This window comes from Mustela nigripes, chromosome 4 (assembly GCF_022355385.1).
Source record: "Mustela nigripes isolate SB6536 chromosome 4, MUSNIG.SB6536, whole genome shotgun sequence".
Taxonomy (NCBI): Eukaryota; Metazoa; Chordata; class Mammalia; order Carnivora; family Mustelidae; genus Mustela; species Mustela nigripes.
Genome location: NC_081560.1, coordinates 50,338,447 through 50,410,535, shown reverse-complemented (window position 1 = coordinate 50,410,535; position 72,089 = coordinate 50,338,447). Strand labels below are relative to the sequence as shown.

Genomic DNA, 72,089 nt, shown 5'->3' with positions numbered 1-72,089 from the left:
TTGGTGCTCCCCACAGAATAGAGGCTCCAAAATATTAAATTCCAGCGCCGCGTATCACTTGTGGCACTGGAGGCATTTCCAGTCTCCCAGCTAGCCCCATATTGAGGTTTCTAAGTCTCCCGCCAGAGCCACTCTATTCACATTTAATTCACCGCGTTCCATCTTCTGCTTTCTGGAACTATCCCTGTCGCGGAATGTCTGGGACTGTAGTTTGGAACCTGGCAGGCGGCTTAGCGAGGGCGGGAGGATCCGGACACGCTGCAGAATGAACTCACTGAAAGCTGCCCGCGTCGCATACACGGAAAAACTTAGTGGAGAAGATCTAAAATCTAATGACTCCAGAATTCTTCAGTCACCCCTCCCGCACCCCAGGAACGCCAGCTGGACGAACATGCCTGGGAGGTGCCCGGACCACTCAAAATGAATTCAAGGAAGCACCTTGCCCACGCCCAGCCCAGAGTGCCTGAGCAGCTCAGACTTTGTTTTCCCAACCCTTCCATTTTTCGGTAATTCTTCTCTAGGAGAGAAGCTCGCTCTTTCCTCCCCCTTCAAGCCCTTTTTTCTTTCTTTTTTTCATTTCCACTCTCCACCTCCCACTCTTCACCCTGTTTCATTAGCATTCTTTGGTTTGTTGTGGGGTTGGTTGGTTTGTTTTTTCCTGCAGGAGACAAGCCTTTAATCCTAAAGGAAGTTATTTGCATAGGATTTTATTGTTGAAACTAGCAAACCGGTTCTTGGCTTTTTCTTCAATTTCTTCCAAATAACCAAGTGCGTCTATTTGTTTTTTCTATTTGTACTTGAAGCGGTTAATTTGACGGGATGTGAGAGTTATTCATATTCATATTGTGCTTTGCCTCCAAGGAAAAAAGGAATTGTACTGTGCCTTTTCATAGTTTCATTTCCTCTTCTCCTAAATAAGCTTCCAGGCTCACGAGCTCCCAAAAACAAGAGGAAAAAAAATGAAAGCTGAATCCCATGCAGAGCTAATTATTCTTGAAATCTCATTAATGTCCTAAATTAGCTTTCTCCTCGGAGTTTTATTTTAAATCAAGGACCCGAATGTCTACTCTGGTGGAGATCAATGGTTCTATAGTAGGAGTTTCTGAAGACCCTCTTTGAACTGTTGAACAAATACTTTTTCTCTTTGGAAACATACCCACCACAGTGGGAATTTTTCAGAGTTGTCTGAATGTTCTAAACCTCTGAAATTCATAATTGGTAAGCAAATGTCTCTCAAATGTACATATTTAGATGGTAAAGGAAGCTGATGGTAATAGTATGTCATGATAGGGAAGTCCAGAGGCCTCTCGAGTCAGACTACCTGGGTTCCTGTCCCTCCCATCATGACCACTTCCTGATTCTGAGAGCACCATTCTCTGTTTTCTCATTTTCTTCCTGTGAAGTGAAGGCATTGGATTGGATCAGCAGTGACATAGCTTGGCTTATTTGCTACTCCCCTCCCTGCCTCATGCCAGACATCACTATTAAGTCAAGGCTGTCTTTCCTACTGAGTCCAAATAGGGCCTCAGAATCCTTCTCAACACAGTGCTTCCGGAAGCTATTACTGGGGATGCCTGGGGTGGCTCAGCCAGTTAAGCCTCCACCTTCAGCTCAGGTCATGATCCTAGGGTCCTGGAATGGACCCCCACATCAGGCTCCCCGCTCAGTGGGGAGTCTGCTTCTCCCTCTGCCTGCAACTCCCACTACTTGTGCTCCTTCCCTCTCTCTGCCAAATAAATAAGATCTTTTTTTTTTTTTTTAAAGGAAGCTGTTACTGATAGATGGGTATCAACATGTAGGTGATAGGTGATACAGAATTACTATGGGGGCTATATGAACTTCAAGCCACTTTAAGATAAAGATCTTAAATCATCATATGATTAGAGCTTCATTGTTCTAGAATAGTGACTACAAGACAAATGTGATGAGAAGGAACTATAGTTCATCACCTCATCAATCCCTCTTAAGAGGGAGGAGGAGAGAGTTTGTTCTAGCATCTTATCTGTAATCATATAGCCTCTGGGTAAGTAGAGGTGGGTCTCCTACCTTCTTAAAGTGTCCTCTTTCTGTCACTGTCACTGTGAATGCGAGGTGGAGGAAACCCTTGTCTGAAGCACTGATACAACCTTCCCCATCCTGTACCCATTTTTCTTTCTCCTTAATCTGGCATGTGAAACAAAGTATGTAGTCACATAGGAACACCTTGTCAGCATTCATTCACAGAAGTATTAGTCCTCATGGCTAAGGACTGCATAAGAACTCACCAATTCCTCTATTAAATATAGATTGACAGGCTCCTTTGTAAAAGAATCCATTCTTAGCAGGCACTCTAAGAGATCCAAAGATGAATCAGTGGGTGTCCCTGCCCTCAATGCTTTTACAGTGTCATATATTGGGCAGATCAGAAATGGATATAAATAACTCCAATACAAGGTTAAAAAATAGAAAATGTTCCGGCAGTGTCTGAGTGGCTCAGTCAGTTAAGCGGCTGCTCCCTCAGCTTGTGTGCTCTTTCTCTCTCTCTGTCAAAGAAAATCTTAAAAAAAAAAAAAAAGAAAAGAAAAGAAAAGAAAGAAACAAACAAAAGTCCTGAGAGAGGTACCAAAAATGTATTTAGAGAAGGGTGAAATTATTTTGGGAATTGGAAAGTAAAGAGTCACTTCCTGCATGTCTTTGTCAACATTTTTAACTTTTGGATCAAAAAAAATTTTTTTTTCCAGATCAAAAATTCTTATTTATCGCCATCAACTTATCCTTGTAGCGGGAGTTGCAACACTGTTAGGCTTCCTGGTTTAGACACAGTTCCTTATTCAGATAATATCAGTGCAACTAAAGGTCAGAGATCATTCTCACTCTCCTAGCATTCTTCATCAGATGTTGAAAATTTCTGGGATGTTCTAGAGGAAGACAGCTCATCTTTAATGACAACAGTCTAGCTTTCTCTCAAGCATTCGACAGCACCAGTCTTTTTACACAATATGCTGTGGGAGTACGGGCTATTTGTAAGAAAGGAACAGAAGTGAAGGGACACTAATGTCCTATATGATGAACCATGAAACAATACTTCCTTCGGGACGAAACTACCTCAGAAGTCAGGCTGAGGGACACCTAGGTAGTTCAGTCAGGTGAGCATATGCCTTCAGCTCAGGTCATGATCTCGGAGTCCTGGAATCAAGTCCCACATCAGGCTCCTCACTCAGTAGGGAGCCTGCTTCTCCCTCTGCCTTCTGCTCCCCCCGTTTGTGCTCTCTCTCTCTCTCTATAGTAAATAAACAAATCTTAAAAAAAAAAAAAAGAAAGAAAGAAAAGAAAAAAGGCTGAACATTCTATTATCCTTTAGGGACTCTCTTCATAGCACACAGACACCCTATAGTATTCCTTATGGTAAATATTAAGTATAATAATTAGAGCCCACACATATGAAGCATTTAGGTAGCAGCCATTGCTGAGCCGGGGTGCTAGGATTTCTGTCACTCCTGCCACCATCAGGAGGCCACCTGTCAAACCAGAAAGACTTGGCAGGACTGCCAGAACCACACCCCTCCCTCCACAAGCCACAGCAACAAAACATATTCCTTGAATCCTGCTTCTCCAACTCTGTTACCTCATTTCCCAGCTCATGCCTTACATAAACGAATCTGATTGGTACATTCCGAATCACGTTCACTAATCTAGCACAAGGAGGGCTGGGAAATGTGCTTTTCAGCTCTTCAGCCTCGACAGAAAGGCACGTTAGGAGGAGGTTGGGTTAGAATTTGATAGAGCCAAGCCTCGGCACCCACCCTGCCTTTTCCTTCAAAGCTCCAACAAATGTGTTGGCAGGAAAAAAGCTTCATATGTTACATCCTCTTTGATGTGTTTCTGAGGTTATGGAGTAAACCAGAAGGCCTCGTCCTTCACCAATCCCCCTAAGTCCCCATTTCAGTCTCCACCAGCAACAGCACTGCCATCTAAATCACCATCATTTCTTGCCCACATTCAGTTGGATGCTCATTTTATATTCCATTCTGAATTATGAACACTTTTTCTTATTCTTCTTGAATGTCTTCCCTTCACATAGCACAGTATTCCTCACACAAAAGATGTTTTATCACTTGTTCATTCAACAAACAAACAAAGAAACATATTTTCCCCAAAACTACAATCTAAATTCATTTAGCAAGGTGAAAGTATGTTCTTTTTGTCTACTAGAATACTTTGGCTTCAAGTAAGAGAAAATCAATTAAAAATCACTTAAACAAGGAGACGTATTATCTCACATAACAGGAAGTTCTGCAGACCCAGTGACTTCCCTCTTGGTTCATTCAGTAGTTCAAGCATGTCAGCGATAGACTCAGGTTCTGTCTGTCTTCTCTGCCAAGTTCACCAATGAGGGCTTCCTCCTCAGACTGGATGTGGTACAGATACAGCAGTTACTAACATCATGTTCAGAGACAGGAAAGAATATACCTTCCTTGAGTCACATTCTGCAAGTAAAGAAACCTCTCCCACAAGTCCCCCAGCCTGGTGGTCTTCATGTTTCATTGGCCAGAATTGGGGCACATGTCCATTCACACTTAAAGCAGTTACCAGCCAACTGTCAGCTATGATCGACTGAGACACAGGTTCATACAGAAAAAACAAAACAAAAAGCTGGAGTTCAATTAGCTAATAGTGTAGACTGTGTTACCTTTAGCCATCATCTTCTATCCTTCACCAAGAGAGAATTATACTCCCCTTCCTCCCACCCACAACCCCATCCTCACCACCCACTGAAGTCGTTCTTGGTCATATGGCTACTTGGGCCAATAAAATGACAGCAGAAGCTTTAAGAGCCGGTCCTTGCTTTGCTTTGCTAATATCCTCTCTACCACATGCACCAGCACTGTTGCTGTCAGAGAACGGCTCCCTCTGCCTGCCTCCGGGGGGGGGGGGGGGTGAGGAAAATAATGATGCAGCAGTATGGACCCAACTGAGCTGAAGAGTGAAATATAAACATTTGAGGTTGGATCACTGAGATTTTGGAATTGTTACTATAGCATACCTTAACCCATTCCTACTGTTAACAGCAGAAAGAAATGAGAAGTAGATGTGGAGAAAGCAGCCCAGAGCATTGCTGTATCTCCTTTCATTCCGAAGGATAAAGAAAACCTGTCTGAACATAGAAGTGACACAACACACCTGACACTGGGTGTCAAAGCAGTCCCTTGCGCCCTCACTTGAGGCAGCTGCCTTCCCAGCGCTCCAATCACCTGCCATGGCGTCACCACTCTTCCCTTCACGGAGCTCACGGCATTTGTTCTGAATCTTCCTTGCCCCTGGCTATTACCTCAATTCCAGTACAAATATCCATTCTGGTCTTCGTGCTTCCATGCAAATCTGCTGGGCTCACACATGCTGGAATGTTCCTTTACATCCCTCCCCCCCACCACCTACAGCTTGAGAAATAGCCCTCAAAGGCCCTTACTACCTGACTTATCCTCTGAAAACTCATAGCTCATTACTTTAAAAAAGATATTCTGTTGCAGGTCCCTGTAAGGCCATATTTATTTCCCATACCCAATGCTAAGTTTGGATGGAAATGCACCAATGTGGTATAATTATTCCTGCCTTCTTACCCAGAAAACAGTTTCACTGTTAAACTTCCCCTAATGATTCAGGGCCATACTTCTTACAGTGATTATTGACATGATACAATGAAGACCTCAAGAATTACTGAGGTGTATAAAATTATCCGCCCTGATGCAAACTGACTCCTGATACTTTTTGAGTTCTCATGTATTAAAAAACACTAAAACAAGAAGAACAAGGATTTCTTGAACTTGGACCCTGTTTCAGGCACTATTCTAAATGTTTACTTCTCATTTAAGCCTAAGAGTCCTGGGAAATAGGTACTATTCTCATCGCCATTGTGGAGAGTGATAAAAGTCAGGGGACACATGAATGTTCCTGGCAGCATCATTCGTAACAGCCAACAAGCGGAAACAACCCAGATGTCTTTCAACTGATGAATAGATACACAAAATTTGGGATATCTATCTAATGGAATATTAAGCATAAAACAGAGTGAAGTACTGATGTGCCTAATGTGGTTGAAACTTGATGAAATGTTATGCTAAGTGAAAGGAGCCTTTTACAAAAGGCCCCCAGAAGAATTATAAGATTCCACTTATACGGAATGTCCAGAATGTCCTGTTCAATCCATAGAAATCCAGAGGGTGCGGCTCTGTGGTTATGAGGGGCTGGGGGGCGCACAATGGGGAGGAGCTGCTCAGTGAGTATGAGCTTTGACTGTGGACTGATGGGAATGATTTGAAGATAGATAGAGATGATAGTTGCACAACACTGAGTATTCTAAATGCCGCTGAATTGCTCACCTTAAAACGGTTAGGTTTTTTTTATGTGAATTTCACCTCAATCTGAGTCACCCAGACACCCCACCTCAATCACCCCACCTTTTTTAAGTCAAGGGAGAGGGAAAGAAGAGTCAACATTTAAAAAATGCTGCCTCGAGGGGCTCTTGGGTGGCTCAGTCAGTTTAACTTCTGTGGTTCAGCCTCTGCCTTCTTAGCTCAGCTTGGGTCAGGAGCTCCTGCTCAGTGGGGAATCAGCTTCTCCCTCTGCCTTCCCCACGCCCCCCACCACCCCCGGCTCAGGTTTGCTCTCTCACTTGCTCGCTTGTTCTCAAATAAATAAAATCTTTAAAAAAAATAAAAGCTACATAGAGAAACAAATCATAAAATAAAGAGTGTTATTTTCTTGAGGAAGGTTTTGATGTCCACTGAGAACAGGTTTAGTGGAGACTAAAGACAGAATTTTTTTAAATGTAAAGCAAGAATAAATGTACTTTAAGCAATGAGGAAAGCATATTGACTTTGTGACTGTACAGGGACCTCTGTGCTTAATTTTTTGACTGTACAGGGACCTCTGTGCTGTACAGGGACCTCTGTGCTTAATTTTTAAGTTTTTTGTTTTTTTTTCCTGGGTTCCAGAAAGTTGGGATTATTAGATAACCAATCCTTGAATACACAGTTTGTCATTCTAGGTAAATTTCTTGTATGTACATTTCAGTGGTACCCGGGTTGGAGGCCAGGAATGGATTCCCTATCTCCACTGGTCTCTGCTTCCTTAGGCCATGCTGTGTATACCAAAGGTTGCCAGCAACACATTTCTATTTATCCCATTTGGATCTGCCCTCCGCGCTAACACAGCTGCAGTCAGCTCTCTGCCCACTCCATAGTGAAAACAAACAAGTCACAAAAGCCAGGAGCCTTTTGGAGTTGTCCTTCCCATAGCTGAACAGCGCGAACTGTCCCTTGATGCTGATGCCTGGAGCGGCCAGGTTCAGTGCCAGGTGGGCTCTGCCACAGATGAAGGGAAATGCTCCCTCAGGAGCATATCTGGCCGCAGGTCGTTTGCCTCCTGGGTCTGCCCCGAGCACCGTGACAATGATCCCTCTCGTAAAAAGTGCCTGGAGAGACTCCAGCTGTGGCACCGAGTTCCAAGTTCTGAAACACCGAGGCTGGATGAGAGACTCACTTCAAAGGAATCTGAGAACCGCACATTAGAAATCAAAGCTCCAGCAAACCATTCCCTGAGGACACTCATCCTCAGCTTTCTGCATGCTCATTGTTCATTATTCATTTTTGCTTTCCTTTCTTAGAGGGCTTTTTTGTGGCTGTCTAAAATTACAGTCTTCTGAAGTTTTGTCCAGGATGGCCCTCAAGCTTCAGAGAATGGTTGTCTGTATTTCTACAGTGTCTGTCCCTCCGGCATTAAAAACAAAACAAAACAAAACAAAACAAAACAAAAAACAAAACTTGGTCCAAGTCTTCGAAACAAAATTGAATTTTTCAAGTAAATTATGACCTGAGGTTAGGTGCCAATTAATGGTTAAGGAAAGGGGGGGGAAATGGTTTCTAATTAATGTCAGCCACTTGGCCCCTACTTCCAGTTCCCTCATGGTTTTCTTAGGCTTGTTTTCCATGAAAGGTAAAAAAGAGTCTCCCGCTTATTTCATTGCCTTTTCCTAATAATCCAGGAAATTGTTTTTTATATAGCAAACTATATTCTATTGTTGTCTCAGCTAGAGTGCTGTCACTTAATAATGTAAAGGTTCCAGGGGCACCTGTGTGGCTCAGTGGGTTAAGCCTTTGCCTTCGACTTAGGTCATGATCTCAGGGTCCTGGGATCAAGCCCCGAATCGGGCTCTCTGCTCATCAGGGAGCCTGCTCTCCCCGCCTGCCTCTGCCTGCTTGTGATCTCTGTCTGCCAAATAAATAAATAAAATCTTAAAAAAAACAATATAAAAGTTCCAACCACGTTAAGCATCAAGTTTCATAAGCATTTGGCTTAAAGAGTCTTGTCTTTCAGCTAACAGCTGCTCTTCTCTGTCACAGACCCCCAAGACCACCTCCATGTTGGAAGATTCACTGGGAGGATCACAGGACTCGCCACACAGTCATACTCATGGCTATCATTTATTCCAGCAAAAGGATACAACACAAAACCAGCAAAAAGAAAAGGCGCATGGGGCGAGGTCTGGACCCCCACAGAGTCACAAAGGGCAAGACAGGTTTCATTTCTCCAACTATAAGTGTTGCAAAAACCCAGTGAAGTGCTGCTAACTAGGGAGGCTAAGTGTTCGGGGTTTTTCCTGGGGCCCGGTTCCACAGGCACTCTCTGCCTAGCATATGCTACAGCTCCAGACTCCCAGAAGGCAAGCAGGTGTTCACCATAAGCCGCACTGTTTGCACAAACACTTCAGGCACAGTGAGCCACTCAGCAGTTAAGGAATTGTGGGAACCTTGCCTATGTCTAAGTGCCCAGATGCCAGGCAACACTCAATCTTGGGAGCAGGACTCTCATGGGATAGTAGTCTGAAGGCTGTCTTTCGCTCTTCTGCACATCCTCTCTACACTTGAAGCCTGGTTTGCCTACCTACAAATTTCCTTAAAATAATGACCTGTATTATTGGTTCTTAAGAGTGGGCTGGGCAGGTGCATGTCCAAGGTTCTCTTTCCTGTCTTGGCTGTGTATTCATGGCAGGACCCACATGTCTGCTTTCAGGGAAACAAAGCAACATTTTGCTGGGCCCGTGCATTGTTAGACTGAGGGAGCTAATATGGAAGCCCTTGTATGGCTGTTCACAGAATACCCAAGACAGGTTAGTGAGGCTGTGCTCAAATCAGGTAATTACAAGTCCGTGTATTCACGATCTTTTTTTTTTTTTTTTAAGAGCCTTACCCTTCAATGGCATATAGAATCTTCACATCCGTCATCTCCCATCCTCTTGTCTGCCTGCAGTGTCATTAGCCATCATGAAATATATACCCAAGTGGTCATGCGTTTTTAAGCACTTACCCTTATTTTAATGATAAGCAAGTAAGAAAGTCTATTAGCCTTGGCTAATAGAAGGAGAAATCACATTCACAATAAATGTTCACAGTAGAGAAATGAAGACCTCATAATGTCAGCAAACATGTAGGGACATCCCACAGTGTTATGGCAGGGACTTTGGCCAAATCGATGTAGAAGGTGTTGCCCCCTGTTTAGGAAGAGGATGCTCACTAGCGATCATATGGAGACTTTCCGTCAAAGTAGTAGTGGGTTTGATTTATCTTCCCAAGTATGATGATGGGTTTGTGTTGTTCAGACTGTAGGCTGGGAGTGGCAAGATTGGCGAATGTTCTTCACTCTGCAACGGAAAATCCATATCTTGGCTTTGCATGGTGTCTTCAATTCCCAACTGAGTGGACCATTGTTATGGATTGAAGCATGTCCCTGAAAATTCGCGTGTTTAAGTCCTAACCCCCAGTACCTCAGGCTGTGGCCTTATTTGGAGATAGGACGTTTACCGAGTTCAAATGAAGTCATTATGATGAGTCCTAATCCAATGTAACTAGTGTCCTTACAAAAAAGGGAAATATGAACATGGATACACACAAAGGGAGACTGCCATGTGAAAATCAAGGCAGAGATTGGGGTAATATGCCTCCAAGGAATGGCAGAGATTGCCAGTAAACCACCAGACGCTAGGAGAAAGATTTCACACAGATTCTCCTTCACAGCTCTCAGCAGAGACTAGCCCTGCTGACAAACTGATCTCAAACTTCCGGCCTGCAGAACTGGGAGGCAATAAATATCTGTTGTTGAAGCCCCTGCGCTGGTGGTACTTTGTTACGGTAGCTCTAGCAAACTCAGAGGACCAGTCAACCAATTCAGCAAAGGTGTGCAGAGCCCTGCAAAGGCCCAGAAGAGGATTAGGCACTGGGGAGGAGCCCTCAGTCTGGCAAGAGAGGCAGACAGACACACAGCGCCTGCTGTCTGGCACCCCGGCAACTCCCAACTTGGTTATGTCTGGTTTTCAGAAGGATCCCTCTGTCCCCAAAAAGGCAACCTGTAAATAGCTTATACCATTAGGTTTAACTGAAACAAAACAAAACAAAAAAACTCCAAAACTTAGTAAAAATAATCATCAAAATTGCTTGAGGTTCTAATCCATGAATAATATGAATGAACACAACACTTGCCAAAGCTTTCTACCAGGGTCTCATCTCATGGAAACTCTTCAAGATCCATCCCGATGTATCCTCATTTCTCAGACTAGAAAATTGGGGTTCAGATGCATCGCCTCTTACCCCAGCTCCTGCGTTCTGCACATGGCTGTGCTCAGCATGCCTCCAAAAAAATTAGCTCCTGCCAGTGTTTCAACACAGGTGATCTGTGGCCCCTCATATCAGAACCACATCCATCACTTGGTAAGATGAACCAGGGGACCCAGCTCCAGAAATCCTGGCTTAATGAATCTTGCTTCTGATAAAATCTTGTTTGTTTGTCAACAAAATTCTCCTGGTGATGCTGACTGACACGCACTATTAATGCAGTCTGTGATCTCTGATGCCTTTGAAGAGCCTCTCTGCACTTAGCCTGTTAGGATCAATGGAGCAGCTTTTAAAACTCCCAACCTCCTCCCCATCTGAATCAGAGTCCCCAGTCGTAGATCTAGGGAGTCATTTCTAAATATGCCACAGGTGCTCTGAATGGACAGCCCCCGTTGAGAACCGCCGGTGGGGCATCCATGCTTTTCATTCAAAATGTTGGACTCAGTCTTAAAAAATAAAAGGCAGATCTAAACAACAGCCAAACAAACTTTTAATAGCTACAACTTCAAGCCATCTGAAGGTAGGAGGAGGATTCTGATGGAGGAAGGAGGACCATGAAATCAGTGGGCACCAGGGTGGGGAGTGGCTAGAAGTCAAAGAGGGAACCACTAATAGATTAAGAGGCCTAAAAGCAAGAGAGGGAAACTCAGGACAAGATGTTCTGACTTCACAATTAGCCTTAAATTGACTTCTGGAAATGCTATTCAATACCCTAAATCCACAGGACAGCCACTACAACAGAGAATTATCTGCTCCAAAATTATGTGGTCAATACTGCTGAGGTTGAGAAACCCTGGTTTAAACACTCATTTTATCATGGCCTTGAGCTTAACCCCTCTGAACCTCACTCAATCTCCTCCATGAAAAATGGGGAGAATAAAACCTAAGGCACAGTAACACCTAAAACACTTATGAAGAACCTACTATGGGCCAGACGCAGGAAAACAAGATATAGAAGTTGGCATTCAGAGAGGTTGGTGACCAGGTCAAGTTGCATAGTTAGTGAGGATCAAACACTATCCCTTACATCAAGGTGTCTCCAAGCCGCCAGCTTGGGTATAGGGCTCCCTGGACTTTTCAGCTATATCCCATAACTTCCTCCCTGAGAACTGATCAGAATACTGTATTGGCAACAATTGTTCATTGGCAACAATTAGTTCATTTACATAAAGCTGAGGTGTCCAAAAAAAAAAAATGTTGCAGTCAGGAGGAAGAATGCCCCAACATCTCCAGACGGCGGTGATGCATTGCCATCAGTGGCTAATAGTCTTACTGGATATAAACAGACAAACAATCTAACATCACTTTTCCAGGAACAAAAATCCTGACTCTAGCTTTTCAGAATCTTAGGGTGTTTAAAATTTCCAACACCATGCCCTTTACTGCTGCCAAACCAATAGCTAAAGTGCTTTAGCTGGAAGCTTCTTATCCAAATGGGTTTCTTTGACAGAAAATGATGGCTCCATAAATGCAGCTACCAAAGGTCCTGTCTTTGTCTTTGGTGGATATATATATTTCCATTGCTTTTCTGTCTTCAAACCTGCAACACTTATTTTATCCTGAGAAGGATTTTGTGAGCATAACTTACAAAATTCTAGTTTATTTAAAGATTTTATTTATTTATTTGAGAGAGAGAGAGTGAGAGAGAGAGCATGATCAGCAAAGGCAGAGAGAGAAGCAGGCTCCCTGCTGAGCAAGGAGCCGGATGCAAGACTCCATCCCAGGACCCTGGGATCATGACCTGAGCCGAAGGTAGACACTTAACAGCTGAGCCACCCAGGAGTCCCTCAAAATTCTAACTTAAATAGCAGATATGGCTCTAACTCTGGACATATCACTCAATTTTCCTGGGTTTAGGAATCCAGATTTATAGAAAATAACATTCTCAGTTGTAAGTAATAATAACATGTGTATTATATCCCATATGTTTGACATGTACTGTTATTCTCATTTGACAGTTGAGGAAACTGAGACTCAGTTTCCTGACAATGGCCTGTCTAATCACAGAGAAAGGAAATGACAAAGTGAGCATTTAAAACTGCAGCTCTCAGGGTACCTGGGAGGCTCAGTGGGTTAAGCCTCTGCCTTTGGCTCAGGTCATGATCCCAGGATCCTGGGATCAAGCCCTGCATTGTGCTCTCTGCTCACCAGTGAGCCTGCTTCCCCCTGCCCCCTGCCCTCGCCTGCCTCTGTCTACTTGTGATCTCTGTCTGTCAAATAAATAAATAAATAATCTGGAAAACAAAAAGCAAAAAACAAAAAAAAACTGGGACTCTCTGAATCTGAAGGCTGACATCACACTCCTACTACCACCACCATCCCCACCATCCCCAACGACCCCCTGCCCCTGGTCAAGTGTGATACAAACACAGCGGACCTGCCATGACAGCTTCAAAGAAGAAAAGGAGGGGCACCTGGGTTACTCAGTCGCTAAGCTCGGTGTAGAGCCTGCTTCTTCCTCTCCTACTCCCCCTGCTTGTGTTCCCTCTCTTGCTGTGTCTCTGTCAAATAAATAAATAAATAGGGAAATTCTCAAACTAGGATTAGGGTTAGTCATATGATATTAAGGATGGGCTTCTGGCTACTTTGCAGGAGGCAAAGAGTAGCTAGTAGAAGTAGGGAAGCGGAGCCTGGGTGGCTCAGTCATTTAAGCATCCAACTTGATTTTGGCTCACCATCATTTCAGGGTCATGAGACTGAGTCCTGTATGGGAGTGCGCACTCAGCGGGGAGTCTGCTTGGGGTTTTCTCTCTCTCTCTCCCCCCACTCCCTCTGGGCACATGCTTTTTCTCTCACTCAAATAAATAAAATCTTTTCCAAAAAAATTTCCATTCATAGTATCCACTTCTTGAAACCCTTTCAAGTTGCCCTAATTCACAGCACGTATTACACTTTTCAAGCCACTCTGGGATCTCCGATATGCTCCGTCACCAAACTTTCCCTAGCCCTAGCCTCACTCCGGTTGTTGGCAGGCCTCGGTCCTTTGCCTCCCTGCAAGGCCTCCCTGCAAGGTTGCCTTAGGACATGGCAGCTGGCTTTCCCCAGGGCCAGTGATCTAAGAGAGGGAGAGACATTACGTCCGAGACAGAAACCAAATCCTTTTTATAACCTAATCTTGGAAGTGACATCTCATCACTTCTGTCTTATTTTGTTCATTAGGAGAGAATCAATAAGTCTAGCCACACTCCGGGACGAGGGATGACACAGGGACATAAATGCCAGTAGGCAGGGATCATCAGGGGCCCTCAGAGACCACCTACCTTATTTTTTTTAGTTATAATACAGTATTCCAAAGTTTGGACCAGACTATGATCTTTTTAAAACTTATCAGCCATGATTTCTTGTTTATTTTCTTGAATTCTCTTTTCACTTCCTGCTTTTGTTTGATCGGTTCTACTTTTCTCTCCAGTCTTTTGGAACTCATCCATTGTGTTCATGGTGACTGGTTGATATTTTTGTCAGGATCTGTATCTTACCACCTACCCAATCCTGAGAGTAAGACAAGACTCTCAGAATGCTCTTACTCCCCACCTACTTCTTTATTTTCTTAAAATCATTTATTCTCCTAGTCTAGATCTGGCCTGTCCCATACCGTCACAGTAGATTCACAGAGCTATTAGCATTGAAAATGTGGCTGGTCTAAACTGAGATAAGCTTTGTGGATAAAATGCACGCTGGATTTTAAGACTCAGCGTGGGAAAAAAGAGAGATACATTGTTAATAATTCTTACACTGATTATACTTTGATTATATTTCTGATTATGGTGTGCAGTCAGAGTTGAGAACCACTACTGGCTTTAAAACATCCAACAGTGGAAGAGGAAGAGGAAGTGAGAAGGTCTTATCAATAGCAAACATACATACTACATTATCTGAAATCAGAAGGAACTAGAGAATACACATTCACCCTTTTAAAAAAGAACTTTAAACACAGCACAATACATCCATGGATACGTTGGTTGATTAGAGTTTTGTGCTTGGGAATAGAAGGTCTGAGGAGTCTGCAATGGCTTTTTAAAATGATTTAGTATTAAATCATTGGGAACCATAGCAAAGATTAGCTAGCCTGAGCCCAGCCCCTACTGGCTCAAACTATGACTCTGATCACAGGATTTCAAACCCTAAAGAAAACAAACTTGTTTTGATGATGTCTCCTCCTCTCTGTCCATTCGACGGATGCTGCTCCGAGACTGAGGACATTAGGGATGAAAGACCGAGGGCTAATAAAGCCTAACTCTAACCCAATTTTCAGAACATGCTCAGACAAACAAAAAAAGAATTTAGACTCTAATTTCCAAGTGCTTGCCACTATTTTGGAGGGAGGAAGCAGTGGAAGAAGGGTTCTATAGCAACACCAACCATCAAAGGGAATATAATAGTCACTTTTTTGTGTGCTAAAAGCTTGCCCAAACTAAGTGGTACCCCTTAGAGAGGACAAAGGGGCCTTAGATATCTTGCTGGAAACCAGCACTCAGTTCTACAATGAGCAAGAAACTCAACCACCTGCAGGACGGAGGCAGATAATCAAACACAGATGACACACTGGTAATGAAATGCAGTAGGAGTTAATTAAACCTTGAATATTGATTACTGTGCTTTTCGTGGTGGTCTTTCTACTTGACCATTTGCCCTTGAATTCCAACAGCTGCTTTCCAATTTACTGCAACCAGGTGAGACCTGGTTTTGTAGTTATTATCGAAAGCCAACACGGCAACTATGTTAAAGCCTAGAGGGAGTGTATATGAACTAATTTCTTTTCTAATTTCTGGACTCAGAGAAGTGGGTATTTGAGAGTCCAGCCACCTTGGGGCCTCCGCGTCATACCTCCCACATACTGTACATCATCCTTCAGAAAACTGTCACACACCTTTCAAAGTGCTTTCAAAGAACAGCCCCGTGGGATAGGCAGGAAGTCTTACTGACCCCAATTTAGTAGGGCTATGTCTGCCAGGAGGACTTCAGCGGCAAGTGATGGAAAACCCAGTTTACATAATGAGAAACATGTATTATCTCACACAATAATTGCAAATACAAACTAGTTTTTCTACACAGGGGAGGAAGTCCATTAAAATCACTACCTTACAGGATGGAATTTATACATCTATCAGTTACCTACAATTTACAAAGAGTTTCAAAATAGCTCAAACACAAGGACCCGGGCAAGAATCTAGAAACTTGAAATGGTATGCTATAGACAATGCAGATTTTTCCACTGAAATACAAAAAAATTTTCTATACCCTCAAAAAAGTCATTGTATTTGTTTACCCACTTGGAGCCAAAAAAGAAAACATCCATATAGACAACTTTCTTTTTCTCCAAAAAAACCTCACAATCGCTGGGTCATAAATTCTTTAAAAAAAAAAAAAAAAAGGCTAGAGAACTAACCTTAAAAATAAACCTGCCGATTATTTTACCAACAAAAATGGGTTTTCTTCAGGAATAGCAAACACTTACAATCCAGGACAAGCCAGCAACAGCAAAACCATAGGCAAGTGCAGAGGATAAAGGAGAAGAACACTCTTCTAGAGAGGAAAGGGAGAAGCTGGGAGGGTGGTTATAAACAGAAGGCCCGTTGGGGTAAACTGGAAGTTCAAAGTATGGTGGCTTCTTTTGGCACCGCTGGGAGACTTGAAAGTGGTGGACTCTTGATCTCAGGGTCCTGCATTCAAGCCCTGCTCTGGACCCTAGACTGGTTGTGGAGCTCGCTCAAAAAAAAAAAGTGTTGTGGGTTTTCATTGGCTCCGCTGTTGTCAGGGGAGGAGAAGTTTTCTTCCAACTGCTGGGGGTAGTAAAGTAAGCTAACGTGCTAGGGACTTCCTAGGTATGTCTCTTCCTGTTGGTTCTGCAGTTGGCAAGGAGTGGTAGGGCCTGAGAGCTCCCCATTCTGACCTCCCAATTCTATTGTAAACAAGGTTCCCTTCCACTAATTTTCACAGAACCAAAGAGAGATTCAGCATCAGTCTGCAACACTAGAGAGAGTGTTGGCACACTGGGATTAGAGTGACTCACAGAGAAGAACACGTCCCAGGGTCAGAATTTGGGCAAGTGTGAGGCAGACTCAGGAATGGTCTGAGCTGGTGAGAAGCTGTAGAAACTAGATGCTGAGGCCAAGTTCAGAGTCAAGCTCCTGGTGAATCCTGTTTCAGGTCTTGGAGCTCTGAACAAGGCAGTTGAAGAAGCCAAAAAGGCCAGGAGGAGTCTAAGAGCATTCTGGACCCAATCTGTGGGTTCAAAGTCAAGGGAAGGGGACATTTACTTATCACCAATGGCATGACAAGCACTTTAAACATATATCCTATTTGATCCACTAATGAGACTAGAGAGTGTACCTGGTATATTCTGTTGACCTCTTCAGACCCACTCCTCACCATCCTCTACCTTCCTTTGTGCCAGACGTCATCGGCAGTTCTCCCGGGGTGGGCCTCTGATGAGCGGGATCAGCAACACTTGGGAACATGTTAGAACCCTAAAATCCATCCCCCATCCACCACCATTGAATCCAAAGTCTGTTTTTCAAAGAGCCCCGCAGGTGATTCTGATGCAGGTCCAACCCCAGAACCCTTGGACTTCATCAGCAGGCCCTCTCGCGCTCTGGACTCAGGTTGGTTTCATCAGCTGGGAAGCACATGCAGCAGGTGAGAGGGAGGGGGCATCGGAGCACGGGTTACTAGTGTTCCCAGCTTCTCACCTGCATGGTGACATCAGTCTTCACAAAAGGTGCAGACCCTGTTGGGTTGGCCTCAACAAGATATGCTCCATGTGTTTGGGTGAGGACCCTGCCTCTCTTCTCCTTATGTGTAGGGATACTCTCTCTTTCTAGCCTTGAGGTACTGTACTCTCTCAGTGGCTTCCTTACACCTTGCCCTTTACATAGTTCCTTTATTAAATTTGTAAAAAATAGTCCCCTTAATAATTTTATTAACTTCTTCTTAGATTATGTATTTAGAAGACAAAATGTTAAAGAGAGAAAGAAACAGCTCTTTACAAGTTAACCTATAGGTTTAAAATATTGTAATCTAGAATCTCAAAGGACTGTTTTGGAACAAAATAAAACAAAGAGATTCTAAAGTTTGTCCAGAAGACTAAACGGGGTGCCTGGGTGGCTCATTTCATTAAGTGTCTGCCTTTGGCTCAGGGCATGATCCCAGGGTCCTGGGATTGACCCACATTGGGCTCCCTGCTCCTTCCCCTTCTGCCTGCTTCTCTGCCTACTTGCGTTGTGTGTGTGTGTGTGTGTGTGTGTGTGTGTGTGTGTGAAATCAATAAATAAAAACAAAATCTTAAAAAAAAACCCACACAGAAGAGGTAACAAACTAGTATAGCCAAAATCATGGGTGAAAAAGATGAAAAATGATGGAAAAACATTCCTAGCCCCTGACAAAAGCCCACAAAGACTTTAAAACTTAAATTTTTTTTAAAAGATTTTATTTATTTATTTATTTATTTGACAGAGAGAGATCACAAGTAGGCAGAGAGGCAGGCAGAGAGAGAGAGAGAGGAGGAAGCAGGCTCCCCACTGAGCAGAGAGCCTGATGCGGGACTCGATTCCAGGACCCTGAGATCATGACCTGAGCCGAAGGCAGCGGCTTAACCCACTGAGCCACCCAGGCGCCCTAAAACTTAAATTTTTTTATCGCAGCATTAGAACTGGCATACAAATCAGTAGATCAGAAGAGAAACTAAAAAGCAAACTAAAGTATATAAACCAACTCTATTATAAAGGAAGTTTTATAAATCAACTAGATAAAGAAGAATCATCCCATTAATAAAAAGCGAAATTGACTTAGGTATTAGGGGGAAATAAAGCAGTTTAGATTCTCATCTCACAATATCATCCAAATAAGTCCCACATGAATCAAAGAACTGGATGTAAAAGAAAAACAAAACAAAATAAAAACAAAACACCACAAAATTAGAGGAAAAATATTTTTCCTCACAGAGTTTTAAAGTAAATGGAAAATAATCACAAAAAAAAGATTTATCATTTCTATTACATATCTATCTATATCCTATCATATACATATATTCATATATACATATATATATAAAATACACACACATATATATATATGATATCATATCTATTGCAAAGGGGCACCTGGGTGGCTCAGTGGGTTAAGCCTCTGCCTTTGACTCAGGTCATGATCTCCAGGTCCTAGGATCCAGCCCTGTATCCGCCCAACTCTCTGCTCAGCAGGGAGCCTGCTTCCCCCTCTTTCCCTATACCTGCCTTTTGCCTACTTGTGATCTCTGTCTGTGAAATAAATAAATAAAGTCATTTAAAAATATATCATAAATAATCACAAGGCTAACAAGTTATGAAAAATATCTAGGAGCAAAAATGCAATTTTTTCCTAATATGTAAGTATTTTCTAGAGATCAATAAGATAACAGTAATATAGTTATAGAAAAATAAGCAAAAGATAAGGGCTGACAATTTAATTCCAAAAGACCAAAGGAAATTTATTTTTAAGATTATATTTTCAAGTAATCTCCACATCCAAAGTGGGGCTTGAACTCACAAGCCCGAGATCAAGAGTCTCATGCTCCACCCACTGAGTCAGCCAGGTGCCCCCAAAGGAAATTTCTTTAAAAGAAGAAAATTCAATCTCACTGAGCATCAAAGGATGAAAATTTGAAAATTTAGTAAGAGGAAAATATGTTCAGGCCTTTCAACTGTACAAATTTTGTTTAAGTGAACACAACATACATTAACTATAAATGGAATCTATTAAATATATGTCTTTTGCTAATGCAAAATGAATACAGACAACAATATAATACTATAATCATTAAATATGCTGAGCCTAGATTATAATTATTCCAAACATTAAAAAGAAGTGATAATTATGTGACATGATAGAGGTGCTAATTATTACTACAATGGCAATCCTATTACGTTATATATATCAATTAACATATTTTATACCTTAAATTTACACAATGTTACATGTCAAATATATTTCAATTAAAAATAAGAAAAAAAATATGAAATAAAAAAGAGAGTTACCCAAAAACAGACTCTGACCTATGGAGAACTGTTGGTTTCCAAAGGGGAGGCAGTTGGGGGGATGGGTGAAATAGGCGATGGGGACTAAGAGCACACCTGTCTGGTGAGTGCAGGGAAATGTACACAATTATTCAGTCATTGTATTGTATATCTGAAACCAATATTATACTGTACATTAACTATCCTGGATAAAAAAAAAAAATCAAAACTGAATATATGTGGGCGCCTGGGTGGCTCAGTGGGTTAAAGCCTCTGCCTTCTGCTCAGGTCATAGTTTCAGGGACCTGGGATTGAGTCCCGCATCGGGTTCTCTGCTCTGCAGAGAGCCTGCTTCCTCCTGTCTCTCTCTCTGACTGCCTCTCTGCCTACTTGTGATCTCTGCTGTCAAATAAACAAATAAAATCTTTAAAAAAAAAAAAAACTGAATATATGCTGCTGCCCAAATCACAGAAAGGGGAAAAAAATTTTTTTTAACTTAAAAAAATTGGTAAGAAAAAAGTATATATCCTTTGTTCATCAAAATACCATTAAAGAGGAAGAAAGCAACCCAAAGAGTAGAAGATATTTGATACCTGACAAAGGATTATAACCTAGAATATAAAAATAGTTTATATAATTCAATGAGACAGAAAAGTTAATTTTAAAATGGGCAAGGGGTACGTGGGTGGCTGAATGGGTTAAGTGTCTGCCTTTGGCTCAGGTCATGATCTCAGGGTTCTGGGATCTAGCCCCATGTTGGGCTCCCTGCTCAGTGGGAAGTATGCTTCTCCCTCTCCCTCTGACCCTCTTCTTTGCTTGTGCTCTCTCTCTCTCTTTTTAATAAATAAATAAATAAATAAATAAATCTTTAAAAAAAAAAATGGGCAAAATACTCAGACTATTTACAAAAGAGGACAACTCCAAATGATCACCAAACACTGAAAAGCTGTTCTGCCTCCTGAATCACCAAGAAACGCAAATTAAAGCCACAATGATGTATCACTACACAGTCCAGCCAAGCAGCAAAGGTGAAAAAAGACTGATAATATTAAGTATTAACCAAAATTAGAAGAAGCTAGTACTCTTAAACACACTTGGTAGAAGTCAAAATTGATACAACCATTCTGGAAATTGCTCTCTGTAGTATGTACTGAAGCAGAACATATAGTCCAGGAATTCTGCTTCCAGGGACAGGCCTCTCAAAAATGCATACGTGTAGTCACCAAAAGAAATGGAGAGAATGTGTTCTTAATCCCAAACAAGAAAGTACCAGACGTTCATTAATAGCAGAATAGTTAACTACATGGTGATATACTGTGTTTATAAAATAGAATCCTACACCAAAATAAAAAAAAAAAAAGTGGGACTAATCTATTGTTGTTAGAAGTCAGAATGGTAGTTATTCTTGTGACAGTAATAACAGAGTTGGGGCGTCAGGGGGATTCTGAAGATGGAGAGTACATTCTCTTTCTTGTGGATGCTGAGTACTCAGGTGTGCTTGCCTTGTGATAATCAGACACTTTTCTGTATCTATCTTTATGCTTCTGTAAAAGATTTAAAAATAACAATCAAATAGCAGTCTTTATTATTTCTAATTGATAATTCTCAATGTTGGCAAGGGAACAGAAAATGAGTACTTTCATATACTGTTGGCAAAACTGTAAATTGATTCTACCTTTCCGGAAAACACATTAACAATATGCATACATTTTTTTAAAGTCTATGCTCTTTGACCCATTAATTCCATCTACATGAAACTATCTTAAGGTGATAATCCATGCTAAGAACTGACAAGGAAAAAGGTTTATGACAGGATATAAAACTATGTCTAAAACTATCTATACACTACAATCCCAACTATTTTAAATATATTTGGAACAAAAAGAAAAGACTGGAAGGAATGATACCAAAATATGATTGTTGTATGCTGAACGCTTGTGTCCCCCCACCTGCTTGTGTCCCCCTACCCACATACCTGCATGTTCACGTGCCACAGCCCTATCCTTATTGTGATGGTGTTTGGAGGTGGGGCCTTTGGGAAGTACTTAGGTTTAGATGAGGTCATGAGGGTGGGGCTCTCACAAAATGAGTAGTGCCCTTTAAAGAAGAGGAAGAGGTGTGAGAGCTCTTTCTCTCCGTCACGTGAGGATACAGTAAGAATGGGACACCTGGATGGCTCAGTTGTTAGGCATCTGCCTCTGGCTCTGTCATGATCCCAGAGTCCTAAGATCAAGCCCCGCATTGGGATCCCTGCTTGGTGAGAGGCCTGCTTCTCCCTCTCTCACTCCCCCTGCTTGTGTTCCCTCTCTGGCTGGGTCTCTGTCAAATAAATAAGAAATCTTAAAAAAATAAAATAAAAAAGGGATACAGTAAGAAAGCAGCTATGGACAAGCCAAGAAGAGAGATCTCGCCAGAACAGACCATGTTAGCACCCGCATCTTGAAAGCTCCTGGCCTCTAGAACTGTGAGAAATAAATGTCTGCTTGAGCTACCCCAGGCTTTGGTATTTTGTTATGACAGTCCCAAGCAGACAAAGACAATGACTTTATGAGATAATAAGTGATTTTTCACATCTATTCATTTTTTTCCCAAAATATCTATTATGATCTTTATGAATTACTTTTTAATTTCTATTTTGTAATGCCTCTTCTTTTTTAATATTTTATTTATTTATTTATTTTTGAAGGAGAAGAGACACAGAGCTGGGGGAGGGGCAGAGGGAGAGAAGAGACTGAGAACTTCAAGCAGACTCCCCTCAGATGGCAGAGTCTGGTGCAGGGCTCAATCCCAGGATCCTGAGATCATGACCTGAGCCAAAACCAAGAGCTGGACACTTAACTGACTAAGCCACCCAGGTACCCTTAAAATATTTCTTTATTTAAGTAATCTCTATACCCAGGGTGGGACTCAAACTCACGACCCCAAGATCAAGGGTCACATGCTTTTCCAACGGAGCCAGCCAGGCACCTCTACTTTTTATTTTCTGTAAGGCATAATACATCCCCATCGCACAGGTCAAACAATAGAGCGATAAAACAAAACATCAAAAGTCTCCTTTAACATATTCTCTCACCAGCCCCCTTCCCCAAGTTTGGTTTCTCAAAGATATGTCCCAAGAAAAATTTATATATGTATCTTCCTAGGCATTTTATTTTGTATTTATAAACACACACACACACACATCTACAAGAGAATATGCATAGCAGAGTTAGCTTTTTAAATTATTGTTTACAAATAGCCTTAGGGGAGCTGGATACGCCCAGTACAGTGTTTGGTTTGACCCACACAATAATTTAAAAGGTTGTATAGCTACCCAAATAGTACTTTTCTACAACCCCATCAGCGTGGCATCTGTTGTCATGGACCTGGCCCTTCACACTTCTATTACCTGCTGGGCCTCCCTGAGTGTTTGTCTGTGTCACCATGATCCCTTTAACATACTGCTCTGTAAAGTGTTTCTTAAAAAAAAAAAAAAAACCACCAAATAATAAATACTTTTGCATGTCAACATAGCTACCTCATTCTTTCTCACTTAGTATTCCATAGTACACATCATTTTTATAATCAAGATTTTAGAAAGCACCTATTTTATTTTAAAGGAATTCAGATGCGAAATTTCAATGTGACTCAAGTTTCCGGAATGTGTTCCTGCCTCACATAGCTCATTAGCTATGAAGCAGGAAGTCTTTTAGTCTCTGTTTAATTTTTCATCAAAGATGGTTTGTGAAAGGGTGCATGAGCGATCTGGAAGGCGTTCTCATGCTGCCTTCACATCAACAAAGACTCCTGCTTGCACCGTGGAAAAGCAAAATTATTATTTGGAAACTCCCTTGAGGAAGCTTGCTTTTTGCACAGAATGGATTATTTGTCTTAATGTCAAAGGACTCTCTATAATTTTTGTAAATATTCTTCATGCCCAGAAAGCAGCAGTTGGTTGGAGATTTTGTGACTCACGATTGCCTCTGCCTCCCTGGGATAGAGCTTAAACCTTTGATTGTACTCAGGTTCATACATTTCGGTAGACTGTCTTATTTTATGTTTTAATCATTTCATACCTTCATTTAAACATTTAAGCCATGAGTCCCCCAGATATGGCAATCTCCTGGACAAAAGGATTCTTTTATCTATATGCAGACCAAGTAAATCCCAGGCACCCACCTGGCTCTGTGTCAACAGGGAGTTGCAGTCTGAGTCCAGCAGCCAAGAGTAATTAGAAGTAATTCCAATCTTACTGGCATCTCTCAAATACCATTAAAGCTGATCCAAATCATAGCCTGTGGTGACAGTTCTCCAAATGCTCTTTCCCAAGCCTTCTGCATTTCCTACCCTTCTCAAAAATCTGGCCAAACACCTTTCTTCCTGTGGCTCTCCTTAATTTCTCCTTTTCAAAGCCAATCGCCACCCTTGCTTCTATGTTCTTCCCAATGAATTGCCCGCGATATATAGTTTAGAACCTTGGAGTAGGGGCAGACGAGGAAGGGGCACAATCTTATCAGACAACACCAAAATAAACCCATGAGGGGAGAAGGCATGAGAGATGGGACAAAATCTAGATACTTCTGCCTAATATATGTATATGTGTGTGTGTGTATACACATATATATATATTTTGTACACATTGAATATACCTAGCATGACTAATATTTTTCAGATGAGCAATTTATATGCACAATCTATAACCGGGCATCATACTGAAGCTGAGATTATTCTGGAAAATCAAGGGAGAGATCTTTTGTGTTTGTTGGTTTGTTTCTTGAAAAGAGGAAACAAGTCACGTTGACTGAGTGCAAGAGATGGCGGAATGCACCTATCCCCCTATCACGTGTTATTTTGTTTAGCTGATAAGGATATGCCACAGTCTCCGTTTTACATGTGAGGACAGTAACAGACACATTTGGTGTACCTGCTCACCTGTCTCCAAAGAAGCGCTGCGTTCTCTAGGAATTGTCCTGTCAAATTCCCTGTCCACAAAGGGAACTTCTTCCCCAGCCAACGCTGACTGGACCAGAGTTGTGAGCCTATGACACAGGCGGGCCGATCAGACATTCTTTCACAGAAATTTGGAATTGCAATTCAGAGACAGAATTGGAACGTAAGACAATTCACCCTCTCAGAGAGCGGGTACTGTGTCTGGAGGATCTCTGTTGGAAGACTGCCGTGGGTGGATGGGTGCTGCTGAGACTTCAGTCAGCTCTGGAAGCTGGGAGAAAGTTCGCGCTCCCGCTTGCACAGGGTAAGAGATGGAGAAGACTGGTGGAGGTGGGGTGGAGCAAAGTGGATGACATGTAGGGACAAAAGAGAAGAACCCTTGATTGGCATGCTGCCCGGAAGGTCCGAGAACATAGGGAGGATTTGAAAAACATGCCGGGCAGTGCACAGGGTACTCCCAGTTTCGTCCTTCCCTTGAACCTTAAACATGGTTGAGTCTCTCATGATTTCCAGAGAGCAGGCTGTTTCTGGAGCAGTGCTGAGTCTGGTGTCAGGGGTGAAACAGGACCAGGGAGTGGACAGGGAGACAGCCAGCATTTGGGCTGAGTGGGTAAGCTCCAGGGCTCAGGAAGGTCCATGTGGAGAGGGAGCCGGTAAAGCCTAGCTGTGGAGAGAGAGAAGAAATCTGGCACGAAGAGGGAAATCAAGGTGAGTGACAAGAACAAGTCTGGTTTTGTGGGTGATGGTGTTTTATTATTCCCAGGCCTTGCTTCTAGTTCTTTCCTGTCTGTACTTTCTTTCTTTTTTAAAAATTTTATTTATTTATTTGACAGAAAGAAAGAGAGAGAGAGAGAAGAAATAGGGATTGCTGCAGGCAGAGGGAGAAGCAGGCTTCCTACTGAGCAGAGAGCCCAACCGGGGGCTCGACCCCAGGGCTCAGGATCCTGACCTAAGCCAAAGGCAGATGCTCAACCAACTGAACCACCCGGTGTCCCTGTAACCAGAATTACTAATAACTACAAGGACTCTAGGGTTCCTAGAGATTAAATTAGTTGAGAGAAGTTCTAAGGCTACTCACTGGTCGGAGGTGCACTCTCCAATGCACTCTCCTCCTCACACTCTTTGCTGGGGAGAGGGTGCCATTCCACAAACACAGCAAGATCGTGTCCTGCCTTGTGGGATCTGTCTCCCCTGCCCAGAACAGGTAAGCCTCTCCCTCCTCTCATTCAAGTCTCGATTCAAATGTCTTTCAGAGATACCTTCCCTAACAACTTCACCTGAAATAGTCACTCTCCAACCTCTTTTTCTGTCTTATTATGATTTATGTCCCATGGGTATCTATCTGCCCCCACCAGACTATAAGCTCCTCGAGGGTCAGGATCAACTCTGGTTCACTGGCGTATTTTCAGCATGCTGACTAGAAGAGAACTTGACATACGGAAGGCACCCAACAAATACTTGTTTCATTAACCAGTTCATTAAACTCCAATCTGTTTTTGACTTCCATGCTATTTTCATGGTCTCAGTGGATGATATAATTCTAGAACCACTCGGAAAAACCCTCCTAGATTAAGGAGGAAACTGCTGTCTGAGGGACATCTGTGACTCTTGGCTCATCGTCACGGAGGGAAGGGGGAGGTCTGCTGGCTATTCGAGGGGACGGAAGGGAGGCAGGAGGCTGAGGCAGGCTGAGGCCGGTTGCTCTAGTCCGGCATTTATAAGAACCAAACCGCAAGCTGGTAAATTTGTTTCTAGATGTTCTCTTCTAATGAGTGTTCTGGCTGGGAAAACAAAGCTTCAACGACAGTAAAAATGCCTTGTTCCCGTAGTACCACATGTTAAATGACAAATGACATCTACTTTGCTCTTGGGATAATGTTATTTTCCAGCTCCGTTCCATACGGTGGTTCGCATTTATCATGCTCCCTGCCCCCGAGCTTACCTGTCAGCCGAGACAGGCTCTGGCTTGCTGAGGGTGCCCTGCCCCTACAGCCCTATGGGAGGAGAGCTGCTGGCAACTCACTTGGAAAATGAGGGAGGAGGCAGATGACACGGGCTATGCTCGCATCTAAGCCTCTCCAGGCTCTTTCATAGTTTGATAGGGAAAGCACACCATCAAACAGAGAGTCCCTTTGGTGATGGCCTTCAGATCCTGTCCCCCATCCCTCATATATACACCAATGTCAATGGTGGCTCCGACCTTGTTACCCTAACACGTGTGTTATTTCATCTATTTATTAGTTTGCACCTGTATGTTACTCTTAATGACCTTAATGTATTCACGTTCACAGCTCTTCATAGGTAAGAAACTCACCATGATTAAATGGGGGGTTTCGAATCTTCAGCTAGTTAGTGGCAAGGCCAGAATTCAAACTCAGACCTCTAGACTCCAAGATCAGGGCTCTTGCCCCTGCAACTGCCTCTCTACCTTTACATTTAAAGAATGGTTTGCTATAAAATCTATTTTTCATAGCTATGATGTATTGCTAAGTGAGCCGAGTCTTTAAAGGGCCACGAATCCTGAGAAAGCTGAAGATAAATCAGCAGCCTATAAAAGATAGTTGATAGGGATGCCTGGGTGGCTCAGTTGGTTAAGCGACTGCCTTTGGCTCAGGTCAGGATCCTGGAGTCCCAGGATCAAGTCCCATATCGGGCTCCCTGCTCGGCAGGGAGTCTGCTTCTCCCTCTGACCCTCCCACTTCTTTTTTTTTTTTTTTTTAATTTATTTGATAGACAGAGATCACATGTAGGCAGAGAGGCATGCAGAGAGAAAGAGGAAGGGAAGCAGGCTCCCTGCCAAGCAGAGAGCCCGATGCAGGGCTTGACCCCAGAACCCTGGGATCATGACCTGAGCCGAAGGCAGAGGCCTTAACCCACTGAGCCACCCAGGCGCCCCTGACCCTCCCACTTCTCATGCTCATTCTCTCTCTCCCACTCTCTCAAATAAATAAAATCTTAAAAAAAAACAACAAAAAAGACAGTTGATAGCTTTTATTGGTAAATTACAACCCGAAGTCAGACATTTCCCCAAGTTTGGGTGACGGCTTTGTTTCTCCTGAGAGCCGAGGCTGATGCGATACAAAGAAGCAGGCTCAGCTTCCCAGCACCCATCTCTACGGCCTGGGAGGCAGTGCCCGAGCCCTCTTACCCGGCAGTGCGGAGTCAAAGCCACCAACGGGCTCAGTTCCACAAATGGCAAAGGGCACTTCACTCCTTGGTGGATTCCTACCAAAGTTAAAAACCTGGTGTTGCAACGGCCAAGCAGACATCATTCCCTCAGGAGACTCTCATAGAAAATGAAGTGGTGAGGTGCCAGGGTGGCTCAGGGTCCTGGGATCAAGCCCACCTCGGGCTCCCCGCTCAGTGGGAAGCCTACTTTTACCTTCACCCTCTGCCCCTCCCCCTGCTTATATTTCCTCTTTCCCCATCAAATAAATAAATCAAATCTTTAAAAAAGAAAAAAAAAAAGTGGTGAATTCATTCACTCTCTACCTGATTCTGGCGATTTTAAAGATGTTAATAATTAATTCTAATTTTCCTTCTCTTTCAGCACTCACTCATGCCAGATAAAGGGGAGTTAATGTTTGCTTGAATGATCCAGATAATTGCTTATTCTTTCCACTTGCCTGAGCATGTTCTGAAAGCATAGATATCAATTACCACCAGGAAGTGGTGGTTTTCCCCCTTACCTCTTTGTTTTATCAATTTGTAAGTGTCATGTGACCAGAGGGATAGTCCAATGCCCAGAGGCTGAGACATGTAAAGAGATGGGGTGACAGGAGAAGGGCCTGGCTACATATGGAGGTCGACAGGTAGAGGGGAGGGCTTACGGGAGAGAAAGACAGCAGGAAGAAATGTCTTTAAATTTTGCTTTTAAAAATCTTGGTTTTGACCTCATAATTCAGCTTCTGAGAATTTTTCTGAAAGATTTTATTCATTTATTTGAAATAGAGCAAGAGAGCGAGAGAGCGCAATCTGGAGAAGGGGGGAGGGGCAGAGGGAGAACCAGGCTCCCTGCTGCAGGGAGTCCAATGCGGGGCTCAATCCCAGGACCCTGAGATCATGACCCGAGCAAAGGCAGAGGCCTAATGGACTGAGCCACCCAGGTGCCTCTGCTTCTGAGAATTTATCCTTATATCAGCGGAGGTCCGGCCTGGAAAAGAGAGATCTCTCTGAATGGTTATGGCAGGGATGACCCAGAGCATCATCATCAAGAAGCCTCTCGAGCTCCCTAGGCTGAGGGGAGATAGGGGAGAGGACCAAGGTCTAGGGTCACCTGATAGAAGCAGGGAGCTTGATGCACCTGTTGGGCAGTGATGGGACCACCAAGAAGAGAAACACTTTGTGCTAGAGCCTGAGGCTCCCCCCTTTCCCTTAGCCCCACCTCCCACCCAACAAGTCCAGCTGGAAACGGCAGACACAGGAGTCTGAGGAGCTCAGCTTGCAGGGTACACCCACCCCCAGGGACACAGAGCAGACCTCTCTGTGTCCCTGGGGGTGGGTGTGAAGGAAGTGGCTCCGAGGGCTTACAGGCCCAGGAGAGCAGCCTTGAGTGAAATAACATGTATTTTGATAAGCAAATTGCTTGCAAACAAAAGATAGATGAGGTCATAGACTCCTGTCCCTTATCATAAAGAGTGAGTTTGGATTTAAGAGAAATGAGATCATCAGAAGCACTAGAGGAAGAGAAGTCCTGGAAATGTAACAGATACAGGTAGAAAGAAAGCTGGAGTTCGGATAGATACAAGTGGAACACATATTTTAAGTGATAAGAGAAAGAGGGAAATAACCTTAGCCGAAGTAGAGAGAACACACCAAGATGAGCTACACACACAGCTTCCTTTCTCACATGTGAGCCGGGCCTTATTCAGAACAGCAGAGTGTCAGAATAGTTGTGTGATGTGACATGAGATGGGCCTGTGACAAAGAATCAAAGAAGGTGTGACTCTCTCTCTTGAAGTCCTACCACCCGTCCGGGTACGTGTTCAGTGTCTTGAGACCCTGAAGTCTGTATCCTGGTACATGATCAGGAATGAAGGATGAAACGGACAAAGAAGTCATGGCGGAGCTGGGGGTATAGACCTCTAGGGATGTGATCAGAATAGATTAAAAATCAATAAGCAACTCAGAGGGATGATTAACAACGACATCCTCATTGTTATTTTGCCAAGAAAAGCCCAAACAGAAAAAAGCTATGAGCTACAAATACCATTTATCACTAAAGAAATAGGAAGACAAAGATAATCTTGGGCCATTTTGTATTTAAATTGAATACATTTAGATAAAACAAAGCTAGATACAATGTCCGATTTTTCTCCTTCTGCTACAAAGCAGTATTTGGTAACTCCCGGATTTTTATGACCCCTGAACCTCTTCCGATGCCCCAGATTCTATGATGCTGGCCGATTTTTGTGAGAGCGGTTGGTGCTCTATATAAGACACAAGCTGAAAAGGTTGCTAGAGGTAAGAGCAGATTTAAATGTAATTGATACCCTGCCAGGTGACAGACATGTCACAGATCACTAAGAAGCCTACTGGCAGAGGGAAAATTGCTCTCAGCCAAAGGAAAGAGGGAACGTAGTGGCCATTCCCTCTTCCCCAGCAGACCCTTCCACCATGTTTGTGTCCAATGAACAGAACTTCCTTTGGCTACAGTTCTTTGGACCACACTCAGCTCCCGACTCCAGTGCCATCAATCTCCAGATCGCTCAGAAGTTTAGGGGGTGGCCCTGGTACAAAAAACATTGTCCAAACAGGGATGGGGATGGCTTAACAGACTCTTGGGCTCTTTCTGAGAATTTGCCTATGAAATAGATGCAGAGAGAAAGATGGTACTGTCGGGAAGCTGGAGATTTCCTGTTACCAGAAGAGGTAGCAAGGGCTCTGTATCTGCTGAGTGGCTTTGTGAGTGGTTCCTGAAAGCCTAATCTTGAGCTTACTTTTCCCTCCGCATGACTCCATAAGCCATATAATAGCTACAGTAAATCCTTTCCAGGTTGAACTGGTTGGAGTGGATTCTCTTCTCTGATCTCCAGCCCTGAGTGATACAAAATGTAATTTCTGCATTAAAGGCATGCCACCTTATGGGGAAGAGGGGCATGTGGACAAGTCCCAGAGGATATTGCTGTAATTCAGGTGCTTTACACAGTAGCTGGGTACACAGAGGAGCAAGCATCTAAGCTGGAGGGTGTGAAGGAATGATTCACAGGGAAGGTAGCACTGACATTTGACACCTGTCTAGGAGGTTAGTGGATGCACAAGGAGAGGAGGGCACTGCACACCAAGGAAATGGTGAAGATACAGAGAAGAGTGTTGAGTTGAGGGACAAGGACAATGAGAGAAGGGTCCAGTCAGGTTGCAGGTGCTATAAGAAACTTTAGGCACGTTCTAGTGCACTCCATTTATTTTACATATCCCCAAACGGAAGCTAGAGAGGTGACATGACCAACTAGTTTCAAGACCAGAAACTAGCTTTATTGTCCATGTTAGAGCACAGGTGTTCTGAGTCCCAGGTCCATGTCTTTTGAGGTAATGTACTGGATGTGTTGTTCGATGGTGAATGTTGTAAACAGCAGAACAGAGAAAGCGGGTGAGTGACAAAACGTCCCGAGAGCTGAGAATGGTGAGGCTGTGATACCCTGAGCCAAAGTGGCAAAGAACTGTCTGACTTCGCTCCTTCACGTAGCACATGGCCCAGGACAGGGGACATCTGTGACCCATTTCTGTCATTCAGCCTCTTGCCTACTGCATGCTTCCAGTGGCCCCATCGGGGTCAGTTGTCATTTGTCATGACTCTGTTCCATAAACCAAAGCCCCCTTGGTACCCTGGTCGTGGCACATAAAGGAAGAAGGGAGAGACTGTTGGTAGAATGGCTCAAATCTGTGCTCAAAACTGCTTCTGGAAAAACAATGCAGGGATCATGCTCTCTCTTTCATCCTCCACATTCAAAATTCATTTATCAATTTCTTTACCATCCATCCAACCACTCATCCACCTGTCTGTCCATCCTTCCATTTATCCACTCATTTATCCTTCCCACCACTTATCTATTAATATTTCTACATATCTATTTATCTATACATCTACCGCTACAATGTCAAATACTTCCCTAGTGCTTCCCCTATGTCAGGCAATGCACTTTATATGAATTAACCCAGTTCCTGCTATCTTCACATCCCTGTGATGTATTATTTTTAATCTTTGTTTTACAGATGAGGAAATTAGACACAAAGAGGTTAGGTAACTTGCCCAAGGTCTCACATTTATACCTGTCTACCTTCCTTCATGTTTACATCCCTTCTCTTTCCTTGAAGTGGGACTCATGTCACTGATCACAGAGTTTGTTGTTTTTATTTCTTAGTTACCTCTCAACCTGTCACCTTCCAAGTTAGTGCAGGCTTCTTCCCCAGCTGCCTGGCCAGCTCCTGATTTGAAATGATCGCAATAGTGTTCCTACGAGTCACTCTGATTTCAACCTCCACTTCTTCTTCCTCCATATTTCACACATTTCCCCTGCACAGGTAGAGAGATCTTTGCAAAATGTTTCTCCAGGGAGCTGTCCTGAGCACTGAGGGATGTCTGGTAGGTCTGGCCTCAGACCACTAAGTTAGCAGAGGCACCCCTCAATCACTGTGAGAAAAGAAATGCCCCCTGGACATGTTCACACATCAGAATTAAGAATCTTTGGGGGCGCCTGGGTGGCTCAGTTAGTTGGACGACTGCCTTCGGCTCAGGTCATGATCATGGAGTCCCGAGATCGAGTCCCACATCGGGCTCCCAGCTCCATGAGGAGTCTGCTTCTCCCTCTGATCTTCTCCTCGCTCATGTTCTCTCTCACTGTCTCTCTCAAATAAATAAATAAATAATAATTAAGAATCTCTGTTAAAAACCCTACATAATTGGGGTCATCTGGTTGGCTCAGTGTGTTAAAGCCTCTGCCTTTAGCTCGAGTCATGATCCTGCGGTCCTGGGATCAAGCCCTGCATCGGGCTCTCTGCTCGGTGGGGAACCTGCTACCTCCTCTCTCTCTGCTTGCTTCTCTGCCTACTTGTGATCTCTGTCAAATAAATAAATAAAATCTTAAAAAAAAAAAAACCCTGCATAATTGAAAATAGAGTTACCCTACAACCCAACAATCGTACTACTGGGTTTTTACCCTAAACATACAAATGTAGGGATCCAAAGGAGCACGTGCACCCAAATGTTTATAGCATCAATGTCCACAATAGCCAAACTATGGAAAGAACCTAGATGTCCATCAACAGATGAATGGATAGAGAAGATGTGGTATTAAAAAAAAAGAAGACGAAGAAGATGTATACACACACACACACACACACACACACACACACACACACACAATGGAATACTATGCAGCGATCAAAAGAAATGAAATCTTGCCATTTGCAACGATATGGATGGAACTAGAGGGTATTATACTGAGTAAAAAAAGTCAATCAGAGAAAGGCAATTGTCATATGATCTCGCTGATATGAGGAATTTGAGAGGCAAGGCGGGGATTTTGGGGGGCTAGGGAAGGATAAAATGAAACAAGATGGGGTCGGGAGGGAGACAAATCGTAAGAGACTCTTAATCTCAGGAAACAAACTGAGGGTTGCTGGGCGGTGGAGGGTAGGGATAGAGTGGCTGGGTTACGAACATTGGGGACGGCATGTGCTATGGTTGAGTGCTGTGAATTGTGTAAGCCTAACGATTCACACACCTGTACCCCTGGGGCAAAAAAAAAACATATAATACATTATATGTTAACAAAAATAATTTTTAAAAAACCCTACATAAGATCACCTCTCTTAGGGGCACCTACCTGAGTGGCTCAGATGGTTAAGCGTCTGCCTTCGATCAGGTCATGATCTCTGGGTCCTGGGATCAAGTCCCACGTTGGGCTCCTAGCTCAGTGGAAAGTCTGCTTCTTCCTCTGCCTTTCCCCCTGCTCATGCACACTCTTATTATCTCTGTATCTGTCTCAAATGAATAAATAAAATCATTAAAAAAAAAAAGATCATCTCTCTTAGGCCTACTTTAAACCCTAAGATGAGTCTTAACAAATATTCAACACATATCTGTTCATCTCTTCCCACGCCAGCACTGGGTAGGGAGGCAGCAGCCAACAAGCCAGACACAGTTTACCCTCATGAAACATGCTGTCTCCAGCAGAAGCCAGCTGTTGATCAAATGCACACAGATGTGTTCAGTGCTGCACAGAAGGGCAGGCAGGGGGCCCCAGGAGCCTAAGGAGCCAGGAAATGTTCCCTGAAGGATCTAAGATTTCAGCTACAATCCAGCTACAATGTTCACCTTCTGCCTGCTGCCCATGGTGCCCACTTGAGCAGGAGGCAAGTGGGCACGATGGACAGCAGGCAGAGGGTGAACGTTCTGGGTAGAAGAACAGCACAGATGAAGTTCTCAAGGAGGAGAAAGGCATGTTGAGTCTTGCAACCAAAGTAGCATGGCGAGGCTGGGACAGAGTGGTTTGGGGAGATCATTCACCAACGTGGAGATAGACAATGGGTCCAGTGTTTGACCCAATGACTTGGAGGCACCAAATGCTAGGAGATGGGACGAGGACAGACAGGGGAGTGGCTATAGATGGCAAAAGGGTCAAGGAAAGAATTGTTTTATTTATACATTCATTTGCTGCCATTTATATATTTATCGGAGCAGAACAAATATTTCCTTTCTGCTTCCAGCCATCTGCCTTTTGTCCAAGGAGCATGTAGCCCAACTTGGATGGGTGGCTGGAAGTGGGGGAGAGAGAGACAGCATGTTTTCCATAGGAGGCAAGGAACCAGAAAGAGGAGGAGGCTGAAGACGCAGGAGTGAGGGGAGTCTGTGGGGGGGGGGTGTGAGATGGGAGACGGAGAGCAGCAACCCCCCCAGGATGCCTCCGGTCCTTGCAGGCTCCTGGGGACAGAGCTGGCAGGCAAGTCTTGCCAGAGAGGTGAACTGTGCCAATTATTCAATGGCCTGCAATTATGAAACACTGGCATGATAGCTGGTACCTGCCAAGGAGGCTCAGGGGAGGCTGTAATTCAAATATGAGATAGATTAGTTGAGCTCTTTGATGAGAATCTGATTGACCTCTCCCTTCTCCCTTCATTTAGCTGAGCCCGTGGCCACCCCTTAAGTCTCCTTTTAGGAAAATTGATTTCAGTTGCAGTTGATGGGCAGAGGATGAGCTGGGGGGGGGGGGGGGGCTCTGTTCCCTGCAGAAGAAAGTCTTTCCATTTCTTCCACCTGCTCCTGACTCCTGACCCCAAGGACAGCTTTTGGGATGTTCTTGTCTTTCAAACAGAGGGAGGAGAACCAGATATCCAACACTTCTGTTCCTGTTAAAGAATAGCTCTGCCAGCTTCAGTATATTACATTGTGGATGACTGTATGCTCCTGACACATACTTATGCAGATGCTGTTAACATGTTAGATTCCAAATTCTTTTTCCAAAGGGAAAGCAAATAGCTTCTCTATATCTCAGAGCCCTTTGTTGATCTACTTTTATAAATCTTATCATATGATCCTGATTTCTCTTCAAATTTATCACCCCCAGTAATCTATAAATTTGCCAAGAGCATAATTTTCTCCAAGATGAAATTCTTGACTCCTCCCTTCCTTTTATTTTCATATCCCATCAGCCACCACGTGCTGTGAATTTTATCCTTTCTAATTAGGGTTCTTATGCCAGGGTGACGCGCAGGGTCTTTGATCCAGGTAACAGATAAAATTTGGCCGGAATCAGGACTGGGACTAGGACGAAGTGAGTAAAGCACTCACCTCAGATGCAAAAACTTTAAAAGAATCCCCCCCCCCTTGCAAAAATCCTTCAGTCATCAAGATAAATAATATTTTAGTGCCCTATCTTTTAAAAAATCAAAACCAGTGCCCAAAAAATCCATTATGAACAAATGCCAGAATTTTAGATAAAGAACTGCCTTGCTGAGCCATATGAGAGCCTGAGGTAAAAGGAAGGAAAACTCAACACTGATCCTATCTTTATTCAAACTTTTGTGTTAAAATGTGATCCTGATGACCGAGGCTTTGGTGGCCCCTGAAATTTTGTAACCAAGACAAATACCTTAACTGCCTGACCTTAGTGCTGTCCCTGTCTGGGATACTCCTAGATTGTTTAGGACAGTATCCCTGACTTTCTTTTAGGTTTAGCAAATGCTGACAGTAAGCTGTCTTCGGTGTAGGACACCATCCTTGCCCCCTTACAGTCTTCTCTTTTACAGAATGCTTGAGTCATACTAAACCATCACGAGGTCCCAGGTAGTCTTTGTCTTTTCATACCTCTCTCTGGTGTATATGTTAAGCCTGATGCTTGGGTGCCCTTCCCCCACTTGACAAATTCCTAGTCATTCATCTGACCATTGTCTAGTCTTTAAGCCTTCTTTTACATCTCCAGTTAGAACTTATTATTTACTTCCTCCTTCCACTTGTTAGAGTACCAAACACTCTCCATTGCTACTATTTATTTATTGGTGTATTAGGAACAAATGATTGTTTTAAATTGGTTCCAGAATATCATTAGGGAGAGAACAATCTTTCTGTCCTCTCTGAGGGCACAAGCCATTTTGACTTAGATATTAAAGGCAAGGTGACTTCATAACGTCGGAGGATGTGGGGCTAGACACGTTTTCATTTCCCAGTGGACTATGAGTTCCCTGAAGACAGGGACCACATCTTTTTCATCCTCTAGCAGGCACATGCGGAGGCTTCAAGAACATTTGACTAGAACGTGGACTCAGTTTGCTAACACTGCTTTCATCACCCGGGTCCTATGGGTTGTTGGTGGTAGATGTCTATCAGCAGAACAAAAGAAACAAAACATTGCTATTAAGAGCTGTCCAGAGGTGCCTGGGTGGCGCAGTTGGTTAAACCTCTGCCTTTGGCTCAGGTCAAGATCCTGGAGCCCTGGGATTGAGCCCTGTGTCCGGCTCCCTGCTTAGCAGGAGTCTGCTTCTCCTTCTGCCACTCATGCAGCTTTTGCTCTCTCTCAAATAATTTTTTTAAAAAAGAGAGCTGGTCAAAAAACAAATTCTTTTTTTTTTTTTAAGACTTTTTAAAAATTTTATTTGAGAGGAGAGACAGAAAGAGAGAGTGAGCAGGAGCAAGGGGAAGGGCAGAGGGAAAGGGAGAAGCAGGATCCCGGGCTGAGCAGGGACTCCAACTTGGGGCTCCATCCCAGGACCCTGGGCTCATGACCTGAGCTGAAGGCAGATGCTTAACAGGAAGGAAGCTGGTTAAAGAGAAGCTACCAATCTGTGCTATTCTCCCTGGATGGGGGAAGAGTTCATTTGAGGTGAAAGGCTTTGCGGACATAGGAAAATAATTACCGCACTGCTTTCAGTGGAATTCTTAAAACCAAAACCTATTCTTTGGAGGAAAGAAAGGGTTGGCAGCTGACTATTCTCTTTCTCTCTGAGAAGTCACTGGAAAGAAAGGAAGAAAGGAAGGAAAATAAAGTCAGTTGAATGGATCAAATCTCCTTGTAAATATATTAATGATATGCCTCCTGGAAAGGAAACAAATGGATACTTACTAATGAGAGAGCACTTCTCTGGGAAAAGCTTTTCAGCAGGATGGACTGGTCAGGCTAGGATGGCTTATGAAAAATGCACCTGGAATCTAAGGCTTTATGGGGCATAGTTCCCTGAAAAACCACATGTAAACTACGTAACCATGTGAGTATAAAACTGAGATGTTTTACGACCCAAGTTGTTCTTTTGCTTTGGTGATGACAACACATATGACTTAGAGATCTCATATGTTATTCTGGACCAGAGCAAATTCTAATGTAGCAAGAAAGGACCCAGAGAGCTGCTTTCATGGGCCAGAGTTTCCAGCATTCACCTGTCCCTCACAATTACCTGTATATTTTTAAAAAGATTTTAAAAAATTTATTCATCTGAATCAGAGAGATACAGAGAGAAAGTATGAGCAGGTAGAGAAGCAGAGGGAAAGGAAGAAGCAAACTCCCTGTTGATCCAGGAGCCTGACATGGGGCTTGATCCAAGGACCCTGAGATCATGACCTGAGCCGAAGGCAGACGATTAACTGTCTGAGCCACCCAGGTGCCCCAAATAACCTGTATTCTTGAAATTATTAGTAACTCTTGTTACTGGGAAAGATCTCTATCTCCTCTGAGTTTGATTTGACAACTTCACCCTTTGTGTTATCCTGAAAATCCAAGTCTTATACATAGTTTGTATTATCTTCATTTCCCTTAGTTTTTAAAAATCTTGCTTTAGGTGAGACATTTATAAAGCCCTTGTGCCTGATACATACTAAAGCACTCAGTAGCTATTACTTTGTCTTCCTTCTTGTTCTTCAGTCATGTAGGCTTATCTCAGTTGTGCTATGGAAAATAGGAGAAAAAGAGGGTCCCATGTGGTAGTGACATTGGGATAGAATTGAAAGATTTCACAAATACAAATGCTTAAGATGAAGGACCTGTTGAATATTTATACAGCCTTCGTTTCCCTTTTGGAGACTTTTCTCCATCAGAAGCTCTTCTCTGTTCCTTGAGAAGTCCCAAAAAGAAGCCCAGGGCACACTCATGGTAAGACTATAAAGGTCATGCGTGGAAGGTCAGTGCTCACTCAAGCAGGGTACCTTTCCTCATGTAATGCTTCTCAGAGTGGAGCACAACTCTCAGGTCTACAAGCTCAGGCACCTGATTTGTTAGTGCCTCAAGACAGAATCCATCTATTAGGGACAGACTCATATTAACTAATCTCACAGAAGCTGAAGTATATAAATGCAAACCTGCATGTATTTATTTATATGAAAAATAAAGGAAACAGGGGACATCCTTGGCCTCCGGCTGGCACATTCTCTATAAGCAGTCTATTTGGAAACCTAGAGTCAGAAGGTCACTTGGTGAGTAGGCATTCATTCCAAAAAATTTACTTAGTGCCTACCAGGGGTACCAGAAACATTTGGGAACAGAGGTTGCAGCTGTCAACAACACTTAAAATTGCCTCCTCAAGGAGGGGGCACATTTCTAAGGAAGATGAACAGAGAGACAAGTAAACAACAGTTAAAGCTATCTCCAGATATAAATTAGAGTCCTATAAGGAAAATAAAACAATATGAGGAGATAGAGTATAGTGGGTGACCAAGGGAAGGCATGTTATTTGGGAAAGTATGACAAGAAAAATCCAGCCACATAAGCTGGGGCTGGGGAATTAGCACAGATCCTGACACAGACAGAGTTGGCAAGTTTGTGGGACAGAGGGAAGCCCAGCATGGCTATAGGAAAGTGAGTGAGGCAGAGGGGTGGGTAACACAGCAGAGAAGGAAAGTGGAGGTCAGTTCTCACGGGGCTTCGAAGGCTGTGATTAGGAATTAGGGTACTGTTCTACATGCAGTTCAAAACAACTAGATGATTTCAGTCAGAGGAGTGACTTTATAAACAATCATATGGCAGCTGGGTAGACCACAGATGGGAGGGCAGAGAGGACATGGGGAGACCTGTTAGGAGACCAGAGCAGGGGTCCCAATGGGAGATGATGGGGTTTGGGGAAAGAGCCACAGCAAAGACAGAAAAGATTCAAAAAACCATTTCGGGGGTGCTGCTGATGTGGCTATTAGATGTAGAGGAAATGAAAGAATCAAGTATGCCTCTTAGGTTTGGATAGTCAGGAAAGGGGAATTAATGATGCATGTTTTGAATAGGGGAGGTACCTGGCTGTGTTAGTCTGTGGAATCCTTCTTTATTCCTGCCCCCAGGACCGGAGAAAGGAGTCAAGACTTTCCTTCTCCGGGCACAGAGGGGACAAAGAGGAGCTGTCAGTGCTGCCTTTTGATCCTTGTTTGCTGTGGACCCATTCAGTTCATTCAGCCAGCCCTTACTAAGCATTCCTGTATGGCTAACACCGTTATAGGTCTTGGAACTAAAGCAGCAGAGAAATAACACCATCGGATATCAAGAGTGTATCGGAAGAGTTTGTGCTCTGTGGAAGAGAGCCATTCGCCATTCCTCCCTCTCCTTCCCCTTCCTGACAACCTTCCCCTTCTGTAAATCTTTCTCTGGGTCATCCCTCCACCAATCCACCCTCCCTTCCAACCCTTCCACCTCCATCCTCTCTCCACAGTGGTTAGAGTCTCAGCAGCCTTACGCAGTCAGCTCCCCCAAGAACCGTCTGTGGCTCTTCCCCTACCTCCAGCCGTGGACAGTCAGCTCTTGTGAGTCTTCCCCATCCAATCTGGCAAACCAAAGGCTCATCATTGTGCACATGGGGTGAGGCTGGGTCTTCTTCTGACACAATTTGGAGATGAGCTGAGGGACCGCAGGAAGCATCTGAAATCACTATGAGTCCCTGAAACCAAGGAAATCCTAAAATACCTTGACCTCTGTCTTAAAAAGCCTGTCTCATTATCTCCTCAGAGCAGTGATGTACTGGTACTGACCAGACCTCAGCTCATTTGTAGAATGGCCCCTTCCTAGGCACTTGTTTCTGCCTGCTTCTTATTCTCTAAGAACAACTCACTTTATATTTGCATAACATTTTGCAAGTTAAAACATGCTTTACCTATCTGGTGAGACCTCAAGTCATCCTTAAACAACTGCGGGCAAGCAGATGGCGCAGATATCCACATGTCTGTTGAACATGTGAATGGCTTGTCTGAAGCCACAGGCCTTTTAGTCTGGTGGTATTTTTACTGCGGTCACATTACCCTTTCCCTCAAAGCTTTAAAAAGAGCATGTTCTTTAGTAAAGCCCATATCTCTATTAATATATACATGTGAGCTAAATCTAAATATGGAAAATGCCCATAATCTGAATGTATGTTACCCATGCTTTCTTTCTCAAAGATATATTCCTGGAAACTATCTGATAAAGAAGATTCAAGTTTCCCATAGAAAAATGTAATCTCTGAGAGTTATGTTACCAATGACCTGGTATCAACTGAATCACAGATTAGAATCAGAGTTTGGTGGAAAAGCAGTGTTCTATCAAGTAGAAATTTCTAAGGCAATCTGATTCACCACTTAAAATGATAAATAATAGAATTTTAGAGCTAGAAGTAACTGTGAGGTTATCTAAGGCAGTTCATTTATTTTACAGATAAAGACCCTGAGACCCATAGAGACAAAATGAATCCCACAAGTTTATGTATACAATTAAGTCAGGGAAGGGACTGAGACCACAAGGAAGCTTCTGGTTCTTGCCTGGTCCTCTTTCCACCACTTCACTTGTCTCCATTTTAAAAGTCTTAATTCTATTCACACTGATCATTTGAAGAATCCCAGTGTGGGGGTGTGGGGGAGGAGAGGTTCTTGTTTCAATTCCCAGTTCTTTTTTTAAATCTTTTTTTTTTTTTTTAAGATTTATTTATTTGAGAGAGAGAGAGAGCACACGTGCATCTGAGCATGGGAAGAGGCAGAGGGAGAGAATCCAAGTAGACTCTGAGCTGAACGAGGAGCCCAAAGTGGGGCAGTTCTTGCAACCCATGAGAGCAGGACCTGAGTCAAAACCAAGAGTGTGATGCTTTAACTGACTGAGCCACCCATCCATCCCCATTTTTCAAATCTTGAGATATAAATTACATAAAGGTTTTAAGCAAATGCTCTGGTGAATTTTGACAAATGTATACATCTTAAGAGACATTTCTCAGAGTTGAATTGGTGGGTAATAGGGTAGATATATAATGAGAGTTCCCGTTTCTCCACAACCTCACCAACACCTGTATGCTCAGTCTTTTCAATTTCAACCATCCTAGGAATATATAGAGCTATTTCATTACAGTTTTAATTTATATTTCCCTAATAATTAATGATGTCATCCATCTTATTATGACCAATATACTATCACGTGTACATAGAACAATTTATAAATTCAACCAAGTGAATAAGTAAGCTAAAGAATGATTTTTTTTAAAGTTTCCTTAGAATTGAGAGCTTCCAAGGGAAAATTTGGACATTCTGGTTTTCTTTTCATGAACTCTCCAGGGAAGATTCAGCTGATGATTTATTTTCTGTCGACAAATCATTTGTAGCAAGCAGATATATTCAGAAGTATGCCATTAGCTATTCTTTCTAAAGTAGTTGTCCCAGCAGTTAAATATTTGATGATGATTTCAGTAAGGACATAGCTATAAAAATTTAAGAGAGCATCAGTGGAGTATAGAGAAAGTATGGTCATCGAAGCAATAGAGAATTAGATTTTGATCCTGGCTCAAGGTTCAGTTTTCTCACCTTTAAATGAAGACAAGTATACCTACTCTGATCGTTTTTTTTATGGCTGCCTTAACAAATCAACAACTGTGGTGGCTTAAAACGAATTTACATTTCCGGAGGTCCGAAGTCCAAAATGGGTCTCCCTGAGTTAAAATCAAGATGGCAGCAGGGCTGCATTCCAGCTTCTGGAGGCTGCCTGCATTCCTGGGCAGGTGGCCCCTTTCATTTTCATTCACGGCTTAACAGGTGTTTTCTCAGGTGGTCGTCCTAAAGCACAACTGGCCACAATAATAGCAACTAAATAATAGCAACTATTATTTAGCGTTAGCTGGCGTTAGCCCCAGCCTGCGGAATTATAGGGCCTCCAGACCTCACCCCCATCCCCACAGGAGCCTTTCGGTTCCAGTGGAGACCTGGGGCTACTCACACACCATCTCTGCTGCAGAGCACATTTCTAACTGCTGCTCCGCAGCAGAAGACCCCTCCTGCGCTCCCCCGCATCTGGCACCTCCCTCCTTTCTCTGCTGACATGCGGGCGGCCTCCGTGAAGCCTGTGGCACTAGGGCCAAACCCAGAGCCGCGCCTCCGTCAGAACCACGCACGCCCAACCTTCTGGAGGTCTCCATGTCTGTGATCTGCGGGGGGCTCCCCAGGATGGGGCTTGCTCTGTCACTGCTGTTGCCCACATGCCAGTTCTGCAGGACTGTGGGGCTCACCCAGGCCACTGAAGTCACGGAAGCCGTACCTCACTGCTATCCCCTCGCCCATCCATCTGACCACAGGGCACAGGTCTCCAGAGAGCCAGTCTTCCTCACCGTGGCTGTACGTGCTCGTGTCTATTACAACAACCTTCCAATAGATGGCAGTCTAGAGCCTTGGGGAAAGGATTTTTTTTGGGGGGGGTCTCTTTGGCACATTAATTAGTTTCAGGTGTAAAACATAGTGACTCAACTTCTCTATATACTTTCCTATGCTTATAAGTGTAACTACCATCTGTCCCCATACGATGCTATTACAATATCACTGACTAGGGTTGCCTTTTCTAATTCACAAAAAGTACCAGAGGGATTAGCCGCAGCGTCCCGGCCAGGGAAGGATCTTCACAACAGTAGTTTGTGTTCACTCTAGAAACATGTGAGAGATGCAGCCCTGAGGCTCCTGTGCTTTCAAGTCCTGATATCAGCCCAAAGGATCCAGAGAGCAAGTGCTAGGGTCAAAAAGCATGAAGGTGCCCAGCAAGTACTTCCACCCAGGCTAAAGAAGAGGAGTGCCCCTGCTGTGCTGCCCCCAAGTGCCCCCAACCCCTCTCTGTCCCTGCAGAGGAGGGACTCTGGCTGGAATGCAGGCAGGAGGAGGACTCAGCACTCCTGCTCTCTGCCCTGCCCTCAGCAGCTGGAGGTGCTACCTCTCGGATGTATGGGGGTCAGGGATTGGTTTCCTGTGCCCAAGGTAGCAGATGTTTTTCCTTTTCTGCTCCGTGACTCCCTAAGGCATTGCAACCAAAGGGGGGGGGGTCTGTGTGGGCCTTAGAGAATGGCATTCAGGGGTCCCTCAGGTGGCCTCGAGTGTGCTCAGAGTGAAACCAGAGGCACAACAAAGCTCAGGCTGCCTATTCGGATAGAATGAGTCACACAGAGCAGAGGGTGTGAAATATTAAACAGTTCAGCCCAAAGCAGTCTGATAGTTTAAATGCCAGTCACTGCCCCAGGAAGCAGCGTTGCGGGGGTGGGGTGGGGGTGTCAGGAAGTCAGGAAGTCGCAGACACTGAGGCTTGGGTGACCCAAGCAAAAGAGAGTGTCACCACAGAGATAACAAGTTGTCAGTCACCAATTAGGTCAATTAGTGGTTGCGTGGGTCATTAGAACAGGTGACACCAGAGGAAGATGATTTCTGCGAAGGACCTAGTCTGTGTGGGGAATGAGCTGGTTCCTGACTGATAAAGACATAAATGATTAAGTTAATGGTGAATTTAGTGATGAACTGACCATGAGTGGCAACTCAGCAGACATCAACAAAGAGATTCCTACAATGGAAAAACTTTCCAGATCCTCTTCCTCCTCCTTCCCAAAACTAGGAGTGGATGGAGTCCCTGCACACAGCACCGCATGCGTGCTGATGCTCACTAAAGCCGGGTTATAGGAGATTCCTCAGTCGTCTTACAACTTATACATTGTCGTTAGGGAGCAGTTTTAGGAAGATGCCTGTGTTCTCGATTTCCTAGCTTTTTCTCGGATAAGTCTCAGCTATTCCATCGCTTTCCAACAACTGCTTTCTGAAAAGATTAACGGTGACATAGTCATTATGACATAACAGTGACATAAAGATGAATAATGGTAAAATGATATAATAATGTCATTTGACTAACATCTATGCCTTAAAATCTTTCTATACACTATCCCATCTGTCAGTATTAGGGTGCTTTGAAGAAAAACAAATAAAAGTTTTGGCACAGTACTTTGTAAATAATTAAATACCAGTCATTTATCCCACTAGTATCCTTAAAAAACAACAACAAAAACAAAAAACAATACTTTGTGCATTAAAAAAAACATGAAATACTTAGGATTAAATTAAACAAAATATGTGTAAGAGTTATACTCTGAAAATTACAATATTGTTAAGATAAAGTGATCAACCTGAAATAAATGAAGATGCCATATTCATACAGTGAACACCCATTAATGCTGACATATCATTTCTCTACAAGTTATCGAGAGTTTCAACAGAATCCCAATCAAATCTACAAACTGATTTCAAAGGTGATATGTAACTACACAGGATCTAGATAACAAGAATGACTTTGGAAAAAAAAAAAAGTTGAAGAACTCAGATGTGATTTGAAGTTGTAATATCAAAGTTATTAGAGTTATCAAGATATAATCACAATGATCATATATGTGTTCATCCCGGTAACACTGTGAGGGAAAGTAGCCTTAGGCAATTGTGAGGGCTTTCACCATAAATAAGCCACCATAAGTCACCATACACCATGGTATCAGTCTTCCCTTCAAATTGTCCTTCTGTCTTTAAAAAATATTGCAGCGCAAAACTGAAAGGAGCAGAGCAAAGGTTTCAAAGCAAGATGATAGAAAGGACTTCTACAGACTTCCTAGGCAGGAACAGAAGAGCACGAGATTGACATTTAATTGCACCAACTCCTTCACAGAGTCATTTTATGACAGTGGTCTTTTTCCTGACCTTTTAGCCAATATACCGAGCCCTGCTTTCCACCCCCACCCCACCTCACGCCAAACCTCAGGCAGGAAACTCACGGCCCAGGAGATTTTTTTTTCCTCTTACCCTTTGAACAACTGTGTAATTAGCACATAATCTAAAAGATTAAGAACCACCTACATTTTTATTTACTTGTTTTCCAGCACAAGCCAGGTACAATAGTTAATTTTTGTTGCTTGTCTTCTGGCTGTGAGGTCCTACTCACTTACTTCAAAGTTACATATTTGCAGTTAATGGTGACTCCCTCTCTTCAAACAAGTAAAAGCAGTTTGTACTTTTTGTCATGTTTGCTTTTTTGGCTTATTTGATATTGCCTAAAAACCACTGATGGTTATGTAATAATGGGCAAGTTCCCTTACCCCAAGGAAGGTCACATCCATAGATACAAAACAGCCTTAGGCTTGAGGATGAGAAGAGAGAAAGCGTTCCCCCAACTGTGAACTCCAAGATGCAGAGGTCAGGGTAGAGAAGACTCCTTAGGACATTCTGAGGCTGTGGTCAGTAACCTTCTGTGGGCCCAGCTACCCTGGCTGTGATGCGATGTCTCTGGGGAAAATGTGTGTATTTACACCTGAAGAGCTATGTCATTAAAGGACTCTGGTGTTGGCCTGGAGCACCCAGAGTGAGCCTAGGGACATATACTTCTTTTTCTGAGTGACCCAGGACCCAGACGCATGATGATAGACCAGCAATTATGAGCTCATCAACGGTTCAGCTCATTAAAATTTTTTACTTGGATGGCCAGAGATGGTATCAGACGTTGGGGTCAAAGCTATCTGTGGCAAAATCAGTCTTGTCACCACAGATGATCTGATAGTGGATGGAAAAAGGGTAGCAGATGACTGTCTGGCCCATTTGTAGGGATCATTTTTACCTCAGACAGGGAGCTTCGAAAATGTTTGGGATGATAGTTTAAGGGATATTATCAGTGGCTTTTTTGTTTTTTTGTTTTTTTTTTAATCAGTGGGTTTGTAAATTGTACCAAAAACAATTGTGTATTAATAAGAAAACCAATTAAAATGGTTTTCAATTGACAATTAATAACTAAATATTTGAACACAAAAAATTTCATTGATTTTCTAAGGATGTTTTGTAAGATGCTGTCATAACCATAGATGTGGGTTGGCTGTTGGAAGTGTCAGTCTGTGTGAGACGATTTAAATGTTGGAAATATTTGGGGTGCCTGGCAGGCTCAGTCGGTTGGGCTTCCGACTCTTGGTTTCAGCTCAGGTCATGATTTCAAGGTTGTGCGGTCAAGCCCTGCAACCGACTCACCTTGGAATCTGCTTGTCTCTCTCCCTTAGCTCCTGTCCCGATCATGTTTATGCCTCTCTCTCAAATAAATAAATACATAAATCTTTAAAAATAAATAAATAAATGTTGGAAGCATTTGGGGCACCTGGCTGGCTCAGTCAGTAGAGCATGACACTCTTGAGCCTTGTAAGCTCAAGCCTCATGTTAGGTATAGAGATTACATAAAAATAAAATGTTAAAAATAAATAAGTAGGGCACCTGGATGGCTCAGTGGGTTAAGCCTCTGCCTTTGGCTCAGGTCATGATTTCAGGGTCCTGGGATTGAGTTCTGCATCGGGCTCTCTGCTTGACAGGGAGCCTACTTCCTCCTCTCTCTCTCTGCCTGCCTCTCTGCCTACTTGGGATTTCTGCCAAATAAATAAGTAAATAAAATCTTTAAAAATAAGTAAATAAATAAATAAATAAATAAATGTATGTTGGAAACGTTTGTGAGTGGCTTTAAGGGAGCATCTGGGGAGTAGATAAGATAACTGGCTTCAGAGGCCCAGAGACTGGCTTCACCACCGGGTAAGTTCTGGTTAACAGCCCAAATCAGTGTATCCTGACGGAGCCTTGAATTTCAATTCCAACAGTCTGTCCCCATTTAGAGCCAGCTGCACTTCCATTCATTGCTATGGTAAGTATCTGTCTCAGCTGTTAGTCTGGAGATAAAACCCTCAGCAAAGTCCTGATACGGGAAACAAAGGCAGAAGAAAAATTATTAAATTTCCTTACTACTTATAGCCCAGTGCTAAGTCCTTGAAATAGGCAGAGTGACCTTCCTCTAGGGACTCAGAGATGCCTCGACTTTGCTGAGGGCAAAGGTATCTCAGCCCGACCCTCCAGGATCCTGTAAATCTACTTTAACATATAGAAATTCCTTTGGAAGCTCCCTTTTTCTTTATCTCCCGCACCCTCAAGAGACATGTTAGGAATCGGCCTCCTCTGTCCTCCTCCAAGCATGAGAGACGTCTGTAGGGTCTCAGGACCACTTGTTTACTAAACAGTAATAAATGACCTTTCCTAGCAATAGCTACGCTCCTAGGGTCCTTGGAACCTTGTTTCCAAAATACCTTGGAAGTTTGTTCTGTCCCTAACCCTCTCTCAACTTGAAAGTATGCAGTGGGCCACTTCTCATGACCCAGGGCAGCTCTTTCTGCCCACAGGTCCTGTCCCTGTGCTTTAATAAAACCATCTTTTTGTACCAAAGATGTCTCAAGAATTCTTTCTTGGTCGCTGGCTTTGAAACCTAATATCTTTCCTACATCACTGACCTCAATCTAACCTCTATTTGTAGCAGAACAAAGCAAATAATAAACAAATAGGCTCACATATAACCTAAGGTCAGGAGGTGTTGGGGCCTAAGGAGAGAAATAGAACAGGTCAGTGGGGAGGGGCATGTCATCTTAGACAGTATGACCAGGGGAGGCATCTTTCAAGAGGCCCCCTGAGAGCCAGTCCCTAAAGGAGGAAAAGGATTCTGAGCTGGGGTGGCCAGAGAAAGGCCCCATGGTGGCTCCTGGAGCTGTTAGGACCACTGGGACTGGAGTGAGATGAGCGGTAGAAAGATACCCGAGAGCTATAGGGGACAAGATAACCAGAAGAAGGTCAAGTAAGACCTAGGTGATGTCTCATGGTAAGACATTTGGATGTTATCTTCTGTGAAATGGAAGCCATTAGAACATTTTGAAGAGGGGAGAGCGACCTGATGTGATTTACTTTGTTGTATCAGTTCTCTGGAAACAGTTCCTTCTGTTTGGCCTGCAAAGAACGGCTGGCATGTCGTGGGTAAGGTTAGGGAGGAGCGACTGGTACCAGGGTAAGATGGTGGAGACACATCTTGTGGAGGTATGAGAGTGGAAATGGTATAGGAAACAAAGGCAGAAGAAAATGTGGTTAAAATTAACTTTCCTTATAACCTGCCCCCCATTGACAAATACTTAAGGTAGGCAGCATATAATGTTTCTCCTGGAGACTCCCAACTACCTTAATGTTAATGTCTTGCTAAAGGAAAAGACAATTGTTTGACAATAGCCAGGCCTCCAATAATCCTGTGAGTCTTCTTTAGCATATGAAAATCCTTTTGCAATTTCCCTTATCTTTAACTCCCCCAACACCAAAGGATATAATCAGTTGCTCCTCACAGTCCTGGACAGCCACTCTTTCTGCCCACAGGTCCTGTCTCCATGCTCAAATAAAACCACCTTTTTGCATCACAGATATTTCAAGAATTCTTTCTTGGCTGTTGGCTCTGGACCCCAACACTACTCCAAAAAAACCACATCAGAGATGATGAGAAATTACCTGTTTTGCAGCTGAAGCCAATAGGAGTTGATGTTGGGTTGGACTGGATTTGGTGATGGAATCTGGGAGAAAAGAGTGTAGAATGACTCTACAGTGTTTTGCCTATGCAACTGGGTAAATACAGATGTTTTTTATAGAAATGGGTAAGACTTGAGGAGGAACAGGCTTTGAAGGGAAAGATGCAAGTGAGTTATTGATAGGCTAAGCTTGAAACAACTGTTAGATGACACTGGAGATGTCAAGCGGGCAGCTAGATATGGAGGCTGGGGCTGAGGGAAAGGTCAGGAATGAGATATTAATTTGGGAATCCTACTCTACAGATGGTATCCCAAGCCACCGGGCTGCATGTAGGGAGTGGATCATGAAGGTGATGGGGAGTCAACTAAGACTAAGAGGCCAGAGAGGTCAGAGCCAAGTCAGGAGAGGGCAATCCAGAAGCGAGTGGGTTTCAGTAGGAAGTAGAGCCTGACCAACCCTGGCAATTACAATCAAGAGATCGAGATCAATGAGGGCTGTGAGTCAATGGAGCATTGGATTTGGCAACAGGAGGGAAAAGAGTTTTTCAGGGTACAGAGTGGGAATAAAACCTGATGGAAAGAAAATGGGAGGAGAGAAAGTAGAGACAGTAAGGATAATCAACTCTTGAATCTTCCTCTGAACAGAAGCAGAGAAATCAGACAAACTGGAGGTGATCTGGGGCCAAAGGTAGACTTTCTATTTTTTTTTTTTTTTTGTAAGTGGGAGATATTGTAGTATGTTTGTTTGCTGATAGGAATGATTCAGTAGGACAGGGAAAAAAAAAAGTGATAATGCAAGAGTCCAGATGAATCCCAAAACAAATAGCCCAGTTACTCAAAAGCTTTTGGATTCCAGGAGGTATGCGCCCTTCCTTCCTCATCTGCTCCACTAATGCCTGGGGTGTAAATTGGTAAGGGCCCAGATCTAGAGAAGATAGATGACAACAGTAGGTAATACACGTACTTGGTTGTTCAAATTTCTCTTGTAAATTGTTACCTCGTTATATCTTGACATTTAACGGTGGGATTTTACATTTGTGTTTATATTTTTCAATCTATTTTTTTAAAAAATCTCAAGCGAACTGGACCATTGTGGGGTAGATAACTCAGGTTTCATTAGCGACACCTAGTGGCAGTAAATAGCACTAGCTGAAAAGAATTGAATTTCTGACCAACCGTTTTCCCTTTTTTCCTACCTCGGGCTAATAGTAACTGAGACTGACCCTTTGTATTAAATAAACATCTCTAAAGTTTCTTGAAGTGATCCAAGGAGAGAAGTCTCCAGAAAAAGGAAAAATCTACTTGCCTGGTGGATAGGGTTGGAGTCTAGAGTCGTAACACAATTTGAGTAACAAGGACAAACTATTCATCTTCTCAGCTTAAATGCTCTGAGTAATTTGAAGGGTTCAGTTCTCCCTTGATCTGAATTTTTTGAGGACTGGTTTGGGCTGATACATACAATTCTTTTGCTAAATAAACTGAAGGGAGAGTTGGAGTAGATTCTGGCCAATAGAAGGTCTCACCTTATGACTTTGAACTATGGTGTAAGGGCAGTCACCTTTGTTCACATCCCATGAATTTTGGTTGACTTAATTTATAACTTCTCCTGAAGGAGGGCTACAGTCAATTTTATTATTATTATTTTTTAAAGATTTATGTATTTGAGAGAACACGCACACCAGGAGCAGGGCAGGGAAAGCAAGGAGGAGAGAGAGAAACTTAAGCAGGCTCCAGGCTCAGGGAGAGCTCCATTGAGGGCTCAATCCCAGGATCCTGAGATCATGACCTGAACTGAAATCAAGAGTTGGTCACTTAACTGACTGAACCACTCAGGTGCCCTGCCAACAGTCAATTTTAAAGACAGCGTTAAATTTCATCTTTTTTTTTTTTTTTTTTTTTTTTGCCAATAGCTTGATGCTGCCAAAATGTCCCAAGAATCTATAGTTCCCCAGATGTGAGAGAGCTCATGCAAGTTCATTAGTGTCATGGGCACATCACATTCTCAGTCTTCATTTTAAATAATGAAAAGAATAAACTGTGCAAATAGATGAAAACATCCAAAATGATAAAGGGAGAAACTCACACAGCTGAAAAAAATGTTTCTACTCTGAAGTATTTACCATAGTAATATTATAAAAGATCGTGACAGATATGGGATTATTACAGGGATTAGGAGAGAAATATGATTCATTGGTTGGGTTTGCAAATCAACCTTTGAATGTGTAACAAAAAATGTGTGTTGGGTTGGAAATTATACATTGTTTATACTCTACAGGACACCCCTCTGGATGTTCTGTGATTCCAGTGGCATGGAAGCCATTATGTAACTTTGTAAATTGTAGTTCACTGAGAGCAATGCAGACTTCATTCCTGTGTATAGACATGCAAATTCCATCCCATCTAGTAGAGGTTCAGTTGGCTTTCTTCTCCTGAATGAATGTACATTCATTTCAATATTCCTGCTCTTTAAATATCTCATTTTTTCAACTTCTCTTTTAAACTGGTTGTGACCCAATTTCATGAGTAAAATAATATATTTTCACTTTAAATCTGTATTTATGTCATGATTCTATCCTATTTTGAAAACATCATTTTTGAAGTTATCAAATTATCTTGAAAATTATCATCGTTTCTTTTTTTCTAAAAGTTCTTATGTTACTTCTGTTTTATATTGCCTTACTATATTTTATGCAGTTTTTAAGTTGCCTCAAACTCTTTCTGAAATAAGTTAGGGCATAAATGAATAAAGAGTAAGTGCTTAACAACCAAAAATTTTGTTGGCTTACTTTTTTTTTTTTTAAGATTTTATTTATTTATTTGAGAGAGGAGAGAGATCACAGAGGGAGAAGGAGAAGCAGACTCACCACTGAGCGGAGAGCTCGATATGGGGCTTGATCCGAGGACTCTGAGATCATAACCTGAACTGAAGACAGATGCTGGACAAACTGAGCCACCCAGGTGCCCCTGTTTGCTTGTTTTTTTAACAAGCAAAATGTTTAGGGGATCTCTACAGTTCTTTCTTTGGTATTCTATTTATCTGGGAACAGGAAGTTCAGGGTAAAGCTTTTTATCTGATATGACTCTTTTTATTACGGTAAAAAATATATATGTAATATACAATTTGCCATTTTAATCATCTTTTAAGGTATATGTTTTTTTTTTTTTTAAAGAGGGTATGATTGATAAAATACAGTTGATCCAGGGGACAGTGATGTCTTAGCCAAGCCCCAAATTCAGAATTTGATCCCCCAATTCGCCATTGGGATGCTCCACCAGCCTGATTTCACCATTTGGAACAAAGGGCATTAAAACCATGATGCGGTTGGGTGGGGAGACCCAGGATTACCCCGCTTGTGCTAGAAACCACAAATTCTTGATTTAAATAAATTTTTGAGGACAGACTTCAGCTATGAAATTTCCTGTGATAACCATGCTTCCTGTGACAACAGTTAGTGAGGGAAACCAATCAGAGTAATCAACTTCATGCAGGAAACTTGTGATATATGCTGACTCAAGGAAGCTGGGAAAAAGTGAGGGAGGGAGTAGCTTGCCACTGGCGAGTGTTGTAATCATCTGTATAACTCAAGGCAGAAAAAATACCCTAGTGGTTTTAGAAAAGACTGTTTGTTTTTTCTTTAAGATTTTATCTATTTATTTGACAGAGAGAGATCACAAGTAGGCAGGGGTGGGGGGGGTGGGGGGGGTGGAAGCAGGCTCCCCACTGAGCAGAGAGTAGGATTCAGGGCTTAATCCCAGGCCCCTGGGATCATGACCCAAGCCAAAGGCAGAGGCTTTAACTCACTGAGCCACCCAGGTGCCCCTAGAAAAGACTGTTTCATGATCTGTCAAAACTGAGGGTGTTTTGGATTGCCTGGGACAGACCCTTCATCGTTGTCATCACCATTTCATTATTTATGAAGAAAGTGAAGTGTCAGGGGCACCTGGATGACTCAGTGGGTTAAAGCCTCTGCCTTCGGCTCAGGTCATGATTCCAGGGTCCTGGGATTGAGTTCTGCGTTGAGTTCCACATCGGGATCCCTGCTTAGCCGGAAGCCTGCTTCTCCCTCTGCCTTTCCCTCCCCTATTTGTGCACTTTCTCTCTCTCTCTTTTGCTTTCACTCACTCTCAAATAAATAAAATCTTAAGGAAAAAAAAAGGAAACTGAAGTGTGACGACACTGAGACACAGGATGGACAAAGGAAGCTACTCTCCTTTTTTCTGTTGATAAAATACAAGACTGAACATGACCCCGAGGTCATCTGTACTGTCCTGCACCTCTGCCTGAAGGAGTATGTCTTAATTATCCAGATAGTCCAGAGCACCAGAACCCTGGGCATGTGGGGCGGGTCATGCAGGGATGGGGCTGTCCCCACTCCAGGCCACCGAATCTGCCAAAGGGAGCAGGTGACTGTTCCAAAAAGGGAAGGTGTTCTGAAGGCTTTCAGTGCTTTCTTTGGGACAGAAAATACGAACTAGAAGCACCCCGTCCTAACTCTCAGAGACAATGACGGGTGAGATTTTTTTTCCTTAACAGAAATAATTTTTTTAAACAACCAGTACAGTATTTTAATAGAGACATTCTTCATAGGCAAATTGCAAACATTCCAAATTCCCTTCTGAGGAACAAACTCATAGTCTGTGTTCTGGAAAGGTACACACAGATGCTGACAATACTTCCCTTGAGAAAAATAGGTAACAGTTGGTTAGATGTCTGCGTTCCAATCAGGTCATGATCCCAGAGTCCTGGGATGGAGCCCCACATTGAACTCTCAATGCTCCTGCTCAGTGGGGAGCCTGCTTCTCTTTCTCCTTCTCCTTCTGCCTGCCACTCTGCCTACTTGGGCTCTCTCTGTCAAACAAATAAGTAAAATCTTAAAAAAAAAATTCTATCCCAAAGAAGTCATTTTAAAGATGGTTAAGTGTGGTGCCTGGGTAGTTCAGTGGGTTAAGCTGCTGCCTTCGGCTCAGGTCATGATCTCAGGTCCCTGGAATCGAGTCCCGCATCGGGCTCTCTGCTCAGCAGGGAGCCTGCTTCCCTCTCTCTCTGTCTGCCTCTCCATCTACTTGTGATCTCTCTCTGTCAAATAAATAAATAAAATCTTTAAAAAAAAAATAAAGAGTGGTAAGTTTATGCACTAAGATGTTCTATGCATCATCATCCATATTAATGAAAGAAAAATTAACATAGATTAAGTGAAAAAGGGCATTTGCTTATTCAAGAAAATACTAAAGGGTTATTAGAAATTCTTACAGTTAGGGGCACCTGGATGGTTCAGTTGCTTGGTGGCTGCCTTCAGCTCTGGACATGATCCTGGGGTCCCGGGATTGAGCCCCATGTTGGGCTCCCTGCTCAGCGAGGAGTCTGCTTCTCCCTCTGCCTGCTGCTCGCCTGCTTGTGCTCTCTCTCTCTGTGTCAAACAAATAAATAAAATCTTTTAAAAATAATAAAAATTTTTACAGTTATATAGAATATCATAGTAAGTGCTTATTATAAAACAAGTGAACAGGATATAGAATTATAAATGGAATATGATAAAATTATTTTAAGAACACTATGTATCAAAAAATATAAGGGAATTCAATTAAATATTAATGGGAGTTGTATTTGTTAGAAATTTAAGTGATTTTTTTCTTTCTTTTACTTTTATTTTCCTGATAAAAATGAAATACTGTTTTTGAAACTAATGTCTCATGGTGCCTACCTGGCTCAGTTGGAAGAGCACGGGACTCTTGATGTCTGAGTCATGACTTTGAGCCCCATTTTGTATATAGAGATTACTGAAATAAAAAGAAAACTTAAAAAAATTAAAAACTAACATCTTTTTTCTCTTTTAAGATTCTATTTATTTATTTGAGAGAGGGGGTGGGAGAGAGAGGACAAGCTGGGGTGAGGGGCAGAAGTAAAATAAGAAGCAGACTCCCTGCTGACCAGGGAGCCAGATGTGGGGCTTGATCCCAGGAACCTGGGATCATGACATGAGTTGAAGGCAGACACTTAACTGACTAAGCCACCCAGGCATCCCTAAAAACTAAGATCTTATCTTTGTTTAGCAGTTCCATGTTACAAATGCCTTTCATAAACTGTACATCATACTTAGAAATGCCGTGATCCTATGAGATAAGTAGGGCAGAATGTATTAGTCCCAATTTACAGAAGGAAAAATTGAGGCTCAATGATTTTTTCCAATATTACATTTGTCCAAGAGTCTGCATAAAGGATGTGTGAAAAGTAAATAATGTTTTTTTTAAAGGTTTTATTTATTTATTTGACAGACAGAGATCACAAGTAGGCAGAGAGGCAGGCAGAGAGAGAGAGAGAGAGGAAGAAGCAGGCTCCTTGCTGAGCAGAGAGCCCAATGTGGGGCTCAATCCCAGAAATCCCAGAACCCTGGGATCATGACCTGAGCTGAAGGCAGAGGCTTTAACCCACTGAGCCACCCAGGTGCCCCATAAATAATGTTTTTAAATGCCTGTGAGGAGCTCCTGAGTGGGATAAGTGTTTGCCCTCAGCTCCGTCATGATCACAAGTTTCCTGGATTGAGTTCCTGAGTTGGGCTCTCTGCTCAGTGGAGAGCCTGCTTCTCTCTCTTCAGCTCCCCCTGCTTGTGCACTCTCTCTCTCTTTCTCTTCAAATACTTGACATATATGGAAACATACTTGACATGTATGGAAAGATAAAAGTCCTCAGCAGAAAGAAGAAGCCATTAAACCTCAGAACTAAAAAATATGTATCAGAAATTAAAACTTCACTGGATATGCTTCATGTTAGGATGGAGAGAAGAACCAGTGAACTTGAAAGCCCATTAATAGAAAGTATCTACTCTAAAGAGCAGGGGAAAAGACTGAAAAAAAATTAACAGATTCAGAAACCTGCCAAAAGGTTGAACGCAAGTTTCCTTGAAGTCCCAGAAAGAGAGGTGAAAAATGTGGCATAGACAAAAATTTTGAAGGTAAAAGATAACTGAAAATTTCTCAGAATTGGTGAAAGATATACATTTAGAGAGACCACAAGCTCAACCATCCCCAAACAGGATAAATTAACATACAACCATTCCTAGACACTCCTCAGTCAAATTGCTGTAAAAAAAGAAAAAAAAAAATCTTAAAGGCAGGTAGAGAAAAAGGATACATTACATACAAGGGGGTTGCTATGGGATTCTCATCAGAAAACCATGAAGTTTTTCCCATCAGAAGCCACAGACTGTGGAGGAACATATTTAAAGTGATAAAAGAATTGTCAACCAGAATTTTATAGCCTGAAAAAATTACCTTCCACAATGCAGGTGAAATAAAAGACATTCTCGAAGAAGGAAAACTAATGGAATTTGTTTCCAACAGCCTCACTCCAAAAGAATTGTGAAAAGAAGTCCTTTGGGCTGAAGAGAAGGAATCCCAGAAGGAAATCTGTATCTGCCGGGGTAAAAAAAAGCAACAGAAATGGTAACTATCTGTTCATATAAATATGAAATATATTGTATATAAACATAAAAGTTTATTTTTTTCTTGAGTACTTTGGAATATGTATGACTTTTGAAAGCAAAAATTATTATCTGGTGGGATTTTCAGTATATATACATGTGTTGTAAATGACAACTATAGCCAAGTTCAGGGAGAGGGGAGTTAAAGGAAGTATATATATATATAAAAGATACATAGCTGCAAGGCTTCTATATTTTACTTAGACTGGTAAATATTAACTCTAAATTGTGTAAGTTTAAAAATGTATACATAGTCTAAAGTAATTATTAAAGGGGAAAGTATGAACAGATACAATATAAAAAGCCAACAGATAAGTTAAAATGGAATACAAAAAAAATGTTTCTAATAATCCAAAAGAAGGCAGAAAAGAGGAAAACAGAAATGAAAAACAGAAGGAAGACACAGATAACAAAATAATATAAGGGCAGACTTAAATCCAACAATGTCAACAATTATATAAATGGAAAAGGCCTGGACATACTAATTAAAAGATAGATATTGTCAGATTGAGTAAACAACAAGACCTAACTATATGCTATTTATGAGAAACCCTTTTAAAATATGACACATACCTAGGTTAAAAGTAAAGGACGGTTAAAGATAAACCATGCAAACACTAGTCAAAAGAAAGCTTGGGAACTTAGACCGATATCAGAAAAAGTAAATTTCAGAACAAGGGATACTACCAAGGGCAGGAGTGATATTATACAATGATAAAAGCATAATTTACCAAGACAACATAACAATAACTATGTATGTACCTAATTACCTGGCTTCCAATTGCAAAAAGCAAAGGTTGATGAAATTACCGGGAGAGAGAAAACTCTCCCTCAACCCTAACAGAATACACACTCGAGGGCACAAGAAACATTCACCAAGATAAACCATTTTCTGGGCCAGAAAACAAAACACATTTGAAAGAATTGAAATCATACCAAGTATGCTCTGGGACCATAATGGACTTCAACTAGAAATCGGTAACAGAAAGATGGCTGAAAATCCAAAAATCTATAAATGAAAATTTAATAAATATCACCTGAGTGTTTTCCCAAAGTTTTAGCAAAGCAGATCCCCATGTAGGAGAATGTTTGTTTCCTGGAGAGAACTTCTTCCTTCAAAGGTGGTTTGGAGGACAAACGAGACTCAAGAATGATCTCTGGTACAAATATCTTAGAAGAGGAAGTATATGAATAAAAATAGCATGGGTTCTGGGACTAACTGTCTGTGTGACATTAAGGAAAACACTCCGCCTCTGTCTCACTTCTCTGGTACAGAGTCACTACTGAAGACTCTAGAATCTGAATATTGGGCTTCCAGGGCTGACACCATCACTTACCTATGTGTGATCTTGGACAATTTTTTAAAAATTAAATTTAATTTTTTTTTCAATGTTCAAGATTCATGGTTTATGCACCACACCCAGTGCTCCACACAATATGTGCCCTCCTTAATACCCACCACCAGGCTCATCCAATCTTGGACAATTTAATTGACTTCCCCATGCTTCAGTTTCATCACTGGTGTAATAATAATAATAATAATTACTATTACTATTATTATTGTTATTGTTATTCAGGTCATCGTATGTCCTGGTTTATCTGGGACAGTTCTAGCTTATGTTTGTTATTTGGCTATAATTAGTAACAGTGTCCTGATTTTGGTGATAAATTATATGCTCATTCTAATAACAGTACCTATATATTATAGGGTTGTTGAGAGGATTGAATTGTCATTGTGCATAGTATTTTCGAATGGTGCAGGCAGTCAGGCTCATATCCACCCTTTTGGTAAATTTGATCACCTGCTGTGGCCCAGACACTTTCCTAGACTCGAGGCTATGGTGCAGACACCACACTCAGAGTCGGTGGCCTGGCACAGTGGTTAAGTGCACAGACTCTGATGCTAGACTACCTGAGTATGGATCCTGGCTCTGCTCTCTACTAGCCATGTGACTTTGAGCAAGTAATTTTGGTTCAGACTTGTCATGTGAGTTGTTACGAAGATTGAATGGGTTACTATTTGCAAAGCACTTAGATCAATACCCGGTACATAGTAAGTCCTATATAAATATTTGTTAACTAGAACTTATATTCCCAGTGTTAGGAAGATTAAGCGCTTTGGTACATGCAATGTTTTATGTATTTGTACTGGATATTTGCTTTTCATTACTAAATTTGTCCATTCTGGTATTTTTCTCAAAACAAAGGAAATCTCTGAAGGTGTACTGATGACTCCTCTACTTCCAGAGACAGTAGACTTCCAGGAACTTCCAGAGGACAATTTTTTTTTCCTAGCTTAAAAAATATAGTCCTGGGGTGCCTGGGTGGCTCAGTCGTTAAGTATCTGCCTTTGGGTCAGGTCATGATCCCAAGCTCCTGGGATTGAGCCCCATATCCAGCTCCTTGCTCAGCCGGAAGCCTGCTTCACCCTCTCCCACTCCTTCTGTTTGTGTTCCCCCTCTCTCTGTATCTCTCTGTCAAATAAATAAATAAAATATTTTAAAAAATATATAGTCCTGTCATATTATCATGACAACTGTAGTATTATTAATATGATTCTTATAACAAGACAGGCTCAAAGACTCACCAAGGTCACAGAGCATTGCATCTTTTTGATCAAGTCTTTGGCAAAGCTGTTAAGGTGAGTGTTGCATTTCATTGTGTTTCTAGAGGACAGCAAGCAAGCTTCATTTGCTGAACCAGGCCAGAGCAAGTTCAAATAACACATTATCAAAACCAACATGAAGAAGCTAGCTTGTTCCATTATCCGAGATAGAAAAGCTGTAATAATGAAACCTTAATTCAAACACAGGCAGTCTTAGCCCTGGAGACCATCTACAGAAAATTGCTACAATAGGAAGACAAGAGATCCTGACGGGTTGCTGAGTGCTATAAATACACTAGTCTGCCTTCCCCAGCGTGGGATGGGGCAACACCCCCTCCAAAGTGTGCCACCTGCAGCCTAACTATATCTGCCACAGGTTAGGGACCCTTTCCACCCATCAACTCTGAGCCTTGGATGGATTTCGCGCATCACTCTTTCCAACATCCATACATCCAGGGAATGCTTTATTTTCTGCTAAGAGACTCCAACAATTCCAATGGCTAATGCGTGCAGGTCTAATTCAGGCTTTGGCGGCTGTAACCCGACTATAGTGACATTCCTATGCCATAATATACACAACCAAAGCACTCATCAATGCTCCTTCCTCACCCCCAGCCTCTTGGAATGTGCAAAATGTGCCTGTTAAGTAGCATAATCCTTTTTACTTGGAGTGCCTTTCCCGCTGGAGCCTTGCAAGCACTCACCACTAATGGCCTGTTTTTAAGGATCTCCTTGAGACCAGAGATGGCACCTGGGCCTTAAACCTAACAACATCAGAGCCTATCCCTGTTTCATACATTTCGGGTACTCTCAGAAAGAGGCCCTGAAAAATGGATTATCTTACCTTGGTTTCTCATTCAGAAGATGCCCCTCTCACTTCAGGCAAAGCTGCTCCTGCTGATGGTGCATCTGACCTCAAGCAGCTGGCTAAGATCCCAGGCACAGGTGGTCAGCCTCTGACCCGGGCCCCAGCCTTCTCTGGATAAATGTGCGCTCTTTCATGGACCTAAAAGGAGAGGAATCAAGAGCACAGACTAAAAATTTCAGAATGGTAAAAAAGAGGAAAAATCAGACATTTTTCTCTTCGAATACTAATTATTTTAAATGTGCAATTTAAGGATGCATTGACCCTAGAAGCAAGCAAGGAAAACTTGTTTTCCTTTCTTCATCTTCCTGGACTCCCTTCCAGCTAATAGCTCAAGCCAGAGGTGGAGCCCCATTGAGTGAAAGTGCTAGAAATCTCATGATTCACTCAGTGGGTGGCTTTGAATTAATTGTTAATCTGGAGGTGGGTGTTACTTCTTCTACCACTAGAGCAAGAGAGGGAACACTAGCAGGGAGAGTGGGAGAGGGAGAAGCAGGATTCCCGAAGAGCAGAGAGTCCGATGTGGGTCTCGATCCCAGGACCCTGGGATCATGACCTGAGCTGAAGGCAGGCACTTAACGACTGAGCCACCCAGGTGCCCCAGAGTTTCTAACTCTTGGGATGACAGGCAAAAACACTTATGAAAGAAAGCAAAGGACAAAAGGATAAAAAATCTGAGATGTGCTTTCTCGACCGGAGTCCTTCCTGTCTTCATGCCAATGGGGAACAGCAGAATCATCCACAAACCATTCATAATTTGTGGTAGTGAAACCGGGAGCTTTGGGGGATATCAGTCCCGAGCAAAGGCAAGAGTAGCAAATCTTGATCAATTTTGCAAAAAACACAGGATTTTTTAAAAGTGGAAATTTTTGTTGCTAAACTCATATGGCTTTACTTAGGGTAATTTTTAAAAGTAAACGTTATGCTTTCAGTTGTGTTCGCAGTGGCCGCCGCGCCTCCTCTAGCTCACCGACCTCCAGCCGAAGGAGAAGGGGGTAGGTAAGGAGGTCTCCCTACCATCGCTCCTACAAGGCACAGACTGCCCGCAAATTAGCACCGAGGAAGCAACTGGCTACAAAAGCCACCTGCCAGAGTGCGCCCTCTACTGGAGAGATGAAGAAACCTCGCCGTTACAGGCTCGGTACTGCGGCGCGCCGCCCAAAGGAGACGTTAGCAGAAGTCCACTGAACTGATCCGCAGACTTCCTCTCCAGCGTCTGGCGCAAGAAGTAGCTCAGGACTTCAGAACAGATCTGTGCTTCCAGAGGGCAGCTGTAGGCGCTTGGCAGGAGGCAAGCGAGGCCTCTCTCGAGGTCCTCTTTGAAGACACCAGCTTGTGTGCTCTCCATGCCAAGCATGTAACAGTTATGCCAGAAGACGTCCAGCTAGCATGACGCGTAGGTGGAGAACGTGCTTAAGAATCCACTATAGTGGAAAAAAATAAATCCACTATAGTGGAAAATATTTCATTCTTTAAAAAAAAATCTCTCTATTATTGGTAGTTCTGAACGTCAGATATTTTTCCCCACAGGGTCAAAATGTACCTAAGTATATGATTCCTAGTGGAAAATAAGGGACAGAAATCAGGTATTAGCAGTTTTTCCATTTTCGTTTGTGTGTGAATCTTTAATATGAATGCGGGTACATAAAGCATTAATGCAAATAAAAATGTTCCAGTGAGCAGGTTTCAGCACTTCATCTTTATAACAATTATAAATAAATCTGTTAAATTTTTCTGGACAATGCCAACATTTGGATTTTTTTTTTTTTAAAAACAACTCAATTTCTTACTGACAACAACTAAATGGTGTTTGTAGCGTTTTTATTATACAGCAGATCTATCCATTCGCTATACTTTTTTTTTCTTTAAAAGATTTTATTTTTATTTTATTTATTTATTTTTAAAGATTTTATTTATTTACTTGAGAGAGAGACAGTGAGAGAGAGCATGAACAAGGAGAAGGTCAGAGAGAGAAGCAGACTCCCCATGGAGCTGGGAGCCCGATGCGATGCGGGACTCGATCCCGGGACTCCAGGATCATGACCTGAGCCGAAGGCAGTCGTCCAACCAACTGAGCCACCCAGGCGTCCCAAAGATTTTATTTTTTTGACAGAGAGATCGCAAGTAGGCAGAGAGGCAGGCAGAGAGAGAGAGAGAGGAGGAAGCAGGCGCCCTGCCTAGCAGAGAGCCAGATGGAGGACTCGAACCCAAGACCCTGAGATCATGACCTGAGCTGAAGGCAGAGGCTTAACCCACTGAGCTCCCATTTGCTATACTTTTCTGAGTTGTCCTACATGCAAGTATGTTTTTAATGTTGTCTGTCTTTTGTGCTGTTCCGTAAGTTTGCTTTTAAAATGCATTAAACTATAAAATATTAAATGTTAGGCTAGGCGCCTAAATGTTAAAGCCTCTGCCTTCTGCTCAGATCATGATCCCAGACTCCTGGAATCAAGCCCTGCATTGGATTCTCTGCTCCGCAGGGAGTCTGTTTCCGTTGCTTTCTCTCTGCTTGCCTCTCTGCCTACTTGTGATCTCTGTCTGTCAAATAAATAAATAAAGATCTTTAATAAAAAATGTAAATGTTATAATGTTATAAGGGAAATGTTATATATATATAATATATATATATTTGTTGTTGTTGTTGTAGGAGTTACTTTTATTTGGGACACTGGCAGAACCACAACATGTTACTGGTCTACATAATGCTGATTAACGCCCGCTCGATGGCAGAAAATCAAGGGTGAGGGATTCGGTGTTGTCAGTGAACTGACCACGTCGGGCTGGAGGATTTTCCCCAGGGCAGTTCTTACCGTCACCTAATGTAACCACCAAAGAAAAGCTTAGAGTATCTCTGTGCTTCTTCACCAGGAGCAGAGGGGACTCAGTCAGAGTACAGGTTTCCTTAGCTATCTGAAACTAGAGTGTTCTTTTTTTTTTCTTTTTCTTTTTTTTAAAAAAAGATTGTATTTATTTATTTATTTGAGAGACAGAGAGAGAGTGAGAGCAGGGGGAGTGGGAGAGAGAGAAGAAGCCCGCCGAGAGAGCAGGCTTCCTGCTGAACAGGAAGCCCATGTGGGGCTTGATCCCAGGAGCCTGGGATCATGACCTGAGCCAAAGGCAGGTGCTTAATGACTGAACCACCCAGCGCACCCCTGCAACTAGAGTGTTTTTATGAAAACTTCAGAAAGCAGGAATGGCATAAATTGAAGAAACTATTACCATTAATTTACATGGTAAATTTACTGAACGTTCCTAGACCAAAAACATAACCCCTCTTAGGTTTTTCTGATGCCTGAGGACACATCTTGCTAACAGATGCAAAAAACAAATCAAGATAAAGCAGAGATGCTCACAGACGCAGTCAAAGCCCGGCCACTTGCACAGACATGCCTCCCAGGGAAGGATACAAGCCTCACCGCAAAACAAATGCCAAATGCTATTTTCACTTTTTGCCTTTTTCCCTAAAAGCAAAAATGCTCTCCAGATTACGTTCAGTTACCGAAAACCTGTGCTTAGGTAGCAATTTCCTCACAGTGGTGTGCTGGGTACTGCCGCACAGCTGGAGATCCCTGCGTTACAGGAGCCGTGGCAGGAGAGCTACACGTAGGGGCTGGAGTGGAGCTAGCAGGTGAATCCACACGGAAGCTTCCTCTGGGTTCTTTATTAGACTTGTGTTCCTTCTCAGCGCCAGCACCTCCAGTGCTGCTGTCTGATCTTCTCCCTTTCTGCGCTGAGATCCATCCAATGGGCCATGGGGTGTGGACTGCATTTACTGCTCAAATGCCAGGCAAATCTGCCCAAGTACCTGCTCTAAAAATACTATGAGTGAAAAGGTGCCTGCGTGGTGCAGTCAATTCAGCATCCAGCTCTTGATTTGGGCTCAGGTCCTGATCTCAGGGTCATGAGTTTGAGTCCCACAGTGGACTCCATGCTGGGCTTAAAGCCTACTTAAAAAACAAAAACAAAAACAAAAACAACAACAACAACAAAAAAAACCACAACTGTGATTTAAGGTTGTGCTAATAGAGCATGTCAGTCTCTGGAGCTTCCTGGCATTCCGAAGCAGAGGATTAAGTCAGGCCAGACTAAATAATCAGGTTTTTCTGCTATAGCTTTGTACTGTTTACAACATTATTTTTTGGTGCCTGCTTCTGCAGTACATTAAATTATTATTAAATTATTCTTACCAGCATCCTGTTATTTGGTGGGCAGCCTTGTTTGGTGGAGAAGATAGGCTTTGGAGTAAAGCAGGCCTATGTTTTAATTCTGGTGCTTCTACTCAGCAACTCTGGAACCTCAGGAGCTGAACGCTTTACCCCTCTAACCTCTGTTGCTCATTAGTAAATATGGGTGATGCTACCCAGCTATGAGGAGTGCAAGTGATAACCACATTTGAGTTCTTAGTAGAGTGGGTGGCCTCAGGAGCACACTTTGAGAAAAAGGAACCTGGTAACTAATATCTTCCTGAATGTTGTTTTCTTAAATAGGGCATAAACCTCCCCATTCATACTGATGTGTCTTGCTTTAATTCTTTTTATCACTACCAGAGTTTTTAAATTACTTCCTTGACAAAATCTCCTGTCTTTAGTTATTAACATTTTTTCACTATTATGAATGGAATTTTTATAAAGTTTATTTGTGTGGATTTCTCATATAGTCTGTGACTCTCACTAATTTTTCATTTCCTTAGTTTTATAAAGTTTATAAAGTTGATTTGTGTGGATTTCTCGTATAGTCTGTGACTCTCATTGATTTTTCATTTCCTTCATTTTGTAGTTGTGTTTGTTGATTTGCTTAAGTTTATAAGTAACAGTGTAGCAGGTACATGAAGGAGCTCAGGCTGGAAAGTTCACCATCTGGTACAGGAGTACTGATGTATTTTGATGATTGGTTCAGACCTTTTGGTGTAGACGAGCTCAGGATCAGCCTTATTCTTAAGTCATAAAAAATCAACTGGTCATGTCTTGTGCCAAGCCATGATTAAAACTTTATGTCTTATATGAGGAAAAATGCTAAACTTCATTTCATATTAAAGTCTTTCCTCTTTCCCAACTGAAGAAAGAAGGGAAAATCAGCTTCTTTCTTTCCTTGCTTACCTTCTGCTCCCCGCTTTCCCAGTCACCAGCATGACTCTGACAACTCCATGACCGGCACGGTTGGGGGCCATGGAGGCAGCTGATTAGAATCAGGGAAGGTGGGACTTCACAGGCACAGATGTAATCTGGAGCCGGTGTTCTTGACGTTGGCAGTATAGAAGACTGTATGTGAAAAGTAGATAGCTACTGGCCTTCATTTCTAGGACGGTAACACGTGAGAATGTTTGTTACTAGGGGCTCTGGTTATGACCGAGTAAGTGGCAGACGGACTCAAGTGTGGATATTGCCACCCACTGGGCACAAAGTGTAATGCAGCACTTTCTCAGAGCAAAATGGACTATAGTCTACACTTTCAAAAAAGACCATTAAAAAAATGGATAAGGCAACATGTCTACCTCCTTTTAAAAATAGTTTGGTAGAAAGAATGAAGACTAGCTAAAATGGGTGTATGTGTATTTACAATAATCTTCACTGACCAAACCACATTACCAAGAAATGCAAAGCACATAGAAAAAACAAAGAAAAGAAAACAGAATTCCTCTGCTCTATTACAATTATGGTTAAAAGTTTGGTGTGTTTCTTCTAGCATTTTTCCTGTAACAATATTAATTACTAGGTAGGGGCATCTGGCTGGCCCAATCAGTGGAGCATTCGACTCTTGACCTGGGGTTGTAAGTTCAAGCTCCACATTAGATGTGGAGATTACTTAAAAAAAAAAAATCCTTAAAAATAATTACTGGGGCATTCAGAATGCTCATTTATATGCCAAATATTTTAAAAAATTATTTTATTTCATTTGAGAAAGACAGAGAGACAGACAGACAGACAGCATAACCGGGGAGAGAAAGGAGCAGACTCCACACTGGATAAGGAGCCTGACATGAGGCTCCATCCCAGCTCCCTGAGATCATGACCTGAGCCACAGGCAGACACTTAACTGACTGAGCCACCCAGGTGCCCCAGGCCACATGCTTTTTAAAATGCTTTCAAAATATTCTCTTTGGTTAAGCGTCTGACTCTTGGTTTCAGCTCAGGTCATGATCTCAGAGTGGTGGGATCGAGCCTCGTGTAGGGCTCTATGTCCAGCAGGGAGTCTTCTTGAGATACTCTCTCTCCCTCTGCCCCTCTCCCCCTGTTCTCTCTCTAAAAAAATAAAAATATTTTATTTTTTTTTAAAGATTTTATTTATTTATTTGACAGACAGAGATCACAAGTAGGCAGAGAGGCAGGCAGAGAGAGAGAGAGAGAGAGAGAGAGAGAGAGAAGCAGGCTCCCTGCTGAGCAGAGTCCTGGGATCGTGACCTGAGCTGAAGGCAGAGGCTTTAACCCACTGAGCCACCCAGGCGCCCCAAAAATAAAAATCTTTTAAAAAATAAAATATTCTCTCAACAGATGAATGAATAAATAAAATGTGATACACACACACAGGAATATCATTCAGCCTTAAAAAAGGAAAGCAATTCTGGCACATGCTATGACATGGATGGACCCCGAAAACATCAGGCTAAGTGAAATAACCAGACACAAAAGGACAAACTTGGAAAGATTCCACTTATACGAGGCGCCTGGAATAGGCAAATTCATAGAGAGAGAAAGTAGAAGAGAGGTTGCTAGGGGCTGGGGCAAGGGGAATGGGCAGGTTTTGTTTAATGAGTAGAGGTTCTGTTTGGAATGCTTAAAAATAGTTTTAAGACGGATAGTGGTGATGGCTGCACACTATGGTGAAGGTACTTAATGCCACTCCATTGTACTCTTAAAAACGGTTAAAGGGTAAATTTTATATTATGCATATTGTACCACAAAAACATATTCTCACTCAAATCTCCTTTTAATCCTATGAGTTACACAGTAGATGGATTTGGCCCAGGCCATCTGACTACAGAGCCTGGGTTCTTTGCCCATCGTTTTAAAAAGAGAGAGGACGGTATAAAGAAAGACTCCACGTACACAACAGCCGGCTTCAGCGGTTACCTGCTGTGGCTAAGCTTGCTTCCTCTGTTGCCCCACCTACCCTTGCCCTACCCCTAGGCTATTTTGGTGCAAATCCAGACATCATATCATTTAATCTGCGAATGTATACCTCTAAAAGAAATAATTTTTTAAAAAACCAGTACTGTAGCACCTAAAAAAAAAAGTAACAATTGTTTAATATTGATTATGCCATTATTGTTCGCATTTCTCCTATTGCCTATAAATTAGGACCCAAATAAGACCCACCCATCACAACCCGTTGAGGTTTCTAAGTCTTCTAACAATAAGTTTCCCTCCATCTTTCATTGTTGTTCTTATAAGGTTTTGTTGTGGGTGGTGGTTGGTTGGTTGGTTTTATTCTGTTGTTTTGTTTTATGTTGTGTTCATTTGTTCTGTGGAGTTTCCCACAGTTCGGATTTTGTTTACTGCATCTTTTGGAGTTGTTGAATGTGTTCCTTTGTCCTCTGTTTTTTCCATAAATGAATGGGTGGTTAGATGTGGAGGCTTCACCAGTTTTAGGATCTGCTGCTTTAAGAAGTCATAGGTGGTGCTCTGTATTCTTGTCAGTAGGCACGGAGTATCCAGATGTCTGTTGCATTTTTGTGATGTTAGTTGTCATTGATCATTATTGTCCACATCCATTAATTCACGGAGGATTGGGGAATGATGGAGTTCTCCCTTAATGTAATAGCTGGAATACTTTTATAAAGAAAAAATTTCCTTTAACCACTTCTTGGTTACCAAGGTAAAGTTTGTACAAGAAGGTCAGAATACTTGATCATTTCCCTTTATTTATCTGTCTTCAAAATACTGTGCCAGTTTCCTGGCAGTGAGCTCTGTTTGTCTTAGAATCATTTTGAACCTCAGCGTTTAAACATATTTGATGTGTTTCAATCTATTGTAGTTATTGTGGTAGACCATGTTCCATATCCTGACCCCAGGACCTGTGAATATGTTCCATTTTATGGCAAGGAGAAATTAAAGCAGCAAATGGAATCAAGGTTGCTAACCAGTTGACCTTAAAATAGGGAGATATCCTGGATTACTTGAGTGGGCCCAGTGTACTCACAAGGGTCCTTAGACATGGAAGAGGGAGGAAGAAAGAGGAGGTCAAGAGTGATGGGATCTGAGGACCCAGCATTTGCATCTTCAAAAAGATGGAGGAAGGGGGTCATGAGTCAAGGACTGCAGGCAGCCCCCTTGCATTTCTTGGAAAGTCATGCTAGTAAAGACAAGCTGGAAAAGGCAAAGAAACAGATTTTCCCCTAAGACTTCCAGAAAGGAATGCAGTCCTGATTGTAGCTCAGTGAGACATGTGTTGGGCTTCTAACCTATAGAACTGCAACTTTGTGTTGTTTCAAACAACTAAAGTGTGGTAATTTGTTATAGCAACAACAGAGAACTAGTACAGTTACTATCCTTATTGATACATCTTTACTGATGTTCCTATTGATTTGTCTTTGGCCAGTTACTAACCTTTTCAAACTGGCTTCCAGATCCTTGAGTTTTCTTGCTTTCTGGTATGACAAGATGTTTCTGGCTCACCTACTGGTAAACTCTTGGAATTTGACTTCTACCTAAACTTATTTTGTTCTCTTGACTGTGACCAGTAATCTTAAACAGGAAAATCCAGTCCTTACAGTTTGGGTCTTCTCTGCAGCGCTTGACACTACTCCTTTCCTTTCCAAAAGACATCTCTCCTCCCCTATGATAGGCCACAGGATCTTGATGCATTGCCTTTTCTGGGTCTTGCTTCCTAACCCCCCAAGGCTGTCCTCAGGCCTCATTTCTTCTTTCTCCACACTAGTCCTTACTAATCCTATGCATGCAATATCCCCCCAACCCCCTGCACCCCGTGCCAGTGGTTCCTTAACCTGTATTTCTCTCCCTCATCTCTCCTGGTACCATAAAGGACCTCATCTCCAAATACTTGTAGTTGACAGCTGTCACCTATACAAATGGTCTGTACCTCAAATTCATGGCAAAACCTTAACTGCTATAGTCCCTCATCTCTTTTTTATTTCTGCTGATGGTTCTCTTCAAACTTGGGGTACTATTTTAAAATCTTCCTTGTCCTGTGACCCTCCTAAAACAAGAAATACAACTGCCACCAAATAGTTATAATATTTTCACTTTCATTTTGCCATAAGAAATAAGAATTTTTAAAGTTTGTTTTGCCCTTGAGCATCCGTATATGGACACTGACCTCCCATGAGAAGCCAAATAATCTCCAGAGGTTGCTTTGTGAGCAGGGACTTAGGGCATGGGGGTTAGATGGTTGGAAGAGTTAATAGTGTTCAGCGAGGATGATGTGAGTATTTGGGTCTTCTCACGGGACGGCAACATTTGAAGTCTTTGCTAAGCCTCCCTCTTCACTGAGAAAGCTTAGGTGATACCCACCAACGCTTCTGCAATCTTTCTATGTGCCTGTGCCACACCAAACCTTTTTTTATTTCCTTAGAAATATTAGTGTCATTCAGGCATTAAAAAAAATCACAAATTAACTGAGACTGGCATCTACTAAATTAGGGGTAGATAAAAGTTCCTGTTTAACACTTGATATAACTTTTAAGAAATAACACTTGAGGGGGGCACCTGGTGGCTCAGTTGGTTAAGCGGCAGAGTCTTGATTTCAGCTCAGGTCATGATCTCAGGGTCCTGGCATCAAACGCTGCCTCAGTCTCCCTACTCAGTAGAGAGTCTGCTCAAGGATTCTCCCTCTCCTTCTGCCCCAGCCCCTGCTATCTCTCTTTCTCTCTCTCAAATAAACAAATAAATCTTTAAAAAAGAGAGAGAGAAATATCACTTGAAAGCTGCTATTTGTATGTATGCCACGATGCTAGATGCAGGCCTTAGTGGCCCTGTGGATCATTGTGGAGCCTAGCGCCCTCTTGTGTTCACTACAAAGCCAAGCACGGCGGCTCCCCAGGATTTGCCCATGATATTTTGAACAGTATCTCTTATTTTATAGAGAGTCTCAATTTGTCTATCAGTTCTTAAAAGGACCCTTCACTCTGAGAATCATGTACACAGAGCCAGATCTAGGAAAAACTGAGGATGTAACATTATTTAGCTCCTTTATTTTCTCTTTCATCTTAGTCTCTCTGCCAAAAATTTCTTTTCCCCCCTTTTATTCCCTCCAGAGCTCCCAGATTATATCTGGTCTTGTGACTTATTAAGTCATCTAAATTTACATATTTGTTTATGCTTCCAAGAAATGTTTTCATATATTGGGCACCAAACCCTGTTGTCTAGCGAGAACCAAAGAGAACTCAAGTCAGCTGCGTCAGATGGTGAAGAGCACGGAGGGGAGAGCGGAGAGCATGAAGAAGAGAGGAGCTGGAAGGAGGTTCTACTTCTCTGTGACCTCCAGATAATGTCCAGTGTTCTGAAAGAGTCTGGAAAATGACTAAACGTAGGTGGGGGAAATGACTTAATTGACAGCTATGGGCTTTACACCTCTATCATCATACTCACCAGCTATATAAACTGAGACGAATTATTTAAGCTTCCTGAACTCTAATTTCTTAATCTTTAAAATAATAATGATATCTACCTCACAGGTATTAGGAGGACTACATCAAATAATGTATGTCGCATATTAATAGATATACGAAATGTCTATAAAAATTAACGTTGAATTTTAAAAAACAGACATAAGGCAAACATAACACTCAAAGGCCAATTCAGGACAATATGAATTTGCTTATTTTTGTACTGAATGATTCAGAGAGAGACAAGGACATATTGCTCTGGTAAATGGTTATTTAAAAATAAAGTGTCTTAGCTCTAGGATCCAAAGGGAAAAACGTTTAACCTCAGAAAGAGCTGGCTTTTTAGCCAAAAGCATGGAACTAACTGTGAAGAAAGGGACGGGTTCACAAACTCTTCCAGAATCTCAAAACGGCAATGACAGCTACAAATAAAAGAAAAGGACATTTGTACACTAGCTCAATGTTAAGGCCCCACCAAATATCCAGGATATACTACACAGGATTAAATTATACACAGTCATGAAATTCTTCTGGCTCTCCCTTCAGATAACTTATATAAACATAAATTTTGAACTTCGTGTAAGGCCTTTAATGGACATGCCAGTCCCAGGGACTGCCATGCCCACAGATATTTCCTCCTTGAGAGTCCCAAGCTAACTGAAGTAGGCTTTTGCTAGATTGTTTTTGTGTTAAAGAAGACCACCAATTAGGACAGAGGTGGGCACCTGGAAACCTATGAAGTGTCTTGGTTTAAAACGTTCTACTTAACAGGAATAATTAATAAGGTAATTGGATTTTCTCCCTCAGGTGGTTGAATGAGAAAGAGTCAGCTAATTGGTAACAGGTGTAGACAAGACATAAAAGAGAACCAATATAAAATAGGAGTCATATTAATGGCGGCATGTTAGGTTAGCATCCTTAGATCCAACAATTCCTGCTGGAGGAGCAAACGTGCTAATCTGGCCCCTAGAGCTAGCTTAGACTGTGAATGGTGCTATTCTTCGAAGCCTGAATGATAACGGCCTCCATCCTTGCAATGAGTTTTTTCCAGTAAACCCCCACTACTTGAGATAGTGTGAGATCTCTGGTTTATGCAATCAGAGAGTAATTAACAACAGTCTGGGGACTGAAATAAAAGGAGACAGTCTCTGCCATCATTAAACTTAAATTAAGGTTGGGAAGACCGTGCATATTAATTCATGGAACGTTAAGTGCTAGGGATACAAAGATAAATAGAACATAGACCCTCTGCTCCAGTGGGAAATGGGCAGTGTGAAGGGGATGTGCAGCATGCAGAAAGGATAGGGGAGAGGCAACTCACTAATGGTTGTACCAAGAATCTGGGTTCTTTTTTTTTTTTTTTTTTTTTAGAGACAACAAGGTACATAAAAGCCTCAATCTTCTTTGTGTGTTCTCAGCCACTAATTGGTACTTAGGTGTAATAGTCCTAAATTTTGTTATCAGCGACTACAAATGTTCTGTGTGTCACTGCATTTTAACTGTTCAGTCAGGGTGATGGACTGTTCTGTGTCGTCCACAGTCTCTTTGGGGGTGATTCCGATGACTACAATGGGGTGAGGTTAGAAATTGTTTGTGACATCAGACACTGAGATTTAGGGGCCGAGGGCAAAGCTGTGTTTGAAAGAGTAAGGGCTTTGGACTCAGACTTGACTTTGAATCTTAGTTCTACCACTTACTAATGAGCAATGTAATATTTCTCAGCTTCATTTCCTGACAAAGTGTATTCAGTAATCCCCCCAGCCCTACCGTGCACAGGGCTGTTGTGTTAAATGAGACCAGGCATAGAAAACACCTGATACCCATGCAACTGGAGCACAAAGTCTCAGAACTATAAAATAGCTACCATTTCCGTTTTTAATAAAGATCTTTGACCCTGCTTACCAACAGTCACAAACTGACTCATTTATAATTTACAAAAGAGAATGCAACCTACAAAAGGGCTATGAAGG

At 42.4% G+C, this 72,089-nt stretch overlaps 1 long non-coding RNA gene across 1 annotated transcript; it reads left to right on the top strand.

Moving 5' to 3' along the window:
• Nucleotides 1-25,136: 25,136 nt before the first annotated feature.
• Nucleotides 25,137-58,559, top strand: LOC132015010 (uncharacterized). The gene is made up of 3 exons (XR_009403523.1): nt 25,137-25,270; nt 55,949-56,050; nt 58,296-58,559. It is a non-coding gene; the product is annotated as an uncharacterized LOC132015010 (long non-coding RNA).
• The last annotated feature ends 13,530 nt before the right edge of the window (nt 58,560-72,089 follow it).